This window comes from Hyperoodon ampullatus (genome assembly GCF_949752795.1).
Source record: "Hyperoodon ampullatus genome assembly, chromosome: 11".
In the NCBI taxonomy this organism is placed as follows: domain Eukaryota; kingdom Metazoa; phylum Chordata; class Mammalia; order Artiodactyla; family Ziphiidae; genus Hyperoodon; species Hyperoodon ampullatus.
This window is the reverse complement of record NC_136924.1, coordinates 85612925-85685013: the sequence shown is the minus strand read 5'-3', so window position 1 is coordinate 85685013 and position 72089 is coordinate 85612925. Positions and strand designations below refer to the sequence as shown.

Genomic DNA, 72089 nt, shown 5'->3' with positions numbered 1-72089 from the left:
GTATGTGCCAGGTATCACGTGCTTGGTTGTAAGTTCATCACTTGTGAGGGCAAGTCCAATCTGCCACTTATCAGCTATGTAAGCTCAAGCCAATTGTTTAACTAAGTTTTGCTTTTCTTACTAAAGTGAGGATGAGATCATTTGTGTAAGGAACTTAGTATAGTGCCTGGCACTATACTGACCTCTTTAATAACTTCCAACCTTATTTATAAGACATATAGTGGTCAACTAAAAGCTTCCCCTAAGAGCAGTGGTTACTATTGGAGAGAAGATGAGTAAAAATGAAGTTTACTTTTCTTGAATTTTTATACTCATGAAGTATATATAAACAGAAGACTGGAATAGGTATAAACAAATTTCTTACAATGGTTTTCTTCAGGTTGTAGTGATTATGATTAATATTTATGTGATCTTTCTGTTTATTTGTGTTCTACAAATTTTCTGCTATAAACGTGTACATATTGTCATACCATACACAGGACAAGTAAACAGTTTTTTAAAGTGTCATCAGATCACCTCCTGATTGTTTCACTCATTCCCACTCTCATTACTTTGAATTTCTGAAATTCTTGGCTCTCACCTGGGGTTTTGTCTCAAGGACAAGCACTCTCAACAACACATCATCTCCTAATGACCCCTCAAAGTAGACTAATATAACACTTGAACCTATTATTCCTGACATGAGAACACATTTTGCCAATTCTTTGCTTTTTAGCGGTGAATCACTTTTTCAAAACTGCTCCCTGAGTCAACAGAAGTGAAATAATGGAACCATTTGAAAGATGTCGATGGGATATATGTTTACTGATCTATGTTATCTGGATGAATCTGCTTCCTTCAGATATATGTGCAAAGAAGGACAGTCATTTATGCAATAAGATTTGGAGGGTAATCAGAGAAAGTTCTCTATTTCCTATATCCCTGAATGCTGTCCTTTAAGATTTATGCTAAAAGCACAAATTGATTAGCTGGGAGACGAAAGAGAACAGTTATCTAGGCAGAAAGGGATGCGAGGTTTCTCCAAGATGGGAGAAGGACTCTCAGAAGGTCCTGAGCTCTAATTTTACACTCACACCAACATTTTATCATTCAATAAAAAGAAGTAACATATACCTTAATATCTAAAAAACAATCAACCCAATCAAAAAATGAGCAGAAGATCTAAATAGACATTTCTCCAAAGAAGATGTACAGATGGCCAACAGGCACATGAAAAGAATGTTCTGCCGCTAATTATTAGAGAAATGAAAATCAAAACTACAATGAAGTATCACCTCACACAAGTCAGAATGGCCATCATTAAAAAGTCTACAAATAACAAATGCTGGAGAGGGTGTGGAGAAAAAGGAACTCTCCTACACTGCTGGTGCAGCCACTGTGGAGAACCGTATGGAGGTTCCTTAAAAAACTAAAAATAGAGTTACCATAAGATTCTGTAATCCCTCTCCTGGGCAGAAATCCTGAGAAAACTCTAATTCAAAAAAGATACCTGCACCCCCATGTTCAAAGCAACGCTATTTACAATAGCCAAGACATGGAAGCAACCCAAGTGTCCATTGATAGATGAATGGATAAAGAAGATGTAGGATATATACACAGTGGAATATTACTCAGCCCTAAAAACGAATGAAATAATGCCATTTGCAGCAACATGGGTGGACCTAAAGAATATAATATTAAATGAAGTAAGTCAGACAAAGACAAATATCATATGATATCACTTATATGTGGGATCTAAAAAATGATATAAATGAACTTATTTACAAAAAAAAAAAATAGACTCACAGACATCACAGACATGGAAAACAAACTTATGGTTACCGGAGGAGATAGAAGGGTGGAAGGGAGAGGAGATAAATTAGGAGTTTGGGATTAACATATACACACTGCTATCTATAAAATAGATAAGCAACAAGGACCTATTGTATAGCACAGGGAACTATATTCTGTATCTTATAATAACCTATAATGGAAAAGAATCTGAAGAAGAATATATATATTCATATATATATGTATATATATTCATATATATATATATATAAAACTGAATCACTTTGCCATTCACCTGAAACTAACACAATATTGTAAATTAACTATACTTTGATTTAAAAAAATGGTTTTAAAAAAAATAAGAACTCTGAACCACAAGATTCAATGTAAGACTTTATCCCTTCCATAGATAATCTCTGGTTTTCTTCTCAATGCTATAAGAGCAGCAATGAACATGTTATTAACATCTGATCTTTTTCTTCTTAAGGTAAAGAGAATGCCTTTCCCTATATAGTTCATTTCTATGCTCTCACTTGTCCATTGTCTGTAGTGTGTTATGCATGTGTTGTTGTGACTACAGAAACAAGATTAAAATGGAGAATTAAATGCAGTAAGTCAGGTACTGTGATCAGAATTCTTGGCTTTGTGAAGTTTACATTCTAGCAGGGAAAGTCACTATGAAACAAGTAATTAAAGGACTTTGAGAGTGATGCAATAAATACATGTAATAATAGAATTAACACAACTAGATATAGAGAATGATCTCCCAAGAAAAAGAAATAAGAGGAAATCAGAAAGGAAGAAGTAAAACTGTCACTATTTTCAGATGACATGACATTATATATGGAAAATCCTAAAAACTCCACCAAAAAACTGTTAGAACTAATAAATGAATTCAGTAAAGCTAAAGGATAAAAAAATCAATATAAAGAATAAAATACTAGGAATCAATTTAACCAAGGAGGTAAGAGACATATACACTGAAAACTGTAAGATATTAATGAAAGAAATTGAAGAAAACACAAAGAAATGGAAAGATAGTCTGTGTTCATGGGTTGGAAGAATTAATATTGTTAAAATGTCCATACTATCCCAAGCAATCTACAGATTCAATGTAATCCCTATCAAAACTCTAATGGCATTTTCACAGAAATAGAACAAATAATCCTAAAATTTGAATGGAACCACAAAAGACCCCAAACAGCCAAAGAAATCTTGAGAAAGAGCAAAGCAGGAGGCTCACACGTTTTGATTTCAAACTATGTTACAAAGCTATAGTAATCAAAACGTATAGTATTGGCATTAAAAACAGATACATAGATCAATGGAACAGAATAGAGAGCCCAGAAATAAATGCACACTGATATGATCAATTAATTTATGACAAAGGAGCCAAGAATATACAATGGGGATAGGACAGTCTTGTTAACGAATTGTGTTGAGAAAACTGGACAGCTACATGCAAAAGAATGAAATGAAGCCACTCTCTCATATCATACACAAAAATTAACTCAAAATGGATTAAAGATTAAACATAAGACCTGAAACCGTAAAACTCCTAGAAGAAAACATAGGAAAAAAACTTCTTGACATCAGTCTTGGCAATGTTTTTTTTGGATTTAACAACAAAAACAAAAGCAGCAAAAGCAAAAATAAACAAGTGGGACTACTTCAAACTAAAAAACTCCTGCACAGAAAAGGAAACCATCAACAAAATAAAAAGTCAACCTATGAATGGGAGAAAATATTTGCAAATCATACATGTGATGATATATAAGAAACATATAACTCAATAGCAAAAAAAAAAAAAAAAACCAATCTGATTTAAAAATTGGCAGAGGATTGGAATAGACATTTTTCCAAAGAGACATACAGGTGGCCAACAGGTATATGAAAAGGTGTTTAACAGCACTAATCATCAGGGAAATGTAAATCAAAACCACCACAAGATATCACATCACACCTATTAGAATGGCTATTATCAAAAAGACAAAAAATAACCAATGTTGGTGAGGATGTGGAGAACAGAGAATCTTTGTACACTAAATTGATGTAGTCACTATGGAAAACAATCCAAAAAATTAAAAATAAAACTACCATATGATTCAGCAATTGCACTTCTGTGTATTTATCTGAAGGAAATAGAAATGCTAACTGGAAAAGATAACTGTACCTCCATGTTCATTGGAGCATTATTTACAATAGCCAAGTTGTGGAAACAACCTTAGTATCCACTGATGGATGAATAGATAAAGAAAATGTGGTATACATATGCCCAATGGAATATTACTCAACCATGAGAAAGAAGGGATGAGACTAAAGATGATGTGTTTACAGTTTTTGGATATGCATCATATGAACATTTAAGTTCTGAAAATTAAATTATATCTGCTAGACAAAGAAAAGCTAGAACAAGAGAGAAAAATTTAAATAGCTTGAGACGATCCACTCAGTGAGAAGAGAGGATGCCTTAGAATGAGAAGGAACTAGAGGACTGCATTCCCTACAATTGGTCTTTCCATAGTCTGAGTATCTCACTGTGAATGTGCCTGAGGGTTGACACATACATTTTGACAAAGATTTTCCACTTATATGCTGGCTATAAAACCCAACCTCAGTTAAAAAAAAAAAAAAAGTGACTCCAATGTAATCTATGCAAGAGATGGTGGCAATTTGCCTTAGAGTGATGACAATGGGATTAGAGAGAAGTGGGTAGTGAGATGTGTTTAAGAGTTGACAAAGAAGATGTGGTACATATATACAATGGAGTATTACTCAGCCATAAAAAAGAATGAAATAATGCCATTTACAGCAACATGGATAAACCTGGAGATTATCATACTAAGTGAAGTAAGCCAGAGAGAGAGACAAATATCATATGATATGGCTTATATATGGAATCTAAAAAAAAAAAAAGATACAAATGAACTTATTTACAAAACAGAAACAGACCCACAGACATAGAAAACAAATTTACCGTTACCAAAGGGGAAAGTGGGGGGAGGGATAAATTGGGAGTTTGGGATTAACATATACATACTACTATATGTAAAATAGATAAACAACAAGGACCTATTGTATTGTATACTTAATATTTTGTAATAATATATAGGGGAAAAGAATCTGGGAAATAATATATACATACATATACATATATATATATATAACTGAATCACTGTGTTGTATACCAGAAACTAACACAACATTGCAAATCAACTATACTTCAATAAAAATAAATAAATAAATGAATACATACATACATACATACATACATACAATTGGCAAAAAAAAAAAAAAAAAAAAGACTTCACAGGACCTGGAGTTGATTGGGTGTGGAGAACTTGGAGTTGATTGGGTGTGGAGAAGAGTAGTTTGGTACCTAGTTTGGGCAGCTAGGCATATGGTCATGCAGTATACTAAAATCAGAAACACTGGGTGGAAGAGTAGATTTACTTGAGAGATTAGGTAATAACTTCAATTTTAGACATGGTGAGTTTGAGATACCAGCCAGATGTCCAGTAGAAGGTTAGATATTCTCCCTACTCAGAGCCTCAGAGGAGAGATCTGGGACACAGCTGGTAACTGAGGCCACAGGATTAGTAAGATCCCAGGAAGAGGGAGTGCAGGGTGCAGAAACAGAGCTCCAGAAAGTTCAGCTTTTATAGCAGAGGTCACAATATGGTCACCTGAATTTTACTTGGTACATATAGTGCTTAATATTTACAAAAGGTGCAATGATTTCTCAAAAAAGGGAGATTTCATATAAAACTTTGGGTTTCTATTTTCTCCTGAAAAATCTAGATCTTATTTGCATATCTTCACAATAACAATCAGCTGGAGCTGGAGAAATCTGTCTTCTTAACAGTCACCATAGTTACCTTAGTCTCTGCAGGGCTATTTTACTCATTTAGGTTAACTGTAAATGACTCCCTAAAAACACAGGAATCTTAAGCTTCTGATTTAATTTTTTACTGTGCACATTTGGAGTTGCTGATCAGGAAATGGCCAAAGAAAGAAGTAGTTATTCTAAAATTAACCTTGTAATCTAAGTTGACAATTCCCACCCATGGCATTGATGATAATGAGAAAGATTTTTGGCTTTGACCATTGAGATTATTTTAGTGGCAGCATAAATGGAGTCTTGCTCAGACACCCAGAACTTGTTTTTGGAATAGAGATTTTGTTTTGCTGTGCTCTCTTCCCTGGCTTTATTTTAAAAAGATTAGCTTTAGCCCCTGTGGGTGAAGAGCTGAAAGAATGGGATTTGGGGGGAGAGAGAAGGCAGAGGGATATCTCTCTGGGGAGAGAGTAAGTCACCCCGAGAAGTTCAATCAAATTTTATGATGCTTTTGTCAATGTATACCCCTCCTCCTTTTTCCCATTAAAACTTCAATAGAGGGCTTCCCTGGTGGCGCAGTGGTTGAGAGTCCGCCTGCCGATGCAGGGGACACGGGTTCGTGCCCTGGTCTGGGAGGATCCCACATGCCACGGAGCAGCTGGGCCCGTGAGCCAAGGCCACTGAACCTGCACGTCCGGAGCCTGTGCTCTGCAACGGGAGAGGCCACAACAGTGAGAGGCCTGCGTACCGCAAAAAAAACAAAACAAAACAAAAAAACTTCAATAGAATCAATATAACCACTTTTAAAAAAACGTTATCAGTTAAAAAAATAATCAGAATCCAGAGCAAAGGTGTGTGGAGTTGAGAACAAAATCTGCCAAGAGCAGAAGCCAAAGCCTGATGATACTGTGTGTTTACCAGACTGCTGGAGAGGTAGCATAGTGAAATTGTTTCAGAAAAGGGCTTTGGAGTCAGGCTAGTCTCAGAACTGAACTACTCACTAACCTGTGACATGGGGGTGATAGTACTGACCTCATGAGGTTGTTGCGAGGATTAGTTAAGAGAATGAATGCACGTCCCTGGTACAGTGTCTGCCAAATCCTGCTTTGGCTCAGATTCCAGGGATTGCAATCAGGATGCATGAAGTTGACTCATGGCAGGCCAGCTCGAGCTATGAATCCGCCTCTGCTGCCTCTGCCCTGGTCTCTACTCAGGAAACCATTATTTCGTTGCCACTGAGACTCCCTTTTCTCTGAGCTCTACTTGGATGAAGGGACACTGGTGTGGAGGTTAGAAATATCAAGTTACAGGCTTACTTTTCTGATATTCTCCACCAAAATCAGGATGTAAAATGTGGCCAAATCTTTTTACACAGTGATTTTATACCAAATATATATATGTATATTTATATGTATATGCAGACACTTATAAAATACATATATATGACAAGGAGAACAAGTTACATATGTGATGTTAAACTGATTTTCTTCCAAAACAGTGTTATGAAAATAGTCGATGTAGTAATATTTATTTCTTTGTTGAATAAAATGACATTAGTACGGCCGTTGTACTAAAGTGATTTCTGCCAGGGGGAGTGGCTGTCGGTAATTGCCTATTTTACTTTCTAAGTCAATGCTCAGGGTAGTTAGGTGAACCAGGGAATCAGTCCTATCCAACCTTGATGAGACCAGCCACACATGGGACCCCAATTAACTCTAACACCAATAAGTTTCACCAAATGTCCCCTTGAGAACACATATTTTGGGGTTTACCTATTTTTATCAACCTAATAAATCTCTATTTTTGTGTGCAGCAGGCATAAAAACAAGTTCTCATTAAACACAGATCCTGGATGCCATGGTCTCAGATCTGAAGGAAAATTCATCACGGTCATAGACATCACTCAGCCCTATTATAAACACAATTTTGTAGGAAAATCGGATTTTAAAATTTAATGTTAGATTATATTCATATTGAAAGGTATTTTTTTTCATCATATTTCTCACAAGATCAGTACCAGGCTATGTCTCAATCACTGCACTTGGAGGAGAAGTCGTATTACTTTATGTGACTGGCAATTCCATGTGCACTTTGACTACAAAATAAGTTGTTCTTGTAACATGGAAATGGCTCCCAAGGAGTACTGTGGAATCACTCTCTTGATATGATTATAATACTCTTTAGTGTTGATTTAGATTGGAAGGTTAAGGGGAAAGCGGTATTAGAAGATGCCAAGAGATTTTTTTTCTAAGTCCATGTGCTGGCCAACGCAAGGCAAATATGTCCTGTTATTTGTTTTCAAAGGTCTTTCTAACACAGTGCAATGAAGATAAGTATTGTAGGAGGCAAATATATACTTCAGTATATTGATATGTTAGTGATTAAGAACAAGGGCTTGACTCTTGGTGTTGTTCTTTTCTTGGATGTGTGATCCCAGGCAAGTGTTTTAAATGAAGTCAGTATTTCACCAAACATGTGTAAAGCTGCCTAGTTAAAACCACACATGAATAAATAAATCAAAGATGAATAAGAAAGTGAATGATAAAGATAAGGCTGCTCTCTGTACTATCCATAGGACATGTTAACATTATTATGATTTTTTTTTAAAGTTTATCTGGGCTTCCCTGGTGGCGCAGTGGTTGAGAGTCCGCCTGCCGATGCAGGGGACACGGGTTCATGCCCCGGTCCACGAAGATCCCACATGCCATGGAGCGGCTGGGCCCGCGAGCCATGGCCGCTGAGCCTGCACGTCCTGAGCCTGTGCTCCGCAACGGGAGAGGCCACAGCAGTGAGAGGCCCGCGTACCGCAAAAAAAAAAAAAAAAGTCTTTCTTTCTTCTTTCTTTCTTCCTATCTTTCTTTTTTTTGAGACAATACCTAGAAACTTTAGCTTGGTTTGCAAAACCAAATGTTTATTTCTTGGATAAAAGAAAACTTTAAGAATGCTTACTTTTTAGATTGTGTACCAAACTGGTTTTCCCATTCATCTTGGGTATATGGCCACCTAGTTGAAACACATTTCCCAGTTTTCTAGAGACCAGGTGTAGACATGGAACTAATTTTCCACCAAAGGAATGTGAACAGAATTAATTTATGCCCCTGACTTCAGAAAATCCCATAATTCATGAAAATATTTATTCTTGGAAATATATCATATAACATCATAATTAGCTAAATAGTACTTCTTTTGTAAGGACAGCATACTTCTGAGGGTGAACCAGTCAGAGAAGATAAACTAACTGCAGTACAAGCAGACACTGCTCAGGTATGTTCAGAAAATGAATAATCAGAATATAAGCACGCAATGTCTTCTAAAATAACCAAGGAAGAGTTAAAATCAAAAGCAGTTTATTATCTCTTTGGCAGTTAGCCTAGCAGTTCTTACCTTCAGGGGAGAGATGCGTAAATACATGGGGACCCTAGGTTAGAGGCTTGCTATTAAAAACTGATATTGAGTCCTTCAATCTTAGACCAAATCAACTTCTGGATGGAAGTTCAAAGATACTGTTTGCTCAGAAAGCATTTATTACCTCACCTTTGCATCTCCTTAAGTTTAGGCCTTGATTCAGGAATACATCATACAACTTTCACAAGGTCACTTGTGGAAAAATAGAAAAAGACCTTGAAAGTTGTTATTAAAGTTTGTTTTGTCTCAAATCATACAAATCTTAATTAGGAACAGTAAGATATCCAAATACTTCTAGAAGAGAACAAAAACTATGTTTGAAACGGAGTGAATTTTACAAATAACAAAGAATGGCTTTTTAAGTTTGTGTGAACTATTGGTTCATACCTGCCATAGTTCATCACCTCACAGGAGCTTTTGGGACAGGCTGGGGCATGTGTACCAGTCTGTGAGTGTATATATGAAATTAATAACTTTATCTTAATTGTGTAGAATTTTAGAAATTCACCTCTACAGAAATACAATCGTTTAAAATGAAAATTTTGTCTCTTTCAGTGTGGAGCAGGGCAGTTTGTGGAATAACAGGAAGAGAAAGTTATTATCTGTTCTAAGCATCAGTTTCTTTCTCCTTTGATTTTTTTTGTTTTTTTTTTTTTTTTGAGAGATTCAGAAGATTGTTACAGGGATTTTACTCTTGTTAGTGATGGTAATTATTTGCCAAAATGATACCTTTGAAAAACATCCTCATGGAGAATCGACCTCCTTAAACCTGCCTAAGAAGTCAGGAGAAAGGGATTGATCCTCCTCTGGGGCAAATAATTCCTTCTCTGGAGTCAATACAGCATACAGAAATTGGACCTGGTAAAATAAAACTCTATGAGAACTACTGCTCACCTAGTTTCCTTACTCTGGATAGCAGAAGCTTAAGTGCAATTCAGGTAGCATTCACCTGGTTGAGATATTTAATGCATATCAGTTTCTGGAGGATTTCATTATTTAGGATTTTATGAAGACATAGGGTTAGGTAAGCATAACTGAATTCACATTATGCCATGTGTAACAGGAACAGTGTTTAAACACTTAAGTGTAATCTATGCAGCAAAATACAAGTGAAAATTCCGATGCTAACTTCTAGTTTCTTCCCTGCAAGGAGCTGCTGAAAGCTTTTAGCTAGATGTGCATGAGAGCAAAGTCTTTCTTCTCATCATTTCTGAATCTTTTTGAGATGCCCGGGGTTTCTTGAAGCTTTCCCTAATACTTCCTAGCAATCTGTCTGTTTCATGTCACTCCCCACTAGAAATCACTATCTCGTGTCAGGGTCCGTATTAATACTTCCAAATTTTTCATTCTGCATCTGGAAATGTTCATAGTTTAAGCCCTGAGTCCTATCACTTTTTTTTCTCTTATCTATATCTCAAAGGAGTCCATTTCTCTCCTCTGCCTCTGCCACCACCATGGTCCAGGTCGCCCTCAGCTGTAACCCTATAACTGCCGTAGCCACCTTACTCCTCCTAACTAGACTCCCCACATTTTCTTAGCTCTCCTTCCTGCCACAGACACAAATAGTCCATTTTCCATGCAGCAGTTAGAGTGAGCATTTAAATATAAAACTATGACCATATTACTATCATACTTTAAATATCTCATCTGATTCCATTGCACTTGGATAAATCCACCACCACCAAAGCAGTCAAAAACAAAAGCATCAATTCATTCAGATTCTGCTTGGAATTCAAGTAATTATATATTTGGAAGGATGTATATCTTTATGATATTGTTTTCCCACCCAGAAATTAAAATATCTCTGTATATAAATGCTTCTGTTAGTAAATTTCATAATATATAAAATTATTATTATTATTACTTTTTTTTTTTTTTTTTTGCGGTACGCGGGCCTCTCACTGTTGTGGCCTCTCCCGTTGCGGAGCACAGGCTCCGGACACGCAGACTCAGCAGCCATGACTCATGGGCTCAGCCGCTCCGTGGCATGTGGGATCTTCCTGGACCGGGGCATGAACCCGTGTCCCCTGCATCAGCAGGTGGACTCTCAACCACTGCGCCACCAGGGAAGCCCTAAAATTATTTTATTATGATTTATCATTAGTAGTTTTGTAATTTTCTTCATGTAAGATTTTACTTCATTTTAATTTATTCAAGGTATTTTAAATCCTTTATCATTAGCGTGATATGTGAAATGAGATAGGTTTTCCATTTCAAGTTTAAATTTCTTCTAGTATAAAGGAAAGTGGTTGATGTTTACGGTTCTCTTGTATCTGCCATATTACATTGTCCATGGATGTGCCTTTGACTCAGTGAGAGCCCATAGGATGCAATGAGATATTTTCTGGAGTTCCTAGGAAAGCAGTAGGTAGTTTTCTACTAGACCTGAGTATGAGAGGATGTGAGACTGGAGTTTTACCACCACACAGAACCTGAAAATCAAATGAATATACTAAGGAGAGAAAAGTTAGAGAGTTGGAGAAAATCTTGATAATTCTGGTAACACTTTTTTTTGTTCCTGAATACAATCTTGCTTAATGTCAGTTCCACTTCTAGGATTTTCAGTTAGGTGCACCAATAAATCCTCCATCCTTTTTGTTTTGTTTTAGCTAATTTGAAGGACTACTAACCAACAGATCAGCTCCATAAACTAGCTTGGTTGCATTTAGGTAAATCAGAGTAGCACTTAGGTCTTAGTGGCTCTTCTGTAGAATAGCTTGAGCCAAGGTCATTTCCAATGTTAAAATTATATGAGACAAAATTAGCTTTATGGATAAACTATCTATGTCAGTCCCAAACCGTCCATGAATGTTGTATTTTGGATACTGATCTATGGAATATCTGAATCCATGTATTAACTAGTTAGGTGTTACTGGTCATCTCCTCTATTCCTAGGGAATCTTAGCAGTTCCATTTTTCACGTTTCCCCAGAGAACAAAAAGACAACCGAAGTGCTCCAACTGAATATGTGAAGACTCAGTTTTTTTTTTCCTAAGGTGATTTTACAGCACCTCAGTTTGCGATTTATCATTCATGTCTGTCTCCTTGATTAGATGAAAAGTTATTTGCTAACAGGTGTTTTGCCTTATGGTTTTCCCAATAAAGTCTTACAGAATATGTTAGTTACTAAATTTGGCTGCTGAGACACATACCCATAACAACAGCAAAAGGCGTTTATTTCCTCCTAATGCAAAAGCAGCTTGAACGTAGGCAGTCTGTAGCTGGTAGAGCAGCTCCATGAAAACCAAGAACCCAGACTTCTTCCAGCTCTTGGCTCTTCCAGAACAAGGGTTTTGCTTTTCTGCTTTTGGTCCAGGACAGCTGATAAATTTGAGATTATGGTGTTCTCCTTCTTTTGGCATTAAAATATCTGTTCTTCTGTATAATGGTAAGAATGTGTTTTTTTTTCCCCTCCATGTCTTTATTGGGCAAAATTAAGAGATGACAAGGCTATGTTGAGGCCCCCTACCTCTTTCCACACAAGGACTCATTCCCTATCCCTGACAAAGTTTAAAAAATTTTAAACTGGTCTATGAAATTCAAGCTTGGAAATCACTGGCTTGTTGTAAATTCAGTATTCACAAATAAGTTAGAACAATGAATTACAGACATAAATTAAAATAACCTTTCTCCTTACATCTAGCTAGATGTATGATTATCATCCCAAAAGATTGTCATTTTTTAAAATTGCAATATAGTTGAGTTACAATGTTAGTTTCATGTATTGGGTTGGCCAAAAACTTCGTTTGGGTTTTCCATAAGATCTTACGGAAAAACCCGAACAAATGTTTTGGCCAACTCAATATATAGCACAGTGATTCAGATATATATTTTTTTCAGATTCTTTCCCTTATAGGATATTACAAAATATTGAGTATAGTTCTCTGTGCTATGCAGTAGGTAAGATTGAGTCATTTTGGAAATGTGACCTGAGAAACGTATTTAGTACCTCTGGTTTAGTCTCCCTTTCTGTAATACAATAATATCCTCATAATATGCTGGAGCATTAAATGAGAGAATGATTTTGATATTATTTTACAAATGCTAAAGATACAGAAATGTAACGATAACTAATATTTACAGCAGTAGTAGCACACTGTGCTTCAGAGCACAAGTTAAGGAGCTACAATGCTTGGGTTGAACCCCAAATCTGCTACTTAGTAGCTGGGTGACCTCTGTGTGTTTGTTTCATCTGTAAAGTGAGGATTCAAATACTTTAGAGCAGTGATTCTCAACCAGGGGTGATTTTGCTCCCCAGGATGCATTTTGGGGTTGACACAACTGGGGAGAGGGGTGTGACTGGCATCTAGTGGGTAGATGCTAGGGATGCTGCCAAACATCCCATGATGCACCATGCAGTCCCCACAGTACAGAATATCCCAGCCCCAAATAATAGTGCCAAGGTGGAGAAACACTACCTTATAGTTAGGATGACTTAGATGAGTTAATATATATGTAAATCACTTAGAACAGTAGCACTACTTGCTTACTATTAGAACCAAGCATTGTGCTGAGTTTTACATTTTCTCATTTAATTCATACACCATATTGAAGAGGTACCATTATTACCACTACTTCATAGGTTAAGAAAATTGAGGCTTAGGAGTGGTCAAGTACGTAACTTGCCCCAAATTGCAGTTAATCAATGAAATCCAGGTTTACGTAATAACAAAGTCCATGTTTTTAACACTACCTAAAAAACTGACCCTTAGATATTCCATGTAAAGTAGAAACTCTTTGTTAAAGGAAGTCTGCTATAAGTCCCCCTCTTAACCCCCCAATTATGCTGTCTCCCAGTAGCCTGGATCTGGATAATTCAGTCCAAACTTTCATTTTTCTTCATTATCAAATAGAACCAACTCTAACAAAGTTAATCCCTACTTTAGAAAGCTGTTTTAGAGGTTCTTCCTTTCAGAGAAATAAAATGGACTTCCTTGTAAATGTCATCCATTGGTTCTAGTTCTTTCTTCAGTGGTAACCTTAAAATGATAGCCTCAGGATTTTTAGGGCAGTGAAAATACCGTGATATTTTAACGATGGATACATGTCATAAAACATTTGTCCAAGCCCACAGAATGCACACCAAGAGTGAACTATAAAGTAAATGACGGGCTTTGGATGATGTGTCAATGTTGGTTAATTGACTGTAACAAACATACCACTCCAGTGAGTGATGTCAATAACGGGAGACTATGCATGTATGGAAGCAAGTGTTTATGGGAAATCTCTGTATCTTCCTCTCAATTTGGCTGTGAAACTAAACCTGCTCCCAAAAAAATAAAGTCCTCAAAAAAAAATGGTAACCATATCCTCAGGACAACAACAAAATCATAGTACAGGTTGTGACAAAGAATTGTAGTGCTGTTTGGCGAAAGAAGTAGAAGATGGAATGTAGATGATAGAATTTAGGGAAATTTATGATGTAGCGGGGGAAGAATTATTTGAAAAACAGACTGAAATCTTTCGGAAACCATTAAAGAAGGAATTCCAGAGACAGAAGCACACTACGATAGTTAATTTTATTTGTTCAAGGACTCATCTTGCAAGCATTAAACCAAGCTTGGGCTTTGATTCTGAGAGCCCAGATTCACATACTTAGGAAGATAAGAGCAGACTGTGCTCCATGTACAGGGATGAAAACTAAAGGCTCATGGTTAATCACACTGTAGTTTTAAGTTTCTACAGCCTGGCAGCCAGAAGTCACAGGTCCTTTAGGTCCTTCTGGATGTCCCAGAGGGTGTCTGCACTTTTCTTGAGTTGTGCAACCTCATCATCCTTCAGCTTCTGGCTGATAACGCTGGTTAACCCCCGAGCATTCAGGATACATGGAAGGCTCAAGAAGACTTCATTCTCAATGCCATACATCCCCTACCAGAACAAGAAAAGCAATGAGATGAGGAAATGAAACCACAGGTAAGAATGATCACAGGTACTGAGTCTGAACAGGAAGAACTGCAGGAAATTTGATAAGCATAAACTCATTCTTTAGTTTTTATCACTTACAGGCCTATATATCCCTAATACTTGTGTTTCTAATTAGATTTTATACATAGAATATACAAATACACACTATGATAAAACTAGAATTGTATGTACTTTATTGAACTTATTGATACCTCTCTGTTTCAATACACTTTAATAGAATTGGATTATGTCTTCAAATTCAAATCACATTCAAATGTGGTTCTTCTCACTGGGCTTCTCTTCATGAAATTTTAAGTTTCTTAAAATTCTTTAGTTAAGGAGAGAATTTCAGGTAGTAGCCGACCTACAAGGTCCAGGAAAGTAGTTGGATGCCACTCAAAGGCAAGATTCTTGCAACACCCAAGAGTTGCTGAAAAAAATCATACAATTCCCAAAACACTTTACCGGTTTGTATTAAGTAAATTACTCAGAGGGTCAATTTAACTACATAATTAATTTAATTACTTTAGTATGTTAATCAAGTCAGTTTAATATTTTTTTAAATTAACTTCGAAAGTTTCTGTATATACACCAAAGTTTAGGGAATAAACAAACTCCTATATATATGCACTCTAAGACTCAGCAATTATCCAATTTTTGCCATACTTGCTTTTAATTTTTTTTGCCATAGTATAAAAAAAACCCCAAAACAACAAAAACCCCCAAAACATCTGACACTGTGTTCTACCGCCCCAACATTTCTATATTTACTTCTTAGTTTCCTTGAATCTACTGCAGTTCCCCCCTTACATTTTCACCCCTGCTGTTGACTTGTAGAAAATGAGTCCATTATCTTAGACAATGTTTTAATACAATTTTTAGTTTTATTTTAAAATAATCAATTTCTACTTAACTGTTCCACAGCTTTTGAATTAAACTAAATTTGTTAAGGTATCAAATGCTACATACATCAAAGCCAATCTATAGTTTAATATACCAACTTGAAATGAAACTATTAAACTTATTCAGATGATCATCTGAGAATATGCCAAATAAGATTCAGAGTTAATATTTAATTTGCCACATCATACAAGGGAGAAATGTAAAAATGCATTCAATGTCTCTACAAATTTTTGCTCTTATTGTCCTAAACTTCTGTTGGAAAGGAGAAAGGTTTCCATAAAACGTTGAGATGAAAAAATAACTGTGGACTGAGACATTATCTCATCCCTCTTAAAATGAATCTACGTATAGAATACTCGACTAGAAATCATAATATTTTATAACAGTTTACCTTCACCATTGTTGACACTGGGTGAATTCTGGATAGATTTTTCAACATAGATTCAATAAGATCAGCCACACTTAATCCAATAGCCCAGTTGGTGTATCCTTTTAGCTTGATGACTTCATAGGCACTAAGGGAAAAAAAAAATTCATAAAAGGGATAATTGACACCAGACTCTTTGGGTTTGACTCCTGCTGTCTTTTAACTGTGTAATCTTGAGTAAATTATTTAATCTACCTGTCTCAGTGTCCACTTCTGTAAAATAAGGATAACAATGGTATCTACTTCATAAGTTTGTTAAATGAGTTAACATATATGTAAAATGTTTAAAATTTTAAAACTACATGGTAGGTGCTATGTAAATGCTTTGACAAATTTAAGTAGTTTATTGTATAAATGACTATAAAGTCACAGAGGTAAAATGTACATTTTCCAACCAATCTTCTTATTCATAAACATCAATATTTCCAAAGATATTAATGAAATCAGGGAACAATGAAAGTAAAAGAACCTTCACATTCAAAGGACAAAATATACTTTGATTTTCAGGTCCATTTGAGGCCACGAACCATTGTCACCTAAAATACTATGACCAACTAACTTAAGAGAAAAGTAATGGCAACACCTTGCCCGGCAACTTTCTGAGCACAAATTATACCCTTTGAAACCCACAAAGGCACTTACTTGTACTTGAGAATTAGGTAGCAGGAGTTAACTGGGTATTAAAAAATTGGGATTTTAATGCAATCTATCACCAATTAAAAGAACTTGGGCAAGTTATATTACCTGGGTGAGCCCTAGTTTTCTCGTTTATAAAATAAAGGGTTGGACTTCCCTGGTGGTGCAGTGGTTAAGAATCCGCTTGTCACTGCAGGGGACATGGGTTCGAGCCCTGGTCCGGGAAGATCCCATATGCCGCGAAGCAACTAAGCTTGTGTGCCGCAACTACTGAGCCTGCGCTCTACAGCCCACAAGCCACAGCTACTGAAGCCCGCGAGCCTAGAGCCCAAGCTCCACAACAAGAGAAGCCACCACAGTGAGAAGCCTGCACACCGCAACGAAGAGTAGCCCCCGCTTGCTGCAACCAGAGAAAGCCTGTGCACAGCAACGAAGACCCAACACAGCCAACAATAAAATAAAGTTGAACTAAACAAAATGATTCCATATTTGAGACATCAGTTAGTCTTGTAACAACAATTCTCTGAAAATAGAAGCTAACGTTTCTTGAATGCTTATCAATGATAAGTATGTGTGATTTAACTCGATTTTTACAATAACTTAAATACCTTATGACTTTACAGAGGAGAAAACTGAGATTCAGCTTAAGGGTTAAATGGCTTCCCAAGACTATACAGTTAGTTAGTGTCAGTGCTATAATTTCAATCTCAGCCCACATTCTTTACTCTGGTCCAAAATGACACCTTATTTTAGGATAAACATGAAGGTCATAGAAACAGAAGACGGTAACAAAAGGCAGTTTCAAAGAGGGAGAGGAGGACATCCTTGGTTGGGTGTGGAAAGATAAATACAGCACAGCTTAAACATTTTCAGCAATCAATCAGTAAGTATTATTTAATGCAATTATGACACTAATAGTGTCTAGGTTTACTTTTCTAAATAAGCCAACCGTATGTGTCAACACATAAGTAGGTATTTTGAAAGCCTTTCTCACTTGTTAATTCCATATCCCACTCCTGTTACTCCTGCAACAGAATTTCTCTAGAAAAATATTTGCTTTCCCTAGGGGGACCAGCATAGCAAATTTGACCAGTATAAGTTAGTCTTGCATGTTTCACAAGATAATAGCCGCATATTTACTATTATATATTGAGTTTATCTAAAAGATAAGAAAAAATAGCAAGAAAAATATAACAAAAAATAGAAAGAAAAAATAATAAAAAGAAAAAAACAACCCCCCCAAAACAAAGAGTAATTTAAAAAAAGAAAAAACGGAAAAAAAAGCAAAAACAAAAGAAAAAACTTTTAAGTTTATCTGAACAGGCAGCCATGGGAAGTGTTCACAGTTTTGTCTAACATGATACTAATTGTCTTAAATCAAGCTCCTTCCTATGTACCTTTCAACCACCATCTTGTGCACTTCCTTCCAATTTTCACTATCATTGTCCGTTCCCATTTCTGGATTCAGTTCCTGGAGAGAAACACCTGCCACATTCACCCCACTCCACACAGCCACTGTGGGGGAAAAGATAAATACACAAACATTTTATCTATCTCTGACCTTATTTTTAAAAAATCTTTTCTTCTCTTAGTTCAGATTTCACCCCTGCTGCAAGTTACCCACTTACTGCTCTAATGACAACTGACTCCAAATATACTTCCCCATAAAGGCTGACATTTGCCTTCAAATCTGAACTTTTAACTTTCAACCATTTTGGCGCAAACAGAATTGCTGGGTAAAGCTTACAGACATTATGAAATTCTTGCCTTTCCTTAGGTTTGTGAAATCCTAAGGGATTCTAGTTTGGGACTATTCTAAACTTTGGGTTTGAGGAATCCTTAACTTTTTGCCTGCTTATTTTTCAAATATAAGCCCCCTTTATTCCTAGAGTGAACTAAAAAACAAAAGAATTCTTGGAAAAAACCCAAGTATCATCTAATTTTCTCTTATCATGCTCTAAGTTCAGTCCATTTCTGGAAAGAAACTCCATGTAACCACAATGAATTGCTCTGGTCTTAACTGCATCAAATATTTCCTTCCAAGAATGCCCCCAAAGGCATAGCAGACAAAGGTGTTATCATTGACTATATCTTTTGGAGGCTTTGATGCACCAAAACACCCCGTTACCTATTCTGAACACCTCTTGCCCAGCCAAAACGCATATAAAGATGGATTAAAACATGCTCTGTACCACGGACAAGTTGAGAATTTACTAGGAGAAACAGTTAGTAAAGGACACTAAAGCAATGGGATATGTTCTTACGGAGGGATGAAGAAAGTGTAATAAAACATAAATAAGGGTCTACTTAATGTAGGGGAAAATCGAATGTCAGAAAGCACTACAAAAAATATGCGTTTGAACCGGACCTTGAAAAATAAGTATGTGTTCCTTAGGGACCTTTGAAGGAAAACACTTAGATTCAGAAAATAAGAGCAGAGCCCTGGGGTAAAGGCTAGAACCAACTGTGAAGGGCAAAGCTGCCCACGGCCAAACAAGACCATGTTTCAGTCCACAACTTTTGCTAATTCAGGGTAACCGTTGAGAAAACTACAGCATTTTCCTGGTTTTTGCTGAAGACTATGAAATCTACATAATCATGCCTAAGTGAGCATAGTTTAATTCTCTTTCATTTTATGTACACAGTATAGATCAATATGGAAATGGGGGGGAAGATGTTTTGGAAAAAATGACACAGTAATGAGTAAATAAAACATTGGATAGGAATCAGAAGACATGATTCTAGCTGCAGTTATGCCACTAGCCAGCTAAAGGATCTTCAACATGTAAGGTCACTTCCAGATCTGTGTTTCTAGCAATTGTGATAACTAGCACTGAGTTTTTACTGTACACCAGACATTGTACTAATTTATATAGCATATAAATTCAGGAAGATCCTTGGACATGAGAAACTCTTGAATGAAGTGGTACAATGTGTCAGAAAAAAAAAAGTCAGCACCATCATATAAGAAAGCACCAATGCAATAATTTCAAGACGAAATTCTTACAGTACCAAAGTAAACTCTATCAAAATCACTAACTCTCACTAAATTCAAAAGAAAATTTACACCTTAACCTTTTAGGGAGAAAATAGCCCCTTGCATATTGGGCAAAAGTGAATTTAGTAAAACAAAGATTATCATTATGTTTTGGATTATGACAGTTTTACACCATAAGCCTATTCAATGTATAAAATTCAATGTTTAAGACGAAATGATGGAATTAGAATATCATGTTTGACAACCATCATAATTTATTTAGGCAAGAATCATAAGTGGATACTAAACTTAGCAGGCAAAAAGTTGATGAGGAATCAGATATTTACCTAGCCAGTATCAAAGTAACCTCCCACAATTACTTATTAGTAATGTGAAGTATGTGAAAATATAGAAAATATAATGTAAAAACAAACAAGTCAGTCAGAATGGCAAGAACACCACATAAGTACGCAGTAAATATTGTCCTTTTTTTCTTTCTTTTTTTTTTTTACCACTTGAGTCGCCATGTTCTCCCAAAATCCATCCGTGGCAGCTGCTGGGATGAATGCCAAGTTTTTCAGCCATAAGATAGCGAAATCTAGCAGAATCCAGATTACATCCACTTCCAATCACACGGTGCTTGGGTAATCCACTTAGTTTCCAGGTAACATATGTGAGAATGTCCACTAAAAGTTTAAAAAATAATCTATGTAAGTACATCAAAACTGATTTCAACTGCTATGTCAATTAATGGGTTCCCTGGTTTACTCCTCTCACACTGCCTCATCCTCCAAATAAGATGTGGCCAGAAAGATATATATACTTGACTTTTCATAATGAGAGATAATGGGAGTTAGAAAGACAGGAAAAAAACTTAAGTTTTATAGTAAGAGAGATTGTAAAACATGGGAAATGCAATATTGTGGGTTTTATTTACATTATTACTTGAAACAAGAATAATAAGAGTCTTGCAGATTAATTTACTATATATGGAAAGAAAGAGAAAAGGAGTTGAGTTAGTTCGTCACTTAAGTTTCTTCCAATGCTAACATTCCATGATTATAACAACTGTCATCAGAAACCAAAAGCTATCAGTTACTAAACTACCAAGGCATGCTGCTATAAATTTCCCTGGGAACAAGATACTAGTCAGTAAACAACTGTGATAATACAGGGTATTAACATTTTCTACTATTTAATGAAAGGAATTCTATGACACAGCCTTTATTCTTGTGTGGCACAGAGACTGCAAAGCTAAAACCTGCTGGGCTAGAGAAGATCACAGCACTTACAGGCTAAGCTGTAAAAAGCAGGAAAACGTGCACACGAGGAAGGCAAGTCTCCACCTCCACTCTCATATATAGACACCGGCGGAGATATTTTAAGGTCATTTTGGCCTGGATATTATAAACTTTTCCTTGGCAACTTTGACTCAGTAGGAGTGACTCCCTGGAGGGTTAAGACTTTGAAGCTATACCTGGAAAAGCTGTATAACCAGTTAATACTGTCTGCCTTAAGCACAGGATGTGGCACAACTTCATATGTGCCTCCTGTTTGTCATTCATGTTCTACATCTATCTGCCACCCTCTATTTATGAGAAGTTTTAGATGCAAGGTTGAACTATTTAGGAAACTCTTAATCCAGGATTACAGAGAATAATACTAAAATAATATCTGGCCTTGCTGGCTCCCAACTCTCAATATCCCATAAATTAGGGAATTCCCTGGTGGTCCAATGGTTAGGACTCTGTACTTTCATTGCTGAGGGCCGGGGTTCAATCCCTGGTCTGGGACTAAGATCCCACAAGCCACACAGTGCGGCTAAAACAAGCAAGCAAACAAACAAACAACAACAAAACCCCCATAAATTATAAGGATTTTCTTGGCTCTTATTCACAATCTTTCTCAATGTGAAGTGTCAGAGATAATTAGCTTTACCATTTTATCACTGTATCTACTGTGCTCACCAGTAAATAGTAAGCTTGATGGCAAATTATAGGCGAAAGAAGTGTGAAATAGAGAGTGAAGTTTGACTGTTTGGGTTGAAAAAGTGCAATTCTTTCTAACCAGAAGTTTTCAAGTTACAACATTTGATGTTAAGCATGTATTTGTCCATCAATACAGTCTATTTCTATCTTTAAACCTAGACTAATTAATGGCTTTCTTAAACTCTTCAAATTCAATCAACTCAATTTTCAAGAATTTTAGAAATAAATAAGAAGACTAGAAACCATTTTCTGGAAAACAGAAGGTCAAATATGCTAAAATATTTCATCCAAATTGGAGTCACATTCAAATGCTTCATTATGCATCCCAGGATAATTTTGATAGAAAAGTTTAAAAGCTTTTAGACTTTACAACAAAGCCAGATAAAACAGAAGATGAAATTGCTTTATATAAAACTCTTCTCACATTCTTAAGCATGTGGCCTGGGACAGTGTCATTGGTTTTGCAAACACCACTCTTTTGTGGCCAAAAAAGGAAGACACATGAATTGCTCCTGCCAGCAGACACCAGAACAGACTTTTTTAAGTTAAAAAAAAAAAAATCCAAAATATTGAATTTAACAAAACTGAACCTTAAGGCATTATAGTAATACCTGGGTTAGAAACCACAATTATGATGCAGTCAGGACTGTACTTGACGATCTGAGGAATGATGAACTTGAAGACATTAACATTCCTCTGCACCAGATTCAGACGACTTTCTCCCTCTTGCTGGCGAACTCCTGCAGTTACCACCACGATCTTGGAATTGGCGGTCACAGAGTAATCTTGAAGGAGAGGGGAAAAAAGTACTTTACATACAACTCTTCATCAAAAGATGTTGCATAATATGGGGCTTCCCTGGTGGCGCAGTGGTTGAGAGTCCGCCTGCCGATGCAGGGACACGGGTTTATGCCCTGGTCCGGGAAGATCCCACATGCCACCGAGTGGCTGGGCCCGTGAGCCATGGACGCTGAGCCTGCGCGTCCAGAGCCTGTGCTCCGCAACGGGAGAGGCCACAAGAGTGAGAGGCCCGCGTACCGCAAAAAAACAAAGAACAAAAAATATGCTCTAGGAATCTATACATAAGCTCCCAGACGTACGTGAGAATTACATTTTCTGTATAAGGTGTTGAGTTGCAACACCAATGTTCTGTGGCTTCTTCCTCCTTGAGTGATGTGGAAACATTCCAACCATAACACTGACTCAGAAAATGGACTCAGGAAGTAAACATGACCCTAAATTATGTTTCCGGCTAACAAATGCAAAATGCTATTGGCTTTAGAGAAGACTGTATTGTCAGTAATAATACAAAGCATAAACACAGTGAGTCCAAAGTTCAACAGGCAGCCCTCCAACAAAAAAGCAATTTAAAGGTAACTGCAGACTTGTAATGTCAATTCAATCTATGAGGGGGGAAGGAAGGCACTCCAGTGTTCTTGGCTAGAATTTAATTTCTAACACTCAATATTTTAAAGAAGCTCATTCATTTTTAGCAGTGAGTTTCTCTAGAAAATATTTTATTTTTTCCTCAAGGAAGAGCACCCTTTCCCAAATCATAAACATTTTGATTTGATGTGGTCATTAGACTCAATAGCTATGGAGATTCATATAATTAAACCATGTCCCTATGTGACTTTTCAGTTACTAATACTGTAACAGCTTCCTCTTCCATAAAATGGAGGTTATAGTATCCATCTCTCATAGGGTTGCTGTGAAGATGAGATATGCAAAGTTTCACATTAGCATACCCAGAATGCTAATAATTCAATGAATAACAGCTATTATTAGTAGTATTGTTAGGAATTATTTTGGGCCCACATTTCTACATCTGTAGGCACAGCCGTGCTGTGGTGACAGTGTCACAGCATAAATCCATTAATCCAGAACAAAGATGGCTAGAATATGAATTTAGTTAGTTTCTTCAAGGCACTCAAATTACCTTGTGCAATATTTTTTTCAGATCTAAAACATCCCCGTTCTCAGGTATGTGTAAACAAGCATTAGGATTCAATTTCCTAAAATGTTATGTACTAAATGTGTGGAAGGCAGTGGGAGAGGGACTACAGAGGTAACAATTATGTTTGTTTTTGAGGATGAGTTGGACCCAGAAGGAAAGGAGAAACTACCAACACTAGATTCACCAGGATGGGAAAACCGATCTTCTATAAAGGAGTGAGGATATCAATTTGTTATATGATCACTTTGGGCATGAAATGAGACTACCTTTGTCTGCCACAATTTTTGGTGTCTGAAGGAATAAGCTCCCATGCTGCAGGTCCATCATTTCTCCTTTGAGTTTATCTTCCAAAACATCCACAAGAGCAAGCTCATCAGTCAGAGACTACAAACACAAAAACAGCTGTTAGGACTCGAAGCCACTCTAGGATACCTCAGCTGCCAGTACAAGCCAGAGACTGTTGAAATGGCAAAGTAACCAATGTCTAAAAACCTAGAGAAGAATTCTACCATGGAGTTAGGTGTGCTCTTTAAACAATTTCATGATAAAATGTCTTAAATAACAAACTATTAATATTTAAGATACCAATTTTTCAGAATTTCACCTTCTGGTACCCAACTGGCATTCAATGAGCATGATACAAATTGCTTTAAGAATCTGCAGACATGAAACCAATGTGGCTCAAAAGTGGCCTCAGGGTGCACAAGTTTTCATATTCATGGGGGATGGTGGTGAAAAAGAGACAAAGACCTAGAAACAACCTTGGGCAGTGTGTCCACCCCGAAGGTCACCCCCCGCCCCCCCCCCCAGTTTGGAGGGGTTTTTGAGAAGGCAGATTTAGTTTAAAACCATCAAGAGGTTGAGTTCACTTTAGAGCTGGCTTTGAAGCCCTGGTTGAAGCTAGGAATCCTCAGGTTGGCTCTGACCAACTCGAATATCCTGGTGGGGAAAAGAAGGAGTCATGGACACAGGGCTCCAGGGTTAATGAATTCTCTATGCATGATCAACCAAACTTGCCCAGTCTCAGAGTTCTCTTGTTTTCTATTCCAACCGTCACCTGTGCCACCCATCCCAAGAAAAACCGTAAATCAATAATCATGTCCATTCTTCAGCAAGTCAACCTTTTCTTCTCAGAAAAATGAAGGGGGAAGGGTGTCAATCTAATCGCACCTAAATAACTTTTCAGCTTTTAAAGTTGGTTGTCTTGTGAAAACTCATAATTTACAAACTCTTTAAAAAGTAGTTATCCTTCCCATTGAAACATCACCCGAATCCTGGCCTTTACTGGTTTTAGCAAAAAACCAGGCTGCTAGCAAAATAATTAGCCTAATATGATATAGCACACTTAACAACGCAAATACCTCTTTGAAGGATAGTGAGATGAGCTAGGTAAAGGGTAAAGGGTGTTGATGGGAAAAAAGCATTAAGTAACTGGGGTTCAGGAAGCACTTTGAAGGCTACGATAGAATAAGCCAGGGTGGAACTGGAGGGGTCAGTAAGGCATTCAGCAGCAGAGGGAGAAGCAAAGAGGGGTGAGGCAGCCAATAAGAAAACCTGACCCAGCGAAGCTGCCAACAAAGCAGGTCCCGCTCACCGTAGGAGCCAAGGAATGAACACTGTCCCGTTTCTAGAAGTCCAGTGGCAGCTGGCCTCAAGCAGTGAGCTGCAATAGGCCTGCTTGTGAGGGTTTCCCTGAGACTCAAGCCTCCCTGTAACTGAATGTGTTCTTAGTTCCAAGCAATTGATTCACTTGCAAGCTTCTGAAATGACCCTTTATGGGCTGGGGGTTACTTGGTAAATATTTTCTCATTTCCATGTATGTCAAATACTGGCATTAATGTTCACCCATTTTCACTTAAACTCATGTTTCAACACTTTAAAAATGGTTTCCGGGCTTCCCTGGTGGCGCAGTGGTTGGGAGTCCGCCTGCCGATGCAGGGGACGCGGGTTCATGCCCTGGTCCGGGAAGATCCCACGTGCCGCGGGGCGGCTGGGCCCGTGAGCCATGGCTGCTGAGCCTGCGCGTCCGGAGCCTGTGCTCCGCGACGGGAGAGGCCACATCGGTGAGAGGCCCGCGTACCGCAAAAAAAAAAAAAAAAAAAAAAAAAAGGTTTCGTTCCTCTGCAGCCTCTGACAAGACCACACAAAACCCTCATTTGTGTTTCTGAAGCCCTAAAACCATACAAGAGAACGTAATAATCGTTCCGTCAAGGTCCTGAGCACCAGGAACGTCACTCTTATTTTGGGAACATCACATGGGTGCTGTGAAAGTCAACGGGGCACAACAATTTTGGGCTTAAGTGGAAAAGGATGTCACAGGATCTCGGATCCTGTGTTTTGTTTCAGTGGGTAGAGAATTCTCTGCAAAGTGCATAGTCAGCTGGCAAGGAAGGAAGAGATCTAACACTTTGAGAAAATAATTGCAGCTCTGAATTTAGCTGCATCTGTGGGACTAAATATCCTCCCAGTGGGAGGCAGGCATATAGAAGACGTGTGACTAAGTACTGACACTTTGGCTTAAAGAAATCTCCTTCTGCATTCACATAGTGTATATTAGCCATATGTATATTTCACATACGCTGTAAATATATTTTAAAATGTTTGATACATCAAGGGTTAGATTCATCGCAAAAGCAGTAGCTTATTAAGGAACAAGATCAATTAGAAGCCAAGAACGTTGCTGCTGAAACCTTGTTTAACATACTACAAAAATTGTCTCTTAATCTAAAGTTCCATGTGGACAAGACACAGCCATAATCTACCTCTTGGCCCTCTTACCTAGTAAATTACTGCTGTCAGTGGCTTAATATTTGATGGCTGCATTTTTATATTCAAATGTTTAGTTTGCATGACATTTTGTGGGAGGAAAAGGTATAACTTTTTCCAAATAATTAGCTAAATGGACAAGCACCATTTATTCAATAATTTGTTTTTCTTCTCTTCTGGAATGCCACTTTTCATTAAATACTCTTTGGTCCTGTTTCTGGGCTTTGAGTCTGTTACATTAACCTGTCTATTCTTGTACAGACACCAAATTCTAATTAAGTCTCACTTTTAGGCCAAGTCTTGCACTGCAAAAACTACTTTGCAGTATGTAATTACATTGCTCCTTCTAAGAGACTCCTTATGCTGGGTTTGTACCACAAGAATGTGGCTACAGTTGACTGAATCAAGAACAGACACTCAAACCAAAAACAGCTGCACAGAGGCTAAGGGTGGAATAACTGCAGGGAACCTCTGTATGACCTTGACAACACGATGGGATCTTGGCAGCCAAAACACAGAGCTTGTGATTGGTAGGGGTGGTAGGAGAAGCCATGAAAAAGGAAAAGCTATGATCAAAATCTGACCAGATGTAAGTGCAGTTTCTTCGTAATAGCGGGAATATCCATTTATTTAATACATATTCACTACTGAATGTGCCAGGCATTATTCTACTAATGAGGAATAGAGTAATGAACAAATCTGGCAAAGTTCCTGCCCTCATGGAATGTACCAGGAAGGGAACAGGAGTGAAGCAAACAGTTTAAGAGGACTCTGATAATGGAAGTGCTATAAACAGGGCAAGGCAGGGTGAAGTCAAAGGGAAGGGAAGGATGCTTACTTGGTATTGGACAGTCAGGGAAGGCCTGCACAAAAAAGCGTGATGTGAGTGATGGGACGGAGTGAACTCTGATGGTCTAGAGCAGTCATTCCGGGGAAGGGAAATCAAGTACTAAAAGGGTTTACGCAGCCATGAGCTTGGTGTTTCGAAGAAAGAGGGCAGAAGGTAAGAGATGAAGTCAGAGACAGCACCTCCACACTGCACCGGAAAGGCGCTCCTGACCCTCTGAATGCTGTCCCCTGGAGGTGTGCACCCCGCCTTGCTCTGAGAGACAGGCAGGGAAAGATCCTTGACGCCTCATCGCATATTATGCATGCATGTAGTTGACATGCACGGTTACACTATCAGGAAGTTCTAAGTAGGGAAGCTATTTTTATAAAAGCTCACTATGGTTTCCATGTTGGCAATGAGGCTGGGGAGAGTGGGCAAGAGAAGCAGAAAACACCGGTGTCTTTGTAATGGTGGACGTTGTACTCGGGAGCCTCAGCTGCCTCCACGGGCCCAGTTAAGGCGTGGGCCTTCTCAGCCTCTGTCTCCGGTGCCCCAGCTTTGTTCACTTTCTGGGCCAAAGCAGTGTGTGTCCTCTGCAAAGCACACTGGTGATGGACTCAGAGACTGGATCTGGCACTTAGGATCTCTGAGATCTTAATCAAGGGGCTTAATCTTTCTGAGTTTGTCCTTTTCCAAAGTAATATAGAGATGACAATACCCCCTAGAACTTTTCTAGAGGAATAAGGTAACATGCAGACATATGACAAAATAGCACCGTTAGCTCCCTTTCTTATTGAACCAGTGGGGTTTATAATCCTTACCAAAGAGTAATAACAACTTTGACTCTAATTCTTCCCCATTAAAAGAAGATTTAAACACTTCTGAGTAATAAAATGGTATTTCGACAGGCAGTCCTTCCTTCACAGCAGCTCAACTGGAAGATTCCTACTGTGTTAGGGGCCCAGTCTGTTCTCTCGAGCGCTAGAATTGGGCCAAAGTATTATATAACTGCAGAGAGAAGAGTCTCAACTAAATTATTTACCCAAGAGGATTTTAAATTTACATTTAAAACAATCACCGAGGTACTCCTTATAGAATCATGACAGCTCAGATATAGTTTCCTGAAAATCCAAATTTTGAGATTAGCAGGAGGAATGAAAAATCTTTAGCTAGTGTTTTAGTAATACATTCATGTCTGGGGGGATGGGAGAGATAAAGTAGGAGCTTGGGATTAACATATACACACTACTATATATAAAATAGGTAAACAAGGACCTACTGTATTATCCAGGGAACTATACTCAATGTTTTGTAATAACCTATAATGGAAAAGAATCTGAAAAAGATATAACTGAATCACTTTGCTGTACACTTGAAACTAACACAACACTGTAAATCAACTATACTTCAATTAAAAAAAAAATACACGTCTTTAATTGCACCAATACTAGCATAGAATGAAAAGAAACTGCAGAGTCACTATGGTTAAGAGTTCAGAGTCCTGGGCTCAAAATACAGCTCTACCATTACCAGCTGTGTGACAATGGGCAGGCCACTTAATCTAATGAAGCCTCAGCTACCTCATCTGGAAATAAGATATGAACAGTTCCCATTTCTTGAGATTGTTGTTTAAAATGAAGCATTTTAGTCAAACCACTTCAAACATAGTACATATTTTAAAAGAAAGGTAAGCTGGAATACTTTTCATTTTGACTGGTATGAAGGATGAACACTAAATTGTGATTATTTAAATTCCCTGTAATTTGGGAAGCAGCTCTCCTAAATCAGGGGAACCTAGCCAATGAAAACTAGCAAGAAAAAAATGCAAAAGAATAAAACTTTCATTGGTGTACACTACATATTTTAGTTGATTTCTTTGATGACTTTTTCCTCAGTGAAGATTCAGAATTTGTTGCTTTAGAATTTAAATTTTGTAAATAGAAATATGCTTGGCTAGGAGTCATTCAAGCAGCCTTCACATACGATACAAATGGACAGTGTGCTCTACTGAAGGCCAGGCAGCACTGAGGGGAGGGGTTCCCCTAAAAAACATTTAAGACAGCCTTCAGACAGAACAAGGATCAATTCAATGAGGTAAGTAAGAATACAGGAAGCAAACTAAAAGTCTGTGGAGGTATCTGGGGAGAATATAATCTGGAGGACTAGAGGGTGCTAGTAGCACGTTGTCAGTGTTAAATCTGATGTTGATAACTGAACTATGTGAGAATGTCCTATTTTGAGGAAATGTACTCCGACAGACAGAAGGAAAGGAAGGGCACGTTTGCATTTATTCTCTAACGGTTCAGAAAAAACTCCACACACGTGTGTGCACGTGCGTGCACCCACACCTACACACACACACACAAATATGTTAAGAATTGATAAACGTGGGTGAAGTGAATATGGAAGTTTTATTTTTTTTATATTCTTGCAAATTTTTCTATAAATTTGAAATTATTTCAAAATAAAATGACTGGGTGGGGGTCTGAGGGAAATAATAGGATATTTCCATGACCTCAAAAAGCGACTGTGCAGATTACTTATTAACTATAGAGGGTTAAGGGACCTTTGCAGTGGAAAAATCTGACAGTTATCACTTCAACCAGAGGACTCTTGGGCACCACTAGTCATGAGACAAAATTGTGATGCATTGTGAAGGACGTGCCACCACCCCACCTCCCAAATCTAACCTGAACCCAATTACAAGGAAACATCAGACCAACATAAATTGAGGGGCATCCCACAGAACCGATGGGGACTCTACAAACATATCAATTACATGACAGACAAAGAATGGCTCAGTTCCAGATTAAAGAAGAAGAAAGAGACATGACAAGTATATAAAAATATGATCTTGGATTAGGGGAGAAAAGGCAGGATTTTGATAGATGGAGAACTTTTAATCTGGGTACCATATATTAGATAATAGCATTTCATCAGTATTAAATTTCCTGAGCACAGTAACTCTATTGTGTCAGATAGGAAGAATGTCATTCTCTCAGGAAATACATACTAATGTGTTTTTAAAGGTGAAGTATCACGATGCCTACAACTTATTTCAAATTATTCAGGAAAAAAAAATCTTTTAAAGGTACAATCAAATTCTCAGATACCTAAAGAGACTGTATACACATGCTGAAATTACCTATCACGTATGGTGTTTTTTTGTTTTTGTTTTTTAATTAATTTTTATTGGAGTATAGTTGCTTTACAATGTTGTGTTAGTTTCTGCTGTAAAGCAAAGTGAATCAGCTATACGTACACATATAACCCCTCTTTTTTTGATTTCCTTCCCATTTAGGTCACCACAGAGCACTGAGTAGAGTTCCCTGTGCTATACAGTAGGTTCTCATTAGTATGTATGGTGTTCTTGAAAGTACATACCTTTCCCAGAATGCTGATGGCACATGCCATACCAACTTGTCCAACACCCACTACAGTGACCTTATTGTTTGGGACCGTTGCCTCTTCTTCTGCAACTGGTGCGATCAGTTTTTCCTTAAGAGTTGCCATTGTGCCCTGAAAGAAAATAATCAAAATATTATACATGTGTCCACAAGAGAAACCTGCGTGGGAATCTGTAATGTTACTGTTCCAAGTTTGAACTAAAATATATGTTAAAAGGAGCATAATGGTATCCTAGAGCACAAAATATATTAAAAAAAAAAACAATGTGATAAACCATATTAACAAATTGAAGGAGAAAAACCACATGATCATCTCAATAGATGAAGAAAAAGGTTTCAACAAAATTCAACACCCATTTATGATAAAAAACCCTCCACAGAGTAGGCATAGAGAGAACTTATCTCAACATAATAAAGGCCATGTAAGACAAACCCACAGCCAAAATCGTTCTCAATGGTGAAAAACTGAAACCATTTCCTCTAAGATCAGGAACAAGACAAGGCTGTCCACTCTCACCACTATTATTCAACATAGTTTTGGAAGTTTTATCCACAGCAATCAGAGAAGAAAACAAAATAAAAGGAATCCAAATCAGAAAAGAAGAAGTAAAGCTGTCACTGTTTGCAGATGACATGATACTATACATAAGAGAATCCTAAAGATGCTACCAGAAAACTACTAGAGCTCATCAATGAATTTGGGAAAGTAGCAAGATACAAAATTAATGCACAGAAATTTCTTGCATACCTATACACTGATGATGAAAAATCTGAAAGAGAAATTAAGGAAACACTCCCATTTACCATTGCAACAAAAAGAATAAAATACCTAGGAATAAACCTACCTTGGGAGACAAAAGACCTGTATGCAGAAAACTATAAGACACTGATGAAAGAAATTAAAGATGATACAAACAGATGGAGAGATATACCGTGTTCTTGGATTGGAAGAATCAACATTGTGAAAAGACTATACTACCCAAAGCAATCTGCAGATTCAATGCAATCTCTATCAAACTACCAATGGCATTTTTCACAGAACTAGCAACAAAAAATTCACAATTTGTATGGAAACACAAAAGACCCCAAATAGCCAAAGCGATCTTAAGGAAGAAAAACGGAGCTGGAGGAATCAGGCTCCCTGACTTCAGACTATACTACAAAGCTACAGTAATCAGGACAGTATGGTACTGGAACAAAAACAGAAATATAGATCAATGGAACAGGATAGAAAGCCCAGAGATAAATCCACACACATATGGTCACGTTATTTTTGATAAAGGAGGCAAGAATATACAACGGAGAAAAGATAGCCTCTTCAATAAGTGGTGCTGGGAAAACTGGACAGCCACATGTAAAAGAATAAAATTAGAACACTCTGTAACTGGGCTTCCCTGGTGGCGCAGTGGTTGGGAGTCTGCCTGCTGATGCAGGGGACACGGGTTCGAGCCCTGGTCTGGGAGGATCCCACATGCCGCAGAGCAACTAGGCCCGTGAGCCACAACTACTGAGCCTGCGCGTCTGGAGGCTGTACTCCGCAACAAGAGAGGCTGCGATAGTGAGAGGCCCGTGCACCGCGATGAAGAGTGGCCCCCACTTGCCACAACTAGAGAAAGCCCTCGCACAGAAACGAAGACCCAACACAGCAAAAATAAAAAAAAATAAATTAATAAACTCCTACCCCCAACATCTTCTCTAAAAAAAAAAAAAAAAGAACACTCTGTAACAACATACACAAAAATAAACTCAAAATGGATTAAAGACCTAAATGTAAGGCCAGACACTATCAAACTCTTAGAGGAAAACATAGTTAGAACACTCTATGACATAAATCACAGCAAGATCCTTTTTGACCCACCTCTTAGAGAAATGGAAATAAAAACAAAAATAAACAAATGGGACCTAATGAAACTTAGAAGCTTTTGTACAGCAAAGGTAACCATAAACAAGACGAAAAGACAACCCTCAGAATGGGAGAAAATATTTGCAAATGAAGCAACTGACAAAGGATTAATCTCCAAAATTTACAGGCAGGTCAATATCAAAAAAAAAAAAAAACCAAAAACCAAAAAAAACCCAACCGAATCCAAAAATGGGCAGAAGACCTAAATAGACATTTCTTCAAAGAAGATATACAGATGGCCAACAAACACATGAAAGGATGCTCAACATCACTAAGCGTTAGAGAAATGCAAATCAAAACTACAGTGAGGTATCACCTCACACCAGTCAGAATGGCCATCATCAAAAAATCTAGAAACAATAAATGCTGGAGACGGTGTGGAGAAAAGGGAACCCTCTTACACTGTTGGTGGGAATGTAAATTGATACAGCCACTATGGGGAACAGTATGGAGGTTCCTTAAAAAACTAAAAATAGAGCTACCATACAACACAGCAATCCCACTACTGGGCATATACCCTGAGAAAACCATAATTCAAAAAGAGTCATGTACCACAATGTTCATTGAAGCTCTATTTACAATAGCCAGGATATGGAAGCAACCTAAGTGTCCATCGACAGATGAATGGATAAAGAAGATGTGGCACATATATACAATGGAATATTACTCAGCCATAAAAAGAAACAAAATTGAGTTATTTGTAGTGAGATGGATGGACCTAGAGTCTGTCATACAGAGTGAAGTTAAGTCAGAAAGAGAAAAACAAATACCGTATGCTAACATATATATATGGAAATCTAAAAAAAAAAAAGATTCTGAAGAAGCTAGGGGCAGGACAGGAATAAAGACATAGATGTAGAGAATGGACTTGAGGACACAGGGAGGGGGAAGGGTAAGCTGGGACGAAATGAGAGAGTGGCATGGACATGTATACACTACCAAATGTAAAATAGATAGCTAGTGGGAAGCAGCCGCATAGCACAGGGAGATCAAAGGGAGATCAGCTCGGTGCTTTGTGAGGACCTAAAAAGGTGGGATAGGGAGGGTGGGAGGGATATGCAAGAGAGAGGAGATTTGGGCATATATGTATACATATAGCTGATTCACTTTGTTATAAAGCAGAAACTAACACAATGTTGTAAAGCAATTATACTCCAATAAAGATGTTTTAAAAAAAAAACAAAAAACATGTTAACCCATTAACAAAAAACAAGACAAAAACCTCCATGAAGCCCGTTAGAATTTGGGTTCATCTCTTCAGCCTGTGCTTGCTTTTCTAATAGTATTTAACAAAGTTGTAACAATTTTGTCTTGTGGCCATTCATTTACTGGCTAAACAACATGAATATTTATATTTAGATTAGCAGATTTGTTTCTATGCCCCCTATAAAGTATTTATTTGTAACTATTTAAGTTAGAGCCCAGTATTAACCCATATTTAAACTTGGGCTAAAAGAATGGCCAGTTATGAATATAATTTCTACTACCAATTTTTATTATCACTCTTAGAAGATAGGGACCAGTTGGTTCTATTTTCTTCTTCTATTGAAGTCTCACTTAAAATTTGTCACAGTGTACTGGACATACTATGTGTGCTTAAATACAGTGACAATAGTGATGAATAATGTTTATGCAAAATCTGCAGAAAATATCACTCTGAATTCCTTTTAGTGCACCTTGGAAGCTTATTGGAAGGTGGGTACTCCTTAAATCTTTTTTCAGGGGGTCACATTAGGAGAATATCAGCCTTTGAGTGAGTTTCTTTCCAGCCATTAAAGAAAAAGCCAAAAAAGAAAAATTAAAAAGTTAAAAAAATGGAAACTGTTAGAAAACATTTATACAGTAACACCAATTTTATCTGTGCCATCAGATTATCAGCTGAGTGTTCTGGATAACTAAAACAAAAGGCAAAATTTATTGTATCAACCTGTATTCTTAAACAAAGAGGGTACAGATCATAAAAAAGCCCTTTCTTCGGAATTAAGTATCGTTTATAATGGTAACCCGTTATAATGTCTAGTATGTGTTTGCCTTTTACTTTTAATGCTAAACTGTTAACTTAGAGGACAATGTCCCTGTTTCAAACTGTACCCCTGCTTCAGTCTCGTTTTTTGTTTCTCATCTGCAAAGGACTAAGTAACAAAACCTAGTTTAGTAATTGTATATGTTAAGTAAGAGTTGGTAAGGCTGCAAGTTGGAATAAAGTACTTGATTTGGAGATAACTGTTTAACAATTATTTCATTCTATAGCTATTTTTTCCCCAAAAAACTATTTTCCCCCAAACATGAGGGACTAAACTCAAAGATTATTTTGCCTTGACAAAGCCTATTTGCAGTTTTCTCCTGGATGCTAGAGAAAAAAGAAATATACAATGGTGTACAACTGTCTCCACAAATAGATGACCTTATCAAAGAAATTCACACATGTCCTGCATATTGCGCAGAATCAGAAGGATGCCACCTCTCTTGGTGAACAGATACGCACAGATTTTCTTTATTATGTTATTTTCACTAGTTGGTTTGCTTAAGATCCTCTAGGTACACAGAGGATCCAGTAAAGCAGTGGAAAACAAAAATCAAACAAAACAGAAATACAGATTAGTTGTCCAGATACACCTTTTAAACTATCTGGGGAATTTCAGAAATGACAGTGTAGAAGCTTGAGGAAGTGCAGATTTTCTCTCAGATCTTTCTAGAGAAAAAGCGCTTTCATTTTCTTTTTTCCTCCCTTAACAGGGGTTCTAACAGGAGTTGTAAGAAATCAGAAGAAAATGTTTTATGTTATACACAGGCCTGCCTCAAGATCAGAGTGGCGGCTTGTAAGGGAAAAGAATGATAAACAAGGTAAAAATTATCTCCGATGTTTGGTCCTTTACATCCCCACTCTCCTGCCCCTTCTGTGGATATAAATCATTAGAAATGAACCCGGGCCTTAAGTTCAGCAACAAAGCTCCACTTTGCAGACTAACCTTTATTTTTTAAAATAGGCTCGGCGGCCATGGCTCACGGGCCCAGCTGCTCCGCGGCATGTGGGATCCTCCTGGACCGGGGCACGAACCCGTGTCCCCTGCATCGGCAGGCGGACTCTCAACCACTGCGCCACCAGGGAAGCCCAGGGAAGCCCAGGGAAGCCCAGGGAAGCCCCCAGACTAACCTTTTTTAAAGAGCCCAGTTTTGCCGTGCGATACCTTCACTAGTAAGTGCCGGCTCTTCCCCTCCTCCTACCCCCGCAGGCCCCAGCTGCAGAGGCTGTGCAGGCCACCCACGGGCCACCTCTTCCTCTTGTCGCCCGCAGCGCAGATCACAAGGGGAGGCAGCAAACACGGATCTCCCCGGACAAGGTCTCTAGGGCGAAAAGTCTAGGCCTTCCTCACGCTCAACACCCAAAGCTGGCAAATAAACAAAGCATCCGAAGCACCAAGAAAAGAGGCCAGAAACGAGCCGGCCCATCGCTCCGGGAAGGGCTGCGTGTGCCGCAGCCTGGGAGAGGCTGGAGGGCAGGGCCAAGATCGTCCTTCACCCTCAACCCCGAAAAGCCGGGCATTTCTCCATTCCCGTGGTAATGGACGCCAATCCCCAGGCTCACGATCCGCCAGCCTCACGGGTCACCTGGCCCCTTCTCCCTCCCCCAGCTCCTCAAGCACGTGTCCGCGCTCCCGCCAGCAGGCAGCGAGGGTGATGCGGCCGCCATGAACCCATCAAGGACACGCAGGGCCCGGGATTACCTGCAAATGGAACAAGTCTGTCCCCCGGGGGAACACGGGCTGGCGGCGAGCCCCGAGAAGCGTGGCGGACAAAGCCTGGGGGCTCGGTCGCAGCCCTCCGCCCCGCCCTGCTCCCCAGCCCAGGGCACGGCCTCCGCCCCAACCCGAGTCCGGATGCTCAGGGCTACAGGCCCGGGAGCGCAGATGTCCTTCCTGGTCCTTCCCCCAGTCTTGCTACACAAGGATTCCCTTCCACGTCCCACCGGTCTGCTCGAGAGCCAGGATTCAGGGTCCCGAGCAGAAACCTACCAGGGGAGAGAAAGTTCTCGAGACGGCGGTAACGGTCGCACGGAGAAGACAAAGTCAGCAGCGTGCGTCTCCTTCAGCGTAGGATCCGCAAGGAGGGAGGAGGAGGCGGGGCCCGCCCCTCGGCCGCCTCTGAGCTTCCTCTATTGTGATTGGAAACCCGAGCCCCGCCCACCCCTCCCCTCGGCTCGCTCAGTGCCCTTCAAGGACAAGGGCGCAAATACGCCCACGCCCTCCCTCGTCCCAGTTGAGGGGGTCACCTTCTGGCGGCTAAGGCGGCCTTGCTCTCAACCAGTCTCACGGCAGTTACAGACTTTTCCACACAGAGGCTGCGTTATTTCTAAACCGTGACCACCTTTGACCCTTTCGGACTCCCACGCTCTTGTTTGGATAAGTTTAGTCCCAATAGAAGTAAATTTCTGTTTTGCATTCCAGGTCAACTTCAGGGGACCACTGTTCTGAGCTGAGATGCTGGTGGTGTGTGTTCGTTCCCCTGGAATAAAGCTGCTGCTTCTGGATGTTTTTTAAAAATAAAATTAGATTTTCATTTCTCGTCATCTTCGATATAAAGTTTATTTGATGGAAGGGTTTTTCCCACCTTAACTCAGCAAATATGCAACAACTACCTGCTAGTTGCCTGCGAAACCAGTGAGGCCTAGGGCCTGCCTTCTGAAGTTCTCTATCAATCTGCACGGTCTCAGGGGCAGATAATGGGGCCACCAGTAAAATGCAGTTTCTCTTTTAGTCCCTGAGAGACTCCAAAGCTGCATGTTGCCATTTGTCTCTGTGTCTCCAGGACCCAACCCAGTGCCTCGTACCTCAATACGGTGTCGGTGAATGAGTGAATGAATAAATGAATGATGAATGAATGACTAAGCAGGTGAAGGTATCTTAAAGATTCGGCTTCAGTTGTGTGTGTCTTTATTAAAATGCTTTCAAGTACAGCAATCTCAAAAACCCCCTGTATTTGAAAGGGATTTTTTTGCTAGTGTATTTATTTATTTATTTTTGGTAAATGGCCATCAATCCTATGCCTTAATTTCATCTCAGTGTCAAGCATAGAAGGTACAAAAATGGATATATCACTATGCCTATTGAGATGCTCCCAGTCCCTAGGAGATAGACAAGCAGGCAAACTCTTTCAATTACAATACAATGTGATGTGGTAACAGAGATTTGGCTAAAATACAATAAAAATTCAAAGAGAACAGCCACTGGACTTCCCTGGTGCAATGGTTAAGAATCCGCCTGCCAGGCTTCCCTGGTGGCGCAGTGGTTGAGAGTCCGCCTGCTGATGCAGGGGACACGGGTTCGTGCCCCGGTCCGGAAGGATCCCATATGCCGCGGAGCGGCTGGGCCCGCTGAGCCTGTGCGTCTGGAGCCTGTGTGTCTGGAGCCTGTGCTCCGCAACGGGAGAGGCCACAACAGTGAGAAGCCCACATACCACAAAAAAAAAGAAAAAAAAAAAAAAAAAAAAGAATCCGCCTGCCAATGCAGGGGACATGGTTCGATCCCTGGTCCAGGAAGATCCCACATGCAGAAGCAACTAAGCCCGTGCGCCACAACTACTGAAGCCCGCACGCCTACAGCCTGTACTCTGCAACAAGAGAAGCCACTGCAATGAGAAGCCTGCGCACTGCAACAAAGAGTAGCCCCCGCTCACCACAACAAGAGAAAGCCCACGTGGAGCAAAGAAGACCCAACACAGCCAAAAAAAAAGTGGGGGGGGGACAGCCACTGAGAAAAGGGGTGTCTAGAGGAATTGATAAACCTCAAACTCCAGAATTACAGAAGCCAGTTCAATGACCCTAAAGGCACAGTCTAGTTACAAATTGAAACATGAGGATCAGGGGGAGGAAGGGCTTGGTGGATAACCTCAAATGTATTATTACATTCATCATGAATCCAAGTTTGAAGCAAGATGAGCAAGTCACTCTAGCAAGAAATGTAGAAGCCACCCTAGATCCTTCTCACCTGCTTTCCAGAACAGTCACTCTACATCTCCTGTAGACTTCTAAATATCTCTGCAGTTTTTCCTTCTTTCCACCCCAGCTACTGTGTATCTTTGGGAGGGAGAGGGGACAGGAAAAAAAAAGAAGAAAAAATATTTCTTTCCTCCACCCTCATTTCCATCCCCTCCACAATCAGTTACTAATCTGATTGATCGAACTGAGTTCTCCATCTGCAGCTCTGAATGCCAGGACAGCACGTACTACCTGCCTCAAAGATTTTTGAGAATTTTATAACCAGGGGAGTTATTCTTTTCAGTATGAAGTGTGAAAGACAATTTTATATACGATTCATACAATATACTCCCCTGATGGGGTTTATGACATGCTACCCCAAAATAGGGTACTTTGGCATATTGGATATCTTAAGCTGAAGGGGTTTGAGGAAAGAGCAGAAGCAGGAAGCTTATTCTGATCTCCCCTCCCCCTACTTCACCCTTCTTCCCTGAGAGCAGGAGATAAATTTCCCATGTGAAATGTACCCTCCCTGTACCAGGAGGAAGGGAAGTCTGTATAAACAAATTTTGTTAAAACTAACCTTTATCTTTCCAGCTACTTCTTTACCATTTAGTACCCCTAGCCCAAACCCCCCTGTCTTGTTAAATTCTTCACAAATGTATTGTTTCCTTGTCTAAAAGATATAAAAGTTCCCTCCTCTGGTCACTTCTTGAGGGCTTCATTCTTTTGTGAGGGCTCCCATGTACATATAAAAGTTTAATAAAATGTGTACACTTTTCTCTTGTTAACCTGTCTTTGTCAGTTTGCTTTTCAGACCCAGCCAGGGACCCTTAAAGGATGGAGAAAAAGTTTTTTCTCCCTTACACCCTATAGCATTCCATTCTTTAAGAAATCATTCTGGGTTGGTAAATATGCCTTGGAGGGTGGGACACCCCAGTTCCACTAGAACAGAAGCTCGCGTGCTCAGGACCCTTCCAAACCTCCCCCATTCATCTGTATTGTTCATAATATCCTTTATAATAAACTGGAAAATGTGTAAGTGTTTTCTCTGAGTTCTGTGAGCTGCTCTAGCAAATTAATCCAACCCAAGAAGGGGGTTGTAGAAACCTCTGATCTATAGCCAGTCAGTCAGAAGCACAGCAGCAACCTGGACTTGTGGGTTGGTGTCTGAAGTGCGGTAGTCTTGTGGGACTGAGCCCTTAACCCATGGGATCTGATGCTATCTCCAGGTAGACAGTCTGAGAACTGTGTTAAATTTGTGGGACACCCAGTCACTGCGGCCTGAAAATTGAAGAACTGCTTGGTGTCATGGAAAAAGCCTTACAGGTAGTGAATACTAAACCAGTCCATTTAGAGATACAGCTTAAAAATCGCCAGAAATCTGGTTACAAAACTGAATGTGAGTCAAAAATCATCAAAAGAGATTATTTCTTTCAAAAAATATTTATTGAAACATATATGATTAAAAAATATGATTATTTCTTTCAAAAAATATTTATTGAAACATAAATATATGACAGGCATGGACAAGATCATAGATAATAAACAAGTTAATAAAAAATAATAGGATAAAGAATATAAAAGCCCATTAATACACAATTGTTTTATCTGGACTTTTCCTGCCTGTGGGCCTTTGTGAATGATTTATGTGCCATGATAAAGCCTACTTCTGAGGGTAGAGTGCTTTGCTTCTATAGTAAATCACCCCAAAATGCTGTTTTGTTTTGTTTTGTTCACACCTTGTGCCTTAAAAAAAAAAAACAAAAACAAAACACTCCTGTTGTCAGACTCTCAACTGCTTTAAAAACAAAATTCATAGAATTTTAGAATGGAATACTAGTTTTGACATAATCTAACCCAAATGAATACCCAGAGTTTGAGTGACTGGCCTCATGTTACTCTGTGAGTTAAGAATAGAACCAGAAACAGCTTTGGTCTTGCCGCTATCTGTGCGTCTGCCTGTGAGAATTCTTTTAATTCTATTTTTCTGCTTTTGTTCTTCTGTGTTCATGAAACCAGATTAATCTTATTAGAACTATAAATTCCTTTAGAGTATTTTATTCATCTTTTTATCTCCAAGTAACATAGTATCTGATAAGATACTTGTGTTTTTCCCAGCTAGATATTTATTAACCTTGGGGCACAATATGAGCAAGGATTTAAGAAGCATCCGTGGATTCAGACTCTTTTACACACACAAACAGGCATATATATATATGTATGTATATATATGATTTTTGCCATTTTTCTTTATTTCCCAATTCTTAGGCATGTTTCAGATAGGCCCCTTGAAGCTGAGCTTCTGCTTGGTGGGTTGTCACTCAAGTTGATACTCTAATAGCAATATTTGCTTATAAAATGAAGAACCGACGTTGGTGGGTATCTCTAACTACAAGAAACAAATGTGGCCAGGGAGAGACATCATGACAGGGGGAAAGAAGAAAATTGAAAATTTAATTGTCCAGCCATTCACTGGATAGTTGTAACTTGGAGTGCCTTTTCTGTGTACGTATTAGCTGTTCCTTTTCAAAGGGAGGTAATGGTATTCTGAGTTATACGAGTAGTTTTGAAATGACCTATGTTGGAATCTAGTTGGGTATGGACTAGTTTGTCCTAAGAAGCATGGGGCCCCTTAGTGTACCTGAATGATAGATGTTTAATTTTATTTTTATTGTTTATTTTTGCCTGCATTGGGTCTTCATTGCTGCATGCAGGCTTTCTCTAGTTGCGGTGAGCAGGGGTTACTTTTCGTTGTGGTGCGCGGGCTTCTCATTGCGGTGGCTTCTCTTGTTGCGGAGCACGGGCTCTAGGTGTGCAGGCTTCAGTAGTTGTGACATGCAGTCTCAGTAATTCTGATACACGGGCCCTAGAGCACACAGGCTTCAGTAGTTGCGGCACATGGGCTCAGTAGTTGTGGAGCGCAGGCTCTAGGGTGCACAGGCTTCAGGGGTTGTGGTGCACGGGCTTAGTGGCTCCGCAGCATGTGGGATCTTCCCAGACCAGGGATTGGACCTGTGTCCCCTGCATTGGCAGGCAGATTGCTAACCACTATGCCACCAGGGAAGTCCCTGAATGACAGATGTTTAGAAGTGATGTTATTGGTAACAGACTCCTGGGTTCCAACCAAAGAACACGCATGCATTTTTACTTCTCTTGTTCTTGGAGGTTGTTTTCTCTGGGTGTCTGAAAAATATCAGTGGATAACTCTTTGACTAACCGTGTCCCACTCATGGAAAAATGCTCCTCTGCTGGGAGAGGGGATAAATCTTTGAAAAGCACCTCTGGTAACTCTTGCCTTGGTAAGAGTTTGCTCCAGTTAAGGTGATATTGAGAAGAAAATATTCACACAGAGTGAATTATACACCAGATTAGAGCTCACAATTTTTGCCTGAAGATGATATTTCAGGCTGGCCAGCTCCAGCAGAGCCAATCAGAAAGCAGAACTTTCCTACTGCTTACAAGGAGGTGCCCTTGAGTTCCCTGGGTGATGCTTTCTGGGAAGAGTTCATCCTACACCCCCTCAGGGCATTGCCAAGGTCTTCCTTGTGTGAAGTCCTCCATCGACATTTCCCATTCCTGGAATCATGGCCTCTTACTCTTTGTGCTGCCAAGGGTTTTCTTCTATAGCTTCTTTTCTTATTTTAATACTTCTTTTCTTGTCTGAAGAAGATGAGTAGTTTTTCTCTGTTCTGGCCCTACACATTTCAAAATATTGTTTTTTTTTATTTTTAGCAAATAAAAATAAAGAATTAAATGGAATGAAAATGCTTGTAATAAACTAAATGGCCCTCCGCCCTTTCCCTCTCACACCCTGTCTGGATGCAATTGCATCTTCGTCCTCAATCCTTGAATTCTTCTGAAGCCTACCTGCTCTTTCCCTTCTTTCCTTGTACTCAGTTAAACTATGAATGAGTATGTAGTCCTTTAAAGCATGTCTATTTGTAATGTGGAAAGTGTTATCACTGAGATTTTTAACTGGAAAATCCTGGGATCTACTTCACTAAAGTTTTCTAAGAGTTCTATAAAGCAATACACACCAAAGAATTTGTTTTATATAATAAAAAAGCTTTCATTTATTGTAAAAAGTAATACTATGTGCCAGGCATATAATACATCAAAAAGCATGTAACATAAGCAATTACATGAATTAACAACATGCAATATTTATTTTACTTGTAGTAACTCATTTAATCCTCGTTTCAAGCCTGTAAGTCACTCTAATTATCTGCATTCTACAGATGAGGAAACTGAGACACAGAAGGTTAATATTCTGCCCAAGGTCACACAGCTAGTAAGAAAACTTAAAATTTGAGGATAATTCTTAAAATATAGATTTATACATAGTTGTTTCCTTTTTTAAATATTACTTTAAATATTACAAGAAATCTGGAAGTTTACAAATATTCAGTCATTCAGAAACACTATGTTTATTCAATTATCCCCAAATTTTGAGACATTATGCTTTTCGCTATGATAAAAAAAATTGCATAAATGTCCCTGTACATAGTCATTATCTGTATTTTTAATTCCTTCTTTAGAATCACTGAAAGTGAAATTACTGGGCCAAGGGATATAAACAAATTGTTTTCTAGAAGGCTTGTACCCTTTTACGCTTCCCAGCCTCTGTATGTCTTACTTAATGTTTTAGTTTTTCCAGTTTGTCAGATGAAAATGGAATTTTGTTCTAAATTTATGGTAATTTTGATTATTGGTCAAGATATATATCTTTTGAATATTTACGGAACACATGGTTTCTTTAGGGGTTTTTTTGTTTTTTGTTTTATTTTGTTTTTAAACTTTCCATATCTCTGCTCATCTGTTGCAGTGGAAATTTGTTTTGTTTTTTTCCACTTAGCAACTATTCATCTTGTGAAACCAGCCCACAGTTTTCTGTCCTGTTCTCATCCCTTCCTCTCCTACGATGCACTGGAGCTTCTTAAGAGAAGAGCCTGTCTGAAACTGGAACCAACTAGGGGAAATAAGAATTGGGGGACAGCAGACAAGAGAAAAACCAGGTGATGGCATTTGAACCCATTCCCTGGAATTTTTCAGGTAAACAAATCACTGACCAAAGGCAGGGTTCTCACTGACGCATTCTTTTGTCCATTTTAAAATCATGCTGACCTTATTTGTTTCAACACCAAAATATTAAAAGTATAGGTGATTTTTAAAACCTTCTTATTTTGAAATTATTTTAGACTCACAGAAACTTGCAAAATCATTTGGAAAGTTCCCATGTATCCATCACTCAGCTTCCTCCAATGTAACATATTATTTAACCTTCGTATATTATTTAAACCAAGACATTAAGATTGGTACACTACTATAAATTAAACTATGGACCTCATTCAGGTTTCTCCGGTTTTTATATGCATCTGAGTGCTTTTATAAAATATACATTTATTTATATTGAACAATTTGTGCAATGTCCACAGATAATTTAACTAGAAAATAAACATAAATACTTTAAAATATATCAAGCATTACCCAGGTTTTTAGGCAGCGTCGATAGACTCAAGGAATATTCTTTCACTTTTAGAGTAGAAATGTTGCAAAGAACATATGCCTCAGGCATTTTGGCTGTAGACTGTGTATTTAAGTTAGGTATTATGTCTTGCTGATTATTTAAGGTAGGTTAAAATGCAACTTTCTGCAGTGCTCTTGTGCACCACAAAGGAATTTATTTCTACCACTCATCCATCCCTAGTGGCTGAAATCAGTTCGCTTAATGGGTTTCTGAAAGCAATTTCCCTGCAGCTGTGTTTACCCTCCACACCAAATGCTCATTGGTACTTCTTTAGCAAAAATAGGATAAGAAATACTTTTCTCATCTGCCTTTAAATTAAAAAGTCTTTTAAAAAAATTGTCTCATTTTGTTTTCTCTGATCTTAGTGGATAGGGACAAAAAGAAAGAAAAGAAGGAAAACAACAACAAACAAAACTCAACTGAAAAAAGAAAGATTACAGAAAAGCGGTTGCACCAAAAGCAATCTCTAAAATCCAGAATCTTGATGTTGCTCATTAAATGAAAAAATGGGTGTGATTTGGGAGTGCGACATAAGAGAACTAGTATTTATTGAGACTTGCTATGTGTTAGAGGCAATACTGAGTGCTTTGAATGGCCCAATATAATCTTGGCAGTATAGTCAATAGTGTACTGATGCTATTGACCTTGAGACAATTGTCTAATAGTATTTAATGAAGAAGGGTGACAATCTTAGGAGGCAACAGAATCATAGTAAAGCCAGAGGTGGAAGAAAACATCAGCCAATTTCTGGCTAATTGATAACATACTATCAGGTCATCTCATTTCAATTCTCCTAACTTTATTCTATAAATACTCCATGATTTTTAAAAGAATTGAAAATTTGTAAAAATATACAAAGTAGAAAGCAAAAGTCCTCAGTTTCCCCATCTCCCAATTCTTCTCCTTAGAAGTAATCACTGTTAACCATTTATTGTGCATCCTTTCTGTCTCCACATCTTAAAATTAAACAATAGTTAAAACTTTGTTAATATACAATAAGATTCCAATAAATCCTATTCCTTTTCAGAAGTAAATTATTTTTCTTTCATAATAATTGTTTTATTTTTGGCAAATTATATCTTCTAGTTTCAAATTTTGAAAATCTTAGATCACCATTTAAGAATAACTTCCCATGATCAATTTTTTTCTCTTCTTATTTTGGAATTTAATAAAAATTATTAAAATTCATTGATTACTGTGTGATTACCTTACCTATATTAACATATATAAGCATGTTTAATCCTCATGAAAACCCTTTAATCCAGGTGCTATTACTCTCCCTGTTTGAAAGTTGGGGAATTTGGGGCACAGAGAGGTCAAATCAATTGGCCCCAAATGTACATATGGTGATGGTAAGAATTAAGCCCAGGAGGTCATGAAATCATCTGTGTTAGTCTGCTTGATACAGACCCACAGTCAGCTTTTTTGTTCTCTTTATACCTCAGTTTGTATAGTTGTATAGTTACCTTTTCCAGTTCACTGAAATTTTCTTCTGTAATTTCTAATCTGCTTCAAGTCCATCCAGTATATTTTAAATTTTAGAAATTATATATTCATCTTTGGAAATTCCATTTGGTTCTTTTCATAGTTTCAATTGCTCTTTTATTTATATTCATATTTTCCTTTATGTCTTTGAGTGTGTGCATGTGTGTGTATGTGTGTGTAAAGTTCAACCATTTTGTCATTTATGTTTTCTGTTTGTACTGACTGAGTTTTTTCCCTGCTTCTTCCCATATCAAGCAATTTTTTGTTGGATGCTGGATGTTGTAATTATGAATGCTACCATGCTAAAGTCTCTAGATTTTGCTGCATTCTACATAGGGTGTTGAAGTCTGTTTAGAGGGCATTTAAGTTACTTGTGGATCAGCTTGATCCTACTGAGGCTTGTTTTAAGCTCTGTTAGAGAAGTTCTAGAGTAGTTTTACTCTATGGCTGGTTTACACGTCTTAACAAGGTGTTAGACTTCTAGGGTATGTACTGAGACCCTGGGTCTTCAACAAGATTTCTACACAATGGCCGATCAGAATTTGAATATCACCAAATCTCATTTGGGTTCTGGGAGTCACCCAGTTACATTTCTTGGCAGTTGTTCTTTGGTGACTTCATATCTTATGTGTGTCCCACCTATTCCAGCTGCCTTGACTTTCTGGAATACCAATCCCTGTCTCTTTAACCCAGTGAGATGTTAGTGCTCTGCATGGACTCCTTCTACTAACACTGTGATCCAAAAAATGCTTCCAGGAAGAAAATAAGGTCAACTATAAGGCTCATCTTCTTTTCTTCTTTTCTTTTTCTTTTTTTTTTCAGAGATCATGGTCTTGTCATGCCTGCTTTCCAATGTCTAAAAACTGTTGTTTCTCCTATTTTGGTTAGTTTCCAGTTGTTTACATTTGCAAGTCCTGCCAGTATCATTTACTCTACTGTGGCTTGAGATCCTCTTTTCATTAGCAAGCATTGAGGAAAATTCTCAATTTTCTACTATGTCAGAATAAAATAGGTGTTTTAAATGGTTAAGATCCAGGCTGACATTCCTGGCATCATATATTTAGAGGGATTTTGGAGGATTTTGAATTTTCCTTTAAAACTGTACCACATTCATCATTTTGGAATTATAGTAGTGGGATTTTTTAAAACATTCCAGTGTCACACTTGAAGCCAATGTTTCTCAAACATCTCATATGGAAAAATTCCATTTCAGTGGGTGAGGGGTAGAGTTCAAGAGTCTGTGTATTTCATAAATATCCATGTGACTCTGATACAAGTTTCTAAAACACACATTTTGTGGAAAACTGTTCTAAACCTCCAAAGAGTCTAAACACTTACCTTTGACTCCCTAATCTCATCTCCTTTACCCCACTCCTGAAAGAAGACATATATAGTTCCATGCCAAATGCTTGGATCAAGGTGATAGGCAAATAAAGGAGGCACTGAGGGTGGTGATCACAAATGTACATTCTCAGCTAGACACTCTGGGCTTGAATCCAGGCTTTCCCACTGTTAGCTATGTCAAAGTGAGTGGGCAGGGCTTCCCTGGTGGCGCACTGGTTGAGAGTCCGCCTGCCTATGCAGGGGACATGGGTTCATGCCCCGGTCTGGGAAGATCCCACATGCTGTGAAGCGGCTGGACCCGTGAGCCATGGCCGCTGAGCCTGCGCATCCGGAGCCTGTGCTCCGCAACGGGAGAGGCCACAACAGTGAGAGGCCCGCATACTGCAAAAAAAAAAAAAAAAAAAGTGAGGGGGCAATGTAATCTTTCTGAACACTTCTCATCTGTAAAATGGGCACAAGAATGGCATTGGCTTGTTGGTGAAGCTCAAATTAGAGAAAATATGTGCAGGATATGCCCTAAAACTGCAACTAAGAGAGAACTAATAATTCCTGGTCTGAAATTCCTGGAATCTTTTCTTAACCCCAACAGGGGGGGGAGCATCTCTCTTACTGCTTCCTTTGCACCTTGTACATATATCCATATGGCCGCAACATTGGTGTATCTGAGCCTGTGGAAAAGCTTTCTGAAAAGGTGTGATGCTCTATAGTGACTCACCAACATTCGGAGTCTGTTAATTTATCTGTGAACGCAAACTTCTAGAAGCCTATCTTCCATCTCTGCGTTTTCAGTGCTAAAACAATGTAAGGCATGTGGTAAAAAATCATTTAATGATTTATTTTTACTTTTAAATGGTTGGATGAATGAAGATTACATGAAAACGTGGAAGCCTCAGACCCTTTTGCTGTTCTTGCTACTACTTGTTTTCTCCTCTACCTTGTCCTCCTTCATTTTCCTCTTTGTCTTTGTCTTTTTCTTTGATGTGCTTTAACATACCTCCCCTACTGTAGTCCTAACTTCTCTTTCTAGGCACAGGTCTTGAGCAGGTTGGGTGATGAGTGTTTACAAGGCTTTCAAAATCCTCTTAAACTCAAGTGGATGATTTATGTGTATCAGGGCAACCTGAGACTAGTGTCTCTACTTTGAATATTCCACCAGCGTGAGGAGGGAAGGTTATCTCAGGGCATTCTCTTAGAGTTACAGTTGCACCAAGATAGGAACCTGTAAGAGGACAGAACAAAAACCTGTATTGTTCGTTGTTGCATTCCCACATTCCTGGTGTATGGTAACCATTCAATAAATATTGATGGATAAAATTTGTTTGCCTCTCTCCCTGTGCTATTACCACTTTCTTGACTCCCTCTGTTTTCAGTATCCTACAGTGCTGACCTTTCAGTATCCGATAGTGCCTCTCAGTGTAATTTAGTGTCCAGAGTACAAAATTTGCTCTTACTTTAATGTTTCAAAAACTATCATTATTAATTCATCCCTGTTATAGACTGAATGTTTGAGTCACTCCAAAATTCATGTTGAAACTTAATCCCCAGTGATGGTATTTGGAAGGAGGGCCATTGAAAAATGATGAGCCTGAGTGTGGAGCTCCTCATGAATGGGATTTGTGTCTTATAAAAGACACCCCAGGGATCTCCCTGCCCCTTCTGTTGTGTGAGGACTCAGAGAGAAGACAGTAGCCATGTATTAACCAGGAAGTGGGCTCTCGCCAGGCATTGGATCCCCTGGCACTCTGATCTTGGACTTCCCAGACTCCAGAACTGTGAGAAAAAAACTTTAGCCACCCAGTCTGTGGCATTCTGTTGTAGCAGCTCAAACTAAGACAATCCTTATCTGATCCTTCCTGGGTTTGACTATTAGCTCTTCTTGCATCTGTCCTCAGTATTGGACCTGTCCTTGATTCTGGTGTGATGCCAGGCTCTCATCTTCCTCTATGCTTCTTGGGATATTGCATCATCCCAATGATATCAACAATTTCTTCCTAATGATTTCTACCTGCTGCTCAGAACTCTCTCTAAGCCTCAGACCTCTATTTCCAGCTATTTCCTGGATAGATTTGCCTGGAACCCTTACAACCTGTCCATAAGGAAGCACCTCTAGAGCATGCTGGTCCTTTCAGCAGCTGTCCAAGATCGAGAATATTTGGGCCATAAGCAAATTCTTTCTCTTGAATGTACATCCAAAAATGTAATGAAAAATATTGTTCTATGCCTAGACTATGAATACTGCTAATGGTGGTTGCTTTGGGGGAGGAAATTGAGGAACTGGGAGTGTGTGGGGAAGAAATTTACATTTCACTGTATATCTTTTGGTAGCTTTTTACATTTTATACTATACACATGTATATCGATTTAACCATAATATCGATTATACCATACACATGTATATCGATTTACACAATAATAATGTAAAGTGTAAGAAAAGGAAATGGGAAATGTTTGCTGTAAAATTTTATTTATCAAACACTGATCACTCAGGAACCCGTCAGAAGGAGCTGCTTTGCTGACCTCGAGAGAAAAGATGGGATTATTTATTAATGAGTACATGCTCCTTTTAAGCAAGCCCATTCAAAGGCAGTGATATTGTTTCAAGTTCTGAAAATAGGTTCAAAGGAGTCTGAACTTTCATCCACCTGGATCCAAACACTGAGTGTATGTATCATCTGTATATATGCACTTATTCGTTCATTCAGAAACATTTCTAAGTTCCAGGCACCGTGTTAAGACCTGAGGACACAAAATTAAATCACTCACAGTTCCTGCACTCAAAACTGCTTAGATTCTAGAGATGGTATGAAATGATGCATTCACGAGCAGGGGATCCTTGGGGCATCTGGCTTAGCCTGTGAGCACAGAGGGCTTAGGCAAGTCAGGGAAGCCTTCCTGGAAAATGGAGGTTCATACTCACTCCTAAGATTGAGCTGAGTACACTTCAGCTCAACCTTAGGAGAGGAGAAGAAGAGAGAGGAGAGAAGGAGGGGCAAGCAAGAGCACAGGCACTGAGACGTGGGGGGGACTGTAAGCTGGGTGGTGACCGGAGCTTTTGAGTTGCCGGAGCATGAAGTGCAAGGGAGCCGATGAAAACTCAGGACACATCTTCTTTAACCCAGAAACCCAGGCTGCGTGTGCGTTTAAACCAGGGAATGTCCTCTGTTCCTAAAGTTCCATATTTCCTGAAAAGTTTTAGTTTACCTTTTTACACTGCCTAAAATCAGATCTATAGATGGAATTCTTCCTAACCTTTCAGTAAAAGCATCAGGGCTTTGAATTTTTTTTTTTTAAATAAATTCATTTTATTTATTTATTTATTTATTTGGCTGTGTTGGGTCTTCGTTTCTGTGCAAGAGCTTTCTCCAGTTGCGGCGAGCAGGGGCCACTCTTCATCGCGGTGCACGGACCTCTCACTGTCGTGGCCTCTCCCGTTGCGGAGCACAGGCTCCAGATGCTCAGGCTCATTAGTTGTGGCTCACGGGCCCAGTTGCTCCGCGGCATGTGGGATCCTCCCAGACCAGGGCTCGAACCTGTGTCCCCTGCATTGGCAGGCAGATTCTCAACCACTGCGCCACCAGAGAAGCCCAGGGCTTTGAATTTTTATATAAAATAGTCTATATAAGCACATGTGCATTTTTCTAAGGGAGACAATCCAGATATCTTATCAGCAGTTTCCAAAAAGTTCTCTCTCTCTCTCTCTCCCTCTCTCTCTTTCTCTCTCTCTCTCTCAGTACTTAAAATGTAGATGGATACTTCTTTAGCTATAAACTTTTAAAATGCAGATAACTCTGAAAGGGTTAAAGGATCTCTGGGACATTTATTCCAGCAATTCCCAAACATTGGGAAACCCACTGTCGATGAGTGAAAACCACTTCACTGATCTGAAGTCTCCAGCCAAGTAAATTTCTGGTGGCTCCATATTGGGTGATTAGGACTTCCAGGGTGCACAGACTAAACTATTTTTGTACCTAGCAGCCACTACACAAATCCATGTAAACTCTTAAATCTAAAAATGTTTAGGGTGTAGAGCTCTACAGTTCCATGGAGCACCTCTTTCATTTTTACTGGGTCACAAATCTTCCCAGCTGCCTGGGAGTTTCCTATGTAACTATTTCATGCCTCATTATATGTGCGCTGTTACACACTCAGCCTGTCAGCATGTATTTAAGAGTAAATAGATGATCTTGGGGAAAACTGTACTATCTGAATTAGGTCAGAAATGTATTTTTTCCTGCCTAGAACACACTCAGTTTCTTTCAATGATACTTTTTTAAAAGGTCTTTTTGTTTGTTTGAAAATAGTTACTGACCCTTTCTAAAAGAAGATTGGATTTTTCTGCCTGACGTGATGATGGTGCACCTAGAGGGGACAAAGAAGAATGTGTATGAGATACAAATGCATTATGGGAGAGAAATAGTAAGCATGGTCATTTCCTAAATTAATTAATTCTTACTTTTTTCCCCCTTTACTCAGCTAATTAATCATGTCTGAGCACTTCAGGTTTACCATGACTCTACTTATCCTGCAATGAAATTGACAGAAAGAAAATAATACAACAGATGGGTTTAATTTTAAAAGATACCATAAGTAAGGGAGAATATAATGGACTTTATCTTAATGAATCAACACTTTCTCTTTGGTAGAAACTTCTTTCCCTCCCTGCTTGCCTGTATTTATGACATGTACCTTATTATCAACTTATTTTTCTTTTCTCTTCTGAAACACTCCAAGAGTAAATGATCATTTCATTGATTATATTTGTTTTTGAAATGTATTTTCTTATACGTGGAAAGTGGAGCACAGTGATTAAGAATGGGATCTCTGGAGTAGGAAAAAGCACATTTTGAATCACACTTTTGCCATTAACTGGCTGGGTAACCTTAAGAAAATGCTGTTTTTGCTCTAATATTTAGTTTCTTTATCTGAAAATTACAAAAAAGGGAGGACATAACTCACAGGGTTATTGTGAGGATGACATAAATAAATGGAGATGAAGTACAACCACTAGTTAGTTATATTTATTCTACATATATTTATGTTTCCACCTATTACAAGTGTGCCAGATTATTTATGCTTCTTAAAGTTAGATGTGAATTTATGGTGTTAGAAGTCAGCATACTGGTTAAAGAGAGTTGTGACTGTAAGATGCTGTTGACTGAAAAAAAATGCACAACTTAAAAGTTGAAAATGGTGCTTTATTTGGCAACCATACTGAGGACTTAAACCCAGGAGACAGCCTCTCAGAGAGCTCTGATGGACTGTTTCAAAGAGGTAAGACAGGAGCCAGGACATACAGGTGTTTTTTTGCCAAAAAACCCAGGTACTCAAACATCAAAAGATTACTGTTAATTAAAGAAAATCAGACATCTCAAGTTAATGAATTTAGCCCTTTTCTATGTATGGGAAGATGCAAGATTCTGGGCTCCTTGAAATCATTCCTTGACGTGCACCTTAACTATCTAGGGCCAGTATCCTGCTTTTCTCCTTCCTGAGTCCCCTCAGGGCACACAGTCGGAATGGCTGCAGTGGCTGATAGCTTGATGGCTGCAACATTCTCTGTTTACTGATGTGGCAGGTGACATTTTTTGTCCACTAGGCCTTGATGGAGCTTCTGGTTCTGAGAATGTTCAGTCTCTAGATTTAAATTTTGCTCTGTAGGTATGTTTACTTTGAGAACTTATCATCTGTATGCCTGTGATGTACACACGTTTCTGTATGTATATTATACTGCAGTAATAATTTGCACAAAAAAATAGCAAAGGACGAAAAAAGGAAAATGTGAATATTATGCACATTTGATTCAAAGTGCCTTGCAAACATAAATTCCTCTCTTTGGAAGAAACCCCAACTCTGAAGGAATGTGTATTCTAAAAATATTTAATATGAGAAAACAAATTGGCCACAGATGACTCTTTGGAAGTATAAAAACCTCAGAACAGTTTTTAAAGTATATGGAATAAATGTTGACTTGAAAAATTGTAGGATAAACATATATGAAAATGTAAGTTATTATGGAAAATTGGTTTCATAAGTTCTGAGCGAAGATGCAAAAGAGGAACATAAACTTAGTCAAGAAAACGCCTAGAGTATGTTTTTTGAAGAGACTTTTTGAAGCAAGGTAGTGTTGACTGAAGAAAAATGCACAACCTAAAAGTTGTGAGTTATGCTTTATTTGGGGACCTTCCTGAGGGCTATAACTTGGTTGACAGCCTCTCAGATAGCTCTGAGGAACTGTTCTGAAGAGGTAACAGAAGAGCCACGGAGATTTTGCTGAAAAAACAAAACAAAACAAAAACATGTAGTTGAACCTCAAAAGATTACTGCTAATTGCAAAACCCAGAAATCTCAAATTAATGATCTTAGTGCTTTACTATGCATGGGAAGAGACAAAAGTCTGAGCTCATTGAAATGACTCCTTAAATATGCATCTTAACTACCTAGGGCCAGTATCCTTCTTTTCTCCAACCTGAATTCCCCTCAGGGTACACAGAGTGGGGGCACGGGGCTACAGAGCCTGATGGCTTGATGGCAGACAACATTTTTTTTCCCCTCGGTGGGTACCTGGGTTGAGAAAGAATGAAGCAAGAAAAAAAATTTTTTTTGGCCGCACCATGCGGCTTGCAGGATCTTAGTTCCCTCACCAGGGATCCAACCCATGCCCCCAGCAGTGGAAGCGTGGAGTCTTAACCAGTGGACTGCCAGGGAAGTCCCAGCAAGGAATTTTTATTTGTTTGTTTTTTTGCGGTATGCGGGCCTCTCACTGTTGTGGCCTCTCCCGTTGCGGAGCACAGGCTCCGGACGTGCAGGCCCAACGGCCATAGCTCACAGGCCCAGCCGCTCCGCGGCATGTGGGATCTTCCCGGACCGGGGCACGAACCTGCGTCCCCTGCATCGGCAGACGGACTCTCAACCACTGCGCCACCAGGGAAGCCCAAGGAATTTTTTTAACAGGGAGAGTGTGTGTAAAGTATGGAGGTGGGAGCAAGAGAGATGTACACAGGAAGGCAAATGGTTTGTTAGACTGGATTGAAGGTCCAGTGTTGCAAAGTGATGAGAAATGGCAAATGTGGAGTGGTTTGTAAAAGACGTTAACTGTTAGGGAAATATTACTCTTATTTCCAGGCAGAGTTCTTACCAATTCCTATGCTATGTCAGCAGTTCCTGACCTTGTACTTCACACATGGCCCAGACATTTGAGACACGATAAAGATGAACAGCCATTGAAATACCACTCTGTAGCATAGCCCACACAATTCCAGAGGTGGAATTGGTATTTGGAACAATTTCAAGGACCTTACACGGAATTCCCAAAATAAGGTTAAACAAATTTACTGTAATTTATTAAAGCTGAAGTTCTATATTAGCAAGTTGAAGGGTGAACCCCAAATTAGACAGTTTTACTGGAAATGGTAAAGCTTTAGCTCCTGAACTTTTCCAAGGACAACAACAACAACAACAACAAAAAAAAACCGAAACAAAACTGGAAATGCAAGTGTGGGCCAAAGTTTAAAGACTTTTGTTTGACATCCAATCTCATTGCAGCAGTTAGCTGCAGTCTTTGGGCTTTCAGTAATATTTTTAAATTCTGCCACCTAGTGGAAGATTGCTAGAACTGCTGCGTGAATTCCCAACATTTTGTATATTGCAGTCTGACCTCAGTCATCTCTTTCTGTCATTCTCATCAAGTCAATCATGACTAGAAGCTAAGGGAACAGGAAAATGTAGCAGTACTGCTGACAATTTGTATTTTTCTGTTAACTTATGTTTTCTTTATTATTGTTCTTAGTGAATTTAAACTTGTAAGAGTTTTTGGACTGAGAGAGATCTGGTTCAACCAGGACTCTACCACTTGCCAATTTTGTGGTTTTAGGTAAATTGCTTAATCTTCCTAAACTTCGGTTTACTCATCTATAAATTAGAACATTCTGAAGATTCTAGCTAATACATTGAAAGGACAAGATATCAATAGCTCTCTATATGAATGCATGTGGAAAATCACACGTAAATTAAATAAACAGAGCAATTGATACAACAGTGTGCTATATTTGTAGAACAAGGTTATACACGTACTGCACATGTTTGTACTCAGGGGGATGCTGACTGACCAATCAGAACATGGGTTGGCCTTAAACCGCCAATAGAGCAGGAATATGAATACATATGCTGATACCAATGCTACCTGTCCAATACCTGTCCATGCACTGCTTATTTCCCAAGGACACTCAAGCAGCTGGTTTCAGTGGTTTCCTCTGGGAGTGAGACCTAGGTGACAAGGAGTAGAAAGGAGACCCACTTTCTTACTGTTTACTGTCTTTTAACCAAACACATTTGTTACCTATTCAGAAAGGAATTAAAATTGTTACCTTATACAAGAAAGTGGTTTTATAACACAAGAATTAAAATGATATTTTAAGTCTCTTTTCTATTTATTTTAGTATTTTAATTACTCATGAATTTTAAAAAGATGAGGAGTTTTATAAGTGTTCTGATATAATCCTAATCTGATCATTTTATAGCACCTGTATATGTTCCTTTTCTGTTAAGTGGGGCCATTTTGTCTAAGTTCCTTTCATCTTTTAAAATATTTATCTATTCATTTGGTTACACCAGGTCTTAGTTGCGGCAGGCAGGCTCCTTAGTTGCGGCTTGTGGACTCCTTAGTTGCAGCTCGCAGGCTCCTTTGTTGTGGCATGTGGGCTCCTTGGTTGTGGCATGTGAACTCTTAGTTGCAGCATACATGTGGGATCCACTTCCCTGACCAGGGATCGAACCCGGGCCCCCTGCATTGCGAGCAGGGATTCTTATCCACTGCACCACCAGGGAAGTCTATAAGTTCCTTTAATGTTGATGCCAGTTTTGCACAGACCAAAGCTTTTCAGTTCCTATAAGCCAACTTACTTTAGATGCATTAGTTTCTATGTATGGAATAAAGCAGACTTCATTCAATTCTTCTTCGATGCTGCCATTTGTCATAATATGAATTATCTTCTACACCAGACAAAATAGAAACAGACAAGGCCAACCTTGACTTGTCTCTACAAAGTGCCTACAGTAATGATGGCGAAGTGGGTGTAGTTTTATTGAGCTATTTTGTCCTTTGTAGACCACTAAATTTTTGAGGATTTTGGTTTTTTCATTGCTGTACATCAAAAATTCTGCAAAGAGTTCTGGCCTCTGGAGGTCTTTGTCTCCTATCCTTTGTTCCATGTACTAATCTCTTATGGACTCTGTCAACTTTAAAATGGGGCTCATGGGGGTTTGAAGGGAAGGATTAGTGGCAAAAGAAGCCAAGAGAGGTGAGCCTAGGAAAGCCCTTTGCCTGGCTTCTCACTGAATGTCCCTGGACAACCGACTTCCTGGTACACAAGGACGTGATACTCAATCTATCTTCAGACACCAGGCCTGCTTGGCTCAGTGTTGCATTCTCTAGGCCTAGCTCAGGGCTTGGCAAACAGCGTATGTTCAAAGAATGCCATTTGAGAGCTTCCCTGGTGGCGCAGTGGTTGAGAGTCTGCCTGCTGATGCAGGGGACACGGGTTCGTGCCCAGGTCCGGGAAGATCCCACATGCTGCGGAGCGGCTGGGCCCATGAGCTATGGCCGCTGAGCCTGCACGTCCGGAGCCTGTGCTCCGCAACGGGAGAGGCCACAGCAGTGAGGGGCCCGCGTACCGCAAAAAAAAAAAAAAAAAAAAAAAAAAAAAAAATGCCATTTGGGGGATAAATGAGATGAATGGCATATGGTGTTAACAGCCTCCTGCCTCTTTAAAAACAGCACAGTGGTGGCCATCATTGGCTTCTGAATCGTCGAATCTCTTCTCTCTGAGATTGCTGACCTAAGTCTATCAGGGAAAATGATTTCCTCACTCATCACTTTTCTGGGCGAGCTCTCCCCTTGCCATGCCAGGTACATCCTCATTCCCACTTAGTCTGAGATCACATGGGGAGCTATTCTTGGGGTCTGGAACCATCACGTCTTGCCAAGGGGTGTGGAGCTGCTGCGAAATTACATAACCATCTGCATTCATCCATCTTCCTGCTGCAATATGCCCTTTGTCTTCTCCTGTTTATTTTATGACCAGATTTCTACAACTGGCCCTAAACACGAAAGCAGAATTTGTTTTGTGTCATTCTAAAGACATCCTCGGGGACAAACAACATCTCACATTTGCAGTTGCTTTCTTCTCCAACCCCATTTTCTAGTCCTTTGCCCTGATTTATCTCAGATATCCCACTGTTTAGTCCCTGTTTCTGAAGCCAGCCTCCTCCTTCAATCTACCTTAGATCAGTTTCCTTGCCCTAAAAACTGTCGGGGAAGACAGTGCTTTCAGAAGACCTCAAAAACTGTGTTGATAGCATTCTATCCCCTTTTCATTCCTGCATCAAATTAAATGAGAAAGAGCTATTATTCTTCCTCCCTCCTGGTACACCTTGGCTCTAAAGGCATCGCATGGAATCTATAATCGCTGTAAACCTCAACCCCGAGGCTTGTTAATATTGGTATCTGGGTCATTCAGAGGATGCAGATATCAATAAGGATGGAACCTAGGAGATTTTCTCAGTTGAAACCCACCTAGGTGGTCAATGGTGGATTTAGGATGGCCTTGGGGTGCAAGATATCCATAGAATAGAAAGTCTGTTAACCGGCTAAGAATACTAGAATTAGTAGAAAAAGGACAAGTAGATATAAACTTATTGCTTCCTTTAGTTTCTTGTGTGTATGTTTAATGTCTTTCATAATTTGGGGGAAATTTGCTGTTGTTATCTCTTCAAATACTTCTCCATTCTCTCTAGACAAAGAGCTGGATGTAGTCACAGAAAAGAAATAAGGTCAGAGTCGCTGACACAAAATGAGCGAGAGGGGATTGGAGAGGTGGGCATGGATCAGGTTATGCAAGTCCTTGTTGGCTAATGGTAAGAATCCAGCTTTTATTTTTACTTTCTATTACGGACAATTTCAAGTATATACAAAACTAGGGAGAATTGTGTAACTATCTCCCATATAGTCATTGCTAGTTTCAAACAATTACCAATTCAAGCTCAAATGCTTTTTCTTTATGTCTCTACTTACCTCCCCTGACACACCAAATCATTTTATAGCAACATCCAGACACAGTTTTATTTATAAATATTTCTGTATCATTGAAAGATAGAAACTCTTTTGAGCATAACCACAGTACCATTGTCACAACAAAAATATTAACACTTATTCCTTAATATCATGAAGTATCCTGTCAGTGTTCAAATTTTCCCCATTGTCTCAATTTATTCCAAGTTCGTTTTTGTTTAAATCAGGTTCTAAATAAGACTCATGAACTGCAATTGGCTAATCTGTCTCTCAAATCTTTTTTAGTCCACAGGGCCTCTCTCCATCATTTTATTTTTCCCACTTGTCATTTATTTGTTGAAGAAACTGGATTCTGTCGACTGCATCTGTGGTATCATTTTATATGTTTCTGTAATTTCAGTAAAATGGTAGTTAGATTTAGTCTTGATGAAATTTAGGTTTAATTTTTTGGGCAAGAATAATTGATAATGAACTTATATCAAGAGGCACCTATTGCCTAGTTGATTCTCTTTTTGTGATTTTTGAAGTTGTTAATGATCATTGTCTAAATCTATTAACTCATTAGAGTTTGCAAAAGAGCAATATGCATTAGAATATCACTATTCTACAATTCCCTTTTTTATTAGCTGGAGTATTTCTATATAGAGAACTCTAGCCTCATTAACCACTGAATTACTCTGAAGTATAATTTATATAGAAAAAGCAGGATAAAGTTTGATTCTCTCCTTTTATTTACTAGTTTTCAAAATGACTATGTTCCCTATCATTTTCCAAGGATGGCCAATGAGTTTGCTTGTTTGCTTGCTTGAAATTATTACAAACCATGGGCTATACATATTTTATGTGATTGCATTTATTACTCTTATTGGTGTTCTAATTCTCTAACTTTGGGATGGTGGGCATCTTTTCGGGTTGAACCATGAGTCCTTTGGAAATGATCTGGGCAGTGTTTCTTGCTTTTTGACCCAACAAGAAAGTTCAAGTTTATCCTGTAAATTTCTTGCTCCAGATCTGGAATCAGCCATTTCTTCAAGAAGCCCAGGTTCCATCTAAGTGGAAAATATAAAATATTTAGAGACCACAATCTAGGCACTCAGGGTACTCTTACTACTGGGCTAGTCATTATTTTTAGATCTTTTCAGAGGGCAGAGTTAGGCAATCCTTCAAATCCTTTTTTTTTTTTTAAAGATAAAATTCCTCATGAGTTCACACTGATATTTTCAATTAATACTCAAGAAGACAGACTTCAATTTCATTTCTTTAACCTTACCATTGTATTTTCCCTCCTTCACGCTAAAATTCTTGTTTGTCAGTGATACAGACATACTTATTCATTTACTTTATCCTACGTGACTCACTCAACAGTATCAGAATGACGAGAGCATCACTATCACCAAAAATACAAATTACTGAAACAAAGTGGGGTATTTTTGTTTTTGTTTGTTTGTTTGTTTTTGCGGTACGCGGGTCTCTCACTGTTGTGGCCTCTCCCGTTGCGGAGCACAGGCTCCGGACGCGCAGGCTCAGCGGCCATGGCCCACGGGCCCAGCCGCTCCGCGGCATGTGGGATCTTCCCAGACCAGGGCACGAACCCGCATCCCCTGCATTGGCAGGCGGACTCTCAACCACTGCGCCACCAGGGAAACCCCCACAAACGGTTTTTTTAAAGGTATTTTTTTTGTCCTTATACTATATGCCATTAAGCATGTGCAGAAAGATGACTGTTTGAGAGTTACTTGTACATAACTAATATAGAAACTTTTTACGTATGATAACATATTCAAATTTAAAAATTCACATGGTTTCCAACTCAAATTTATAAAACAAGCTATATTTAAAGAAGACTAGCTTCTATCTCTTTTCTTCCACTCCTTATTCCCTCTTAGCTTATTGGTAAGTATTTAAAAATTTCTGTGATTTGTCCTATTGATATTTTATATGTGTATATATAGATGTGTGTAATATATATGCACTACTATATATAAAATAGCTAACCAACAAGTGCCTACTGTACAGCACAGGGAACTATACTCAATATTTTGTACCAACCTATAAGGAAAAGAATCTGAAGAAGAATACATACATATATATGTATAACTGAATCACTTTACTGTACACCTGAAACTAACACAACATTGTAAATCAACTATACGTCAATAAAAAAATTAAAAAGTACGTATGTGTGTAAATAAACACAATAGCTCCTGTTTTTTGATAAATAACAGCATACTATAAAAGTTTTTCTCTACTTTGATTGTTCTTACTTAATAAAATATCCCTCATAACCCACAGAAAGGCATGGAGCATGGAAATAGTTCTCATCCCTTTTTAAACTCTGAAGAGTACTTGATTGCATAAAGATGTATTATTTAAGTAGTCCCATTTTGATGGGCATCTGAGTTGTTTTTAGTCTTTTGATATGGTAAATAACGCTGCAATGAATAATCTTTTTTCTTTCTTTCTATTTATTTATTTATTTTTGTATTTATATTTTTGGCTGTGTCGGGTTGGGTCTTAGTTGCAGCACGAGGGCTCTTCCTTGCGGCGCACCAGCTTCTCTCTCTAGTTGTGGCTGACGAGCTCAGTAGTTGCAGCTTGAGGGCTTAGTTGCCCCACGGCACGTGGGATCTTAGTTCCCTCACCAGGGATCGAACCCGAGTCCCCCGCGTTGGAAGGCAGATTCTTAACCACTGGGCCACCAAGGAAGTCCCTTTCTTTCTTTTTTTGTTTGTTCTCTTTGTTTTTTGTTTTTGCAATGAATAATCTTGAGCAAATGTATTTTTTGATCTTGCTAGTCTATGGTTGGGATTGATTCTTAGAAGTAGGTTTGCTGGTTAAAGGCTAAAGGATTTTGTACTTTTTTTCTAATCTTAATGGATAGTCCCTGAGGTGTGTAACACTTGCCATGATCATGGCAGAAATGGGGATTCTTAAGGCATTAGTGCCCATGGCAGTGGGACAGTGGTTTAAGAAATGATATCAACTTAGAATATAAATACATGATATATACATGTTCACACACACACACACACGCCACTACATACAACTTTTATAAAACTCCACCCTTTAAACAGTAATTTGAAAAAATTCTTCTCATTTTCTAGGATGAGAGATGATTGCTCTTTTCCTTAAAAATAACACTTTAAATTATTTTCCCAGGAATATAAAAATTCTTTCCCAGTGATTGCTATTTCACTTCCCTTACAAAACTAGAAAGCAGAAAGTATAAAGTTTATTTCAAATATAATTTCTGGGATTTACATAGTTTAACAGTTTTTGTGCTGCAATTCATTTTTGTGTTTGTATGTTAGGGAAAAGTCCTAGAAAAAGGCAAAATTTAGAGGATCTGTATTAGTTACTATGTTTTACTGGAGATGAACAGGGAGGATGACAGTCTTTGGAATGCCTCTAGGAGAAAACTCACAAAGCTACCATTTTCACATTTAGAACTTTCAGGAGTCTGGTACCCTTGCTTTTTCCAATATCTAAAGATGCTCTATCCAGACCTTACAGTATTTACAGCCCGTACAAGGAGCCTTGTCTTGTTATTCTAGCATTACCATTTGAGTCATCCAATATTGTATATGAGCTCTTTTCTTTTTCTGTTGTGAAAGCCTGGCTGTATCACTAAAAACAGTTAATCAACCATATGAATGGAATAGCCAGTGTGTAGAAGGGGCAAAAATAAAAACTCACCCTTCATACATGAGAGATATGTAACAAGCATGATGTTAAACTCTTTTCCTGGATTATCTCATCTAATTTTCAAAAAGCCTTATGAATATTTCAAAGTTACCAAACCGAGTGTTTGATGTCAAGCAACTTTTTCTTTTTTTAAAATAAATTTTATTGGAGTATAGTTGATTTACAATGTTGTGTTAGTTTCTGCTGTACAGTGAAGTGAATCTGTTACACATATACGTATATCCACTCTTTTTCAGATTCTTTCCCCATATAGGCCATTACAGAGTATTGAGTAGAGTTCCCTGAAAGCACGGTTTTCAATCCCATCCAGATGGTACAGATGGTGGTAGAATGTAGTCTGACTTCAGAACCCACGCTCTGAATCAAAAGACCATATGACTTGCTAATGTGGTCTCTCTGGAGCTGCTAAAAGGAAATGCCAGGTATTATTTCTAATTTCAAATCATTCAGACTCTGTTGAGGTAAATGGATGCAATTGCACAGGCAAGTGATAAAGAGAATATATATGTACTGTTAGTATTATATGCAAATGTATATTGTAGCAGTTATACCAAACTCTGTGTGCGTATTTACATTTGTATGTGTGTGTGCACGTGTATGCATGCTGAAGAGCTGATAGTGTGATTATGAGGGAAGGAATGAGTTTAGTCTCTAAACTAGACTGAGCTTTGCTTCCAAACCTGGTTTCTCTACTCTTTCTCCAACCCACTCCCTATGTAGGCGTGGGTCAGTTCTTGACTGCTCTGAGCCAAGATTTGTCAACTCTTAAATAGGGATAATAATTCCTCAAGTTTTTCTGACAATTTCTAAATAATATATTTATAACGTGTTTAAAAGAGTGCCTAACACATAGCAAGCAACCTCCCCGGTGATAATTGTAGTGATCAGAACTACGTGCACATAATCCTTGAAGCTTTTTTTTTTTTTTTTTTTTCGCGATACGTGGGCCTCTCACTGTTGTGGCGTCTCCCATTGCGGAGCACAGGCTCCGGACACGCAGGCTCAGCGGCCATGGCTCACGGGCCCAGCCGCTCCGCGGCATGTTGGATCTTCCCGCACCGGGGCACGAACCCGTGTCCCCTGCATCAGCAGGCGGACTCTCAACCACTGCGCCACCAGGGAAGCCCCTCCTTGAAGCATTTTTGATCTTTGGTCCATTTTGAAGTTTGGCCAAGACCCAGGTAGTTGTCTAGGAGAGTGTGGAAGGAAATAGAGGTGGAAAGAAAAGAAAGTGTGAAGACTTGAAGGGAAAACAAACAAGTTGTGCAAGTGTGCAGTGAAAGAAGGCTTGGTTTCCTGTACAGAAATTATATGATGTGTAGTTGTGGATGATATTGCTTAGCGTATGATAGAGGCTTTGGCATAAAAGGACGTCTAGATATCATAGGAGTGGAATTCCCCTGCACAGTCATAATCAGACACTTTACAAGTCTGCCCTGTTGAAGCAATGGTATCCTGAATTTTACCTGATTTTATCATGTTGACAACTGCCTAGGAAACATACCATAAGATCCTGATAGATGCAAACAAATGATGAGGTGTCCCCCTTTGAAAGCTGCACCCCCTTAATAGAATGTCTATCAACTTTCGGTTTTAACTTAAAAGCTTTGGAGGCTGAGTTCCACAGGTAGGTGAAATGGATGCAACGATCACTAAATCTTTTCTGTGGTCTTTAGGCCCGAAAACTCACAACACCTTTATGTTCCTGGATATTGAGAAAAAAAGTGAGTTAGAACAGTTGAAATTCCAACTGATCTGGATCAAGTAAGTGAAACAAAACTTCTGGTAATCATCTTGGAATTAAACATTTTCTTAACACTTTGTAAAACAATGCATTTCCCAAATGAAGGGGTCATTCTGAACTCGCCAATGTAGTGCCTGTAGTTTTGCATCCTTGCCACCAGATGGCAGTAATAACCCATCCATCCATTTCGACCCACCTCCTCCCCCCAACCCACCCCGGCCCCCCGGGGAACTTTGTTACTGTTCTCCTGCTTGATATTATTCTACAAAGGAATCAATAGCTCTCAGTTAAAACTGATGGCTAAAAATTCCCACTGGGTTTCCTATGACAAGTCAGCATGCTAGAGTCAGTTTCCCGGTGCAAAAAAAAAAAAAAAAGTGTGGAAAAACTGTGCATTGAGGCAAGCGCAGGAAATAAAGTGACCTTATATGGGAGTTGGAATGCCCTTAAGTAAGAAATGCCTTTAATAAACAATAAAAGATTATCTTGGATTCTATGCATAAAAGTGTATGTAAAACCACGTATTGGGCGTGGGGGAAGTCTCTTTTGGGTTTGTGGTTGCATATATGTGACTTCAAGAATCACCTGTCGAGTGAAGTAAGTCAGAAAGAGAAAAACAAATACCGCATGCTAAGTCACATATATGGAATCTAAAAAAAAAACCGGTACTGATGAACCTAGTGGCAGGGCAGAAATAAAGACGCAGACGTAAAGAACGGACTTGAGGATACAGCGGGAGAAGGGTAGGCTGGGATGTAGTAAGAGAGTAACATTGACATATATACACTACCAAATGTAAAATAGATAGCTAGTGGGAAGCAGCTGCATAGCACAGGGAGATCAGCTTGGTGCTTTGTGACCACCTAGAGGGGTGGGATAGGGAGGGTGGGAGGGAGACGCGGGAGGGAGGAGATATGGGGATATATGTATGTGTATAGCTGATTCACTTTGTTATACAGCAGAAACTAACACAATATTGTAAAGCAATTATACTCCAATAAAGATGTGAAGGAAAAAAGAAAAGAATTACCTGTCATAAACAATCCTTGTCACATCCTAGGTGCGACTCCCTTAAGGATGAAGGAGTGAAGTTATCCAAAGGTGAAGTGGGACCTGACATGACCCTGGTCTCTATTGCAGTTAATCACCACCTTCCTACTCAGTTTGCCTTAATATGGCATATTTTCTTTCCCAGATATTTTCTCCAAGAATAATTTTCTTGTTCAACTATCCTGGATTCACAAGTCAATGTTTCAGCTTGGGAAGCAAACTTTTTGTGTGTAACTTGGTTTTTTTCCCATTTCTTAAAAATATCTATGAAAACCTTCTAAAGATTGAACAAAAACACCCTATAATTGTGCTGAACCAAAAGGCTGCTTGGACATTCTTCTTTAAACTTGGCTTGATGAGGTATTTTTAAACCAAACATTCACACTCAAAATTCAAGAGACATGGAAAAAGAGCTAGAAATCGGTGGGGTTTTTTTGTCTATTGTATTTTTAGATTATGAAGTTTACCTGGACCATTTTCAATAGCTTGGAGTGATGAGTTGATCTGATTTTAGCTGCAGCAGAGAAGGGTAATTTTCAGGGCTTCTTCTGCTACCGAGGATGTGGCTACAGACCAGGGAACACAAGTTTTATCAGTCAGATACAATTATCTCTACAATTACAATCCATAGGTCTGGGTGTGCTTTGTGTGTTTTTGCATGCCAGATACACAGATATGAGCATGTTTCTATCCTCGTATATAAAATTGGGATAATGATGCCCACATGGGGATTCACTGAGACACAGCCTAGGAAGTGCAGCCATGCAGGCGATATTCAAACAAAGGGGAGTTCACTTTCTTTCTCAACCTACGCCCAGGAGAAAAGTAGGCTGATTCTAACTTAATTTACAAAGGAGCAAAGCTCTATCTTCCACACTGGTTGCACCTTATAAACATTCACTTCCCTGTCTCCCTTTGGGTTGGAATTTTCCTAATGGCATCTACTGGGGAAAATAATTTTTAGTTATTTTTTTAATATACATCTTCATTGGAGTATAATTGCTTTACAATGTTGTGTTAGTTTCTGCTGTATAACAAAGTGAATCAGCTATACATATACATGTATCCCCATATCCCCTCCCTCTTGCGTCTCCCTCCCACCCTCCCTATCCCACCCCTCTAGGTGGTCACAAAGCACCAAGCTGATCTCCCTGTGCTATGCAGCAGCTTCCCACTAGCTATCTATTTCACATTTGGCAGTGTATATATGTCAGTGCTACTCTCTCACTTCATCCCAGCTTCCCCTCTCCCCTTCCCCACCCCCCATGTCCTCAAGTCCGTTCTCTACATCTGCCTCTTTTTTCCTGCCCTACCATTAGGTTCAACAGTATCAATTTCCTAGATTCCATATATATGTGTTAGCATACGGTATTTGTTTCTCTCTTTTTGACTTACTTCACTCTGTATGACAGACTCTAGGTCCATCCACCTCACTACAAAAAACTCAATTTTGTTTCTTTTTATGGCTGAGTAATATTCCATTGTATATATGTGCCACGTCTTCTTTATCCATTCATCTGTCGATGGACACTTAGGTTGCTTCCATGTCCTGGCTATTGTAAATAGAGCTGCAGTGGACAATGTGGTACATGACTCTTTTTGAATTATGGTTTTCTCAGGGTATATGCCCAGTAGTGGGATTGCTGGGTCGTATGGTAGTTGTATTTTCAGTCTTTTAAGGAACCTACATACTGTACTCCATAGTGGCTGTATCAATTTACATTCCCACCAACAGTGCAAGAGGGTTCCCTTTTCTCCACACCCTCACCAGCTTTTATTGTTTGTAGATTTTTTGATGATGGTCATTCTGACCCATGTGAGGTGATACCTCATTGTAGTTTTGATTTGCATTTCCCTAATGATTAGTGATGTTGAGCATCCTTTCATGTGTTTGTTGGCAATCTGTATATCTTCTTTGGATAAATGTCCATTTAGGTCTTCTGCCCATTTTTGGATTCGGTTGTTTGTTTTTTAGTATTGAGCTGCATGAGCTGCTTGTAAATTTTGGAGAATAATTCTTTGTCAGTTGCTTCACTTGCAAATATTTTCTCCCATCCTGAGGGCTGTCTTTTCATGTTTTTTATGGTTTCCTTTGCTGTGCAAAAGCTTTTAAGTTTCATTAGGTCCCATTTGTTTATTTTTGTTTTTATTTCCATTTCTCTAGGTGGTGGGTCAAAAAGGATCTTGCCGTGATTGATGTCATAGAGTGTTCTGCCTGTGTTTTCCTAAGAGTTTTACAGTGTCTGGCCTTACATTTAGGTCTCTAATCCATTTTGAGTTTATTTTTGTGTATGGTGTTGGGAGTGTTCTACTTTCATCCTTTTACATGTCCCTGTCCAGTTTTCCCAGCACCACTTATTGAAGAGGTTATCTTTTCTCCATTGTATATTTTTGTCTCCTTTATCAAAAATAAGGTGACCATATGTGCGTGGGTTTATCTCTGGGCTTTCTATCCTGTTCCATTGATCTATATTTCTGTTTTTGTGCCAATGCCATAGTGTCTTGATTACTGTAGCTTCGTAGTATAGTCTGAAGTCTGGGAACCTGATTCCTCCAGCTCCACTTTTCTTTCTTAAGACTGCTTTGGCTATTTGGGACCTTTTGTGTTTCCATACAAATTGTGAATTTTTTTGTTCTAGTTCTGTGAAAAATGCCATTGGTAGTTTGATAGGGATTGCATTAAATCTGTAGATTGCTTTGGGTAGTATACTCATTTTCACAATGTTGATTCTTCCAATCCAGGAACATGGTATATCTCTCCATCTATTTGTATCATCTTTAATTTCTTTCATCAGTGTCTTATAATTTTCTTCATACAAGTCTTTTGTCTCCTTAGGTAGGTTTATTCCTAGGTATTTTATTCTTTTTGTTTCAATGGTAAATGGGAGTGTTTCCTTAATTTCTCTTTCAGATTTTTCATCATTAGTGTATAGGAATGCAAGAGATTTCTGTGCATTAGTTTTGTATCTAGCTACTTTACCTAATTCATTGATTAGCTCTAGTAGTTTTCTGGTAGCATCTTTAGGATTCTCTATGTATAGTATAATGTCATTTGCAAACAGTGACAGCTTTACTTCTTCTTTTCCAATTTGGATTCCTTTTATTTCTTTTTCTTCTTTGATTGCTGTGGCTAAAACTTCCAAAACTATGTTAAATAATAGTGGTGAGAGTGGACAACCTTGTGTTGTTCCTGATCTTACAGAAATGGTTTCAGTTTTTCACCATTGAGAACAATGTTTGCTGTGGGTCTGTCATATATGGCCTTTATTATATTGAGGTAAGTTCCCTCTATGCCTCCTTTCTGGAGAGTTTTTATCATAAATGGATGTTGAATTTTGTCGAAAGCTTTTTCTGCATGTATTGAGATTATAATATGGTTTTTATCCCTCAGTTTGTTAATATGGTGTATCGCATTGGTTGATTTACATATATTGAAGAATCCTTGCATTCCTGGGATAAACCCCACTTGATCATGGTGTATGATCCTTTTAATGTGCTGTTGGATTCTGTTTGCTGGTATTTTGTTGAGGATTTTTGCATCTATATTCATCAGTGATATTCGCCTGTAGTTTTCTTTCATTGTGACATCTTTGCCTGGTTTTGGTATCAGGGTGATGGTGGCCTCGTAGAATGAGTTTGGGAGTGTTCCTCCCTCTGCTATGTTTTGGAAGAGTTTGAGAAGGATAGGTGTTAGCTCTTCTCTAAATGTTTGATAGAATTCACCTGTGAAGCCATCTGCTCCTGGGCTTTTGTTTGTTGGAAGATTTTTAATCATAGTCTCAATTTCAGTGCTTGTGATTTTTCTGTTTATATTTTCTATTTCTTCCTGGTTCAGTCTCTGAAGGTTATACTTTTCTAAGCATTTGTCCATTTCTTCCAGGTTGTCCATTTTATTGGCATAGAGTTGCTTGTAGTAATCTCTCATGATCCTTTGTATTTCTGCAGTGTCAGTTGTTACCTCTCCTTTTTCAATTCTAATTCTATTAATTTGAGTCTTTTCTCTTTTTTTCTTGATGAGTCTGGCTAATGTTTTATCAATTTTGTTTATCTTCTCAAAGAACCAGCTTTTAGTTTTATTAATCTTTGCTACTGTTTCCTTCATTTCTTTTTAATTTATTTCTGATCTTATGTTTATGATTTCTTTCCTCCTGCTAACTTTGGGGTTTTTTTGTTCTTCTTTCTCGAATTGCTTTAGGTGTAAGGTTAGGTTGTTTACTTGAGATATTTCTTGTTTCTTGAGGTAGGATTATATGCTATAAAGTTCCCTCTTAGAACTGCTTTTGCTGCATCCCATAGGGTTTGGGTCATTGTGTTTTCATTGTCATTTATTTCTAGGTAATATTTGGTTTCCTCTTTGATTTCTTCAGTGATCACTTGGTTATTAAGTAGTGTATTGTTTAGCCTCTATGTGTTTTTATTTTTTTACAGATTTTTTCCTGTAATTGATATCTAGTCTCATAGCATTGTGGTTGGAAAAGATGCTTGATATGATTTCAATTTTCTTAAATTTACTAAGGCTTGTTTTGTGACACAAGATATGATCTACCCTGGAGAATGGTCCATGAGCACTTGAGAAGAATGTGTATTCTGTTGTTTCTGGATGGAATGTCCTATAAATATCAATTAAGTCCATCTGGTATAATGTATCATTTAAAGCTTGTGTTTATTTATTTTCATTTTGGATGATCCATCCATTGGTGAAAGTGGGGTGTTAACGTCCCCTACTATGATTGTGTTACTGTCGATTTCCCCTTTTATGGCTGTTAGCATTTGCCGTATGTATTGAGGTGCTCCTATGTTGGGTGCATAAATAATTACAATTGTTATATCTTCTTCTTGGATTGATCCCTTGATCATTATGTAGTGTCCTTCTTTGTCTCTTGTAATAGTCTTTATTTAAAGTCTATTTTGTCTGATATGAGAATTGCTACTCCAGCTTTCTTTTGATTTCCATTTGCATGGAATATCATTTTCCATCCTCTTACTTTCAGTCTGTATGTGTCCCTAGGTCTGAAGTGGGTCTCTCATAGACAGCATATATGCGGGTCTTGTTTTTGCATCCATTCAGCCAATCTATGTCTTTTGGTGGGAGGTAAGGTAATTATCTATATGTATGTTCCTATTACCATTTTCTTAATTGTTTGGGGTTTGTTATTGTAGGTCTTTTCCTCCTCTTCTTTTTCCTGCCTAGAGAAGTTCCTTTAGCATTTGTTGTAAAGCTGGTTTGATGGAGCTGAATTCTCTTAGATTTTGCTTGTCTGTAAAGTTTTAAATTTCTCCATCTAATCTGAATGAGACCCTTGCTGGGTAGAGTAATTTTGGTTGTAGGTTTTTTCCTTTCATCACTTTAAATATGTCCTGCCACTCCTTTCTGCCTTGCAGAGTTTCTGCTGAAAGATCAGCTGTTAAACTTATGGGGATTCCCTTGTATGTTATTTGTTGTTTTTCCCTTGCTGCTTTGAATATTTATTCTTTGTATTTAATTATTTTTTTTAATTAATTAATTAATTTTTGGCTTGTTGGGTCTTTGTTGCTGCGCATGAGCTTTCTCTAGTTGCTATGAGTGGGGGCTACTCTTTGTTTTGGTGCACGGGCTTCTCATTTTTGTGTCTTCTCTTGTTGTAGAGCATGGGCTCTAGGTGCAAAGGCTCCAGTTGTTGTGGCACACGGGCTCAGTAGTTGTGGCTTGTGGGCTCTAGAGCACAGGCTCAGTAGTTGTGGCACATGGGCTTAGTTGCTCCTCGGCATGTGGGATCTTCCCGGGCCAGGGCACGAACCCGTGTCCCCTGCATTGGCAGGCGGATTCTCAACCACTGTGCCACCAGGGAAGCCCCCATGACTCTTTCTGAATTATGTTTTTTTCTGGGTATATGCCCAGTAGTGAGATTGCTGGGTCATATGGTAGTTTTATTTTTAGTTTTTAAGGACTCTCCATACTGTTCTCCATAGTGGCTCTATCAATTTACATTCCCACCAACAGTGCAGGAAGGTTCCCTTTTCTCCACACCCTCTCCAGCATTTATGTTTTCTAGATTTTTTAATGATGGCCATTCTGACCAGTGTGAGGTGATACCTTATTGTGGTTTTGATTTGCAGTTCTCTAATGATTAACAATGTTGAGCATCTTTTCATGTGTTTGTTGGCCATCTGTATGTTTTCTTTGGAGAAATGTCTATTTAAGTCTTCTGCCCATTTTTGGATTGGGTTTTTTTTTTTTTTTGATATTAAGCTCATGAGCTGCTTGTATATTTTGGAGATTAATCCTTGTCAGTTGCTTCACTTGCAAATATTTTCTCTCATTCTGAGGGTTGCCTTTTTGTCTTGTTTATGGTTTCCTTTGTTGTGCAAAAGATTTTAAGTTACATTAGGTCTCATTTGTTCATTTTTGGTTTTCTCCATTACTCTAGGAGGTGGGTCAAAAAGGATCTTGCTGTGGTTTATGTCATAGAGTGTTCTGCCTATGTTTTCCTCTAAGAGTTTTAGAGTGTCTGGCCTTACATTTGGGTCTTTAATCCATTTTGAGTTTATTTTTGTGTATCATGCTAGGAAGTGTTTTAATTTCATTCTTTTACATGTAGCTGGAGGAATCAGGCTCCCTGTCTTCAGACTATACTACAAAGCTACAGTAATCAAGACAGTATGGTACTGGCACAAAAACAGAAATATAGTTCAATGGAACAGGATAGAAAGCTCAGAAATAAACCCATGCACATATGGTCTCCTTATCTTTGACAAGGGAGGCAAGAATATACAATGGAGAAAAGACAGCCTCTTCGATAAGTGGTGCTGGGAAAACTGGACAGCTGCATGTAGTTCTTATGTCTATCATAGCATTTTGAAATATCTCCATGAGTGCCAGAAATGGCCTGAATTTGTGAAGCAGTAGGAGGGAAAAGGAGAAGCAGACAGGACTAAAGAAATTATATTTTTTTCCTTTGAACAAAAAACAATGCTACTCAATGGAATAATTTAGTCATTACCCAAGCAAACTTGGGTTTACGGGCTGGAAGCAGTAAAGCCAATCTACTGACATCAGTTTGTGGTGAAAGAAAGGTGCCATACAAGGAGTAAGGGGCAGCTAATGCTCATAAAGCCCGAAGTCTCTCTGATAGGTTTCAAGGTAGCCTTTTAAAGGCAAGGTGAGGGAGGGGAGTTGCAGGGTATGTGATCAGCTCATGCACAATTCTTTGACTGATTGATGGTGAGGTAACTGGACAGAGTCACAAGGGTTAACATTATTAATTCTCCGACTCCAGTAGGTCTGGGGGCTACGTGTCCATGGTCATCATGTAGTCAACTTCTTCCATTTGGTGGAGGCTTTAGTATCTGGAAAACAGCTCAGGAATGTGCACCAGATACTGTTATCTATGTATTTCAGGGAGGAACTAAAGATTCTGTGACTGCCATATGGCTGATTTACTGTTTAAATTGTTACTAGTTCTCCTGGCCCAACTCCTTTTTTTGTCATTACATGTTCACCTC

General features: G+C 38.7%; 1 protein-coding gene across 1 annotated transcript; it reads right to left on the bottom strand.

Moving 5' to 3' along the window:
* Positions 1-14513: 14513 nt before the first annotated feature.
* Positions 14514-36806, bottom strand: LDHB (lactate dehydrogenase B). Its single transcript, XM_079714476.1, has 8 exons — positions 36724-36806; positions 30785-30919; positions 24072-24189; positions 22460-22633; positions 20373-20546; positions 18281-18398; positions 16212-16335; positions 14514-14881 (listed from the first exon to the last, which is right to left on the bottom strand). Exons 2-8 carry the CDS (start codon positions 30911-30913, stop codon positions 14714-14716), a joined length of 1005 nt encoding a protein of 334 aa, XP_079570602.1. The 5' UTR covers positions 30914-30919; positions 36724-36806; the 3' UTR covers positions 14514-14713.
* Positions 36807-72089: the final 35283 nt, after the last annotated feature.

Excerpts from the sequence above, each read along its gene's own strand:
- LDHB (XM_079714476.1), bottom strand. The coding sequence starts at position 30,913 with ATGGCAACTCTTAAGGAAAAACTGATCGCACCAGTTGCAGAAGAAGAG. Across the intron at positions 24,190-30,784 it reads CCATCAGCATTCTGGGAAAG|TCTCTGACTGATGAGCTTGC; the intron begins GTATGTACTTTC and ends TTGTGTTTGTAG. Across the intron at positions 14,882-16,211 it reads CAGTGTCAACAATGGTGAAG|GGGATGTATGGCATTGAGAA; the intron begins GTAAACTGTTAT and ends TTGTTCTGGTAG.